Raw genomic sequence first — 72089 nt, forward strand, 5'->3', positions numbered from 1 at the left:
CCTGCAGTGCCCACATTTACCTGCGAAGGGTGTGAGCAGGCAGGGGCAGGCACCAGTGCTCTCTTCCGTGTCTCTTCTTACTCCTCTGAGCTCTTTTTTCTCTGTTTCTTTTTCCCTGTTCATTCTTTAAATGTTCTTGTTTCTGCTGGATCCATATCTATATGTAAAATCCCTCACTGAATCTTCTCTGTTTTATAGGGAGTCTAGAACCTTTAGCCTATCTTACAAAAGCCTTGGCAGTCAACAAATACATGTCAAAAAGCATATATGTAGGTTGAAATGAGTCCCTGTAATGGACATTTTTTAAATGATGTATTAGTGTGGGTTTGAAAAGGTAGTGACTTTCAAAAAATAATTAACGTAAAATTACAGAGGATGAAAGCAGAGGGAATAAATAACCATAGAATAAGATTATTTAGTTAAACTCCTGTGATTTAGGGATGAAGTAAGAAGAAGATCCTTAGAGACTCAGAGACTTGGGCAAGGTCTGAAAGTCCATTTTTCTTTTCTTTTTCTCTTCATGGCTGTATCTGGGAGAGTCACAGCCTTAAGCAGCTTTGGAACAACCGATTAGATTAGTGGAGAGTTAGATGCATTTTATCCTCTAGTATTAACCTTTCATGAAACTAAAATTTTGGAGAATATCTCTCTACGTAACAAATCACAAAATTACGAATCCCAATTCTGAATTCTTCAACATAAGAATATCCCTTATCAGACTTCAGTGCGAGGGTTTACTTTCCACCCCTGACTGGAGACCAGAGACCTGGGCAGCCCATCCACTCCCACCCTGTTCAGAAGGTTCTAAGACAACTCAACTTTCAGCCTAACCATGGATATTTTAATTGTGTTACAAACTTTATAATGATACTTACGATGATATTTTTACAAATTGTGTGGGAAAAGAATTACTTGTTTTTCATAAATGTTAAAGCTAGATGAAGGAACTGCCTACCCAAAAATAATGTGAGAGTTTCCAGATTTCTGAGAATCTCCACTAAAAGTGTAAAGATACCAAATAAGAAGCTGAAACTCAGTTTACAAAATGAGGAGTTAAGTGTTGCTCCTTCAAATGAAAAGATAAATCCCACCTAATAAAGAAAATACCATGGCCATATTTAGTAAAACATAAATATCACAAAAAAAATCAGTTGGCCGTTCAGCTGGCATCCAAAGGAACTTATTGCAAAATTCCTCAAAGGTTTGGATCTTTCATCATAGCACTTTATCTCCCTTAACCACCTCCTGTGACCCCAGCGGTTGCTCCACCTCTTCTAGGGCAATAATATTTGGTCTCATAGTCTGGCTATTCTTGTAGGTCTTACTTCCTCTATAAGAGTGTAAACTAGCAGAAAAACTTCTTATTCATCTTGGGAAAATATCTGAAGTAGACGTTATGTGTGCACATCAGTAGATCACAGACAGTTGGGAGAAGAAAGGGAACTGAATGTGAAAGGGTATATTGACAGACCGATGACAGTAACTGATACTTATGGACTATTTACCATGCACAAGAACTGTGCCCAGTACCTTATCGGTATTAACTCATTTAATAATCGTAAAACCTTATCAGGTAGGAACAGTCTATTATGTATTATGATCCCCTTTTTACAGATAAGGAAACAGAGGCACAAGAGATTAAATAACATGCCCCCAGTCACATAACCCATAAGTGACAGAGCTGTAGTGTAAGCCCAGACCTCTGGCTTCAGAATGTGTCCTCTTAACCATTCTGCTAATGCACTTCCTAAAAAGAAGAGATACATGAGCAAAGGAAGCATCGGGTCCCCAGCTCTGAAAAAAATGGTGGGTTTCTGGGTCTGCTGGAATCAGCTTGTTCTACAAGAAAAAGTTGCTCAGTAGATCATCCAGCCTGGAAGCCCAGCTTCCTTGTTGTTGGTTATCTAGAACAAAGTCTGGCTAACCAGATGAATTAATTGAACACATAAAGATCTTTATAAAGGGAAGTTACAAATACTTCAGCATGTCATCATGAGCCCATACAAACTGATTTCATACATGATGCAAATACCCAGTTTTCTTAACTAGATCCATATCTTCTTTCTTTCACCACCCAGTATAGGATTGAGAGTGCTGAAAATAATCAATAAATGCTCTTTTGCTGATTAATTGATTTACTGACTGACTGATAGGAGGAAGCCTTATTCTTTTTGTTTTTGAGTCCCAGCTTCATTTATAGTCAGGTGCTTCAACACCCCACTCTCAGCAGCTCATAGAACCAATAAACAAAATCAGCAGGAATATAGAAGAACTCATCAACCAACAGGATCTAATTAACATTTATAGAAAACTACAGCCAACTCAGTAGAATACACATTTTTTCGAATGATCATTGAAACATTCACTGATATAGACCATATTCTGGAACATAAACCTCAACAAATTTAAAATAATTGAAATCCTACAGAGTACATTCTCTGACCATAAGGAAATCAAATTTCCTTTGGGTTCAGTCAAGCTACTCAACTAAATAATATAATGCTATTTTTGCCTTATTTTTGTCATGTTAACCAAATATGCTATTACTGTGCCTTTCTTCACAGGCTGGTTGATGTTAGTGGTGTCACTTTAAAAATCTCATAAATATTTCTTCCAGCATTTTTTTGAGAAGCCTGGTATTTCACATAAATGAGTCTTTTCTAATTTGTAGATTTTTGCACCTATCTTTTCCTTGCAAGAGACGCTTTTATTTCTCCGTTCTCCACCCAAAGCATTCGCAGTATTAAAGCATTAATCTGCCCTACCTAATCAGACCAAGGTCGCTGGCTGCACTGCTCCTGAGCTAAGGGGATTGCTGGCCCACAGGTACAAGGGACTGCATAGTTCTTTGGGAGTCTGTCTTTAATCCCCTAGAGATGAGTTTATTCTGCTAGGAGAAAAATAGCCCCTAAAGAACAAAAGTCAATAAGCTTTATTACTCTTCTTCTGAATTATTTTGCTGCTGTTGATAGGCTGTCTAAATTTCCCAGACCAATTGTTTTCTGGATTTGTCCTACCCTTGGAATTACCACAGGATTTCCTGGCTGCCCAAAGGTATGTTCTAGAGGCATTATTATCCAGCGATATCCTTCTACTGCAGTAATCCCATGGCCAAAAGCCATCTCAGGACTCTGAGGAAGCCATTAACTCGGTGAGGCAGTTCCAAGACCATGTGGCCCATAGTCCCTAGTCAGCTACTCAGCTAACAGGGTCTTCTTGAAGCTTTCCAGCATCCTTCTCAGGAATCACAAGGGTCCATATCACTGTCAATTGTAAGGAAATCATGTACTTTTGTTTACAGAACCCATTCAGACTATTATGGACTCAAGTGTATCCCCCCAAAATTCATATGTTGCTATGAACAAAATTGTGTTCCCCCCAAATTCGTATGTTGAAGCCCTAATCCCCATTGTGATAGTATTTGGAAATAGGGCTTTTGGAGGTAATAGGTTTAGACAAGGTCATGAAGGTAGGGCCTTCATGGTGGGATTAGTTCCCTTATAAGAAGAGACACCAAAGAGCTACCCCCTTCTCTCTTTCACTCTCGCTCTCGCTCTCGTTTTTTTTCCCTTTCTGTCTCCCCCCCTACCTCCTACTCCCGCTCCCCTGCCATGTGAGGACACAGGGAGTAGGCAACCATCTGCAATCCAGGAAGAAAGCTCTCACCAGAACCCGACCGTGCGGGCACTCTGATCTCAGACTTCCAGCTTCCAGACTGTGAGAAAATTAATTTCTATTGTTTAAGCACCCCAGTCTATGGTATTTTGCTACAGCAATCTGAGCAGACTAAAGCATACTTTGAAGTCCTAACTTCCAGTATCTCAGAACATGACTGTATTTGGAGATAGGGCTCTTCAAGGGGTTATTAAGTAAAATGAGACCATTAGGGTGAGCCCTAATCCACTAGGACTGGTGTCCTTACAAATAAGAAGAGGAAATTAGGACACAGACAGGCACAGAGGGAAAACCATGTGAAGACACAGGGAAGAGGAGGTGGCTGTCCACAGCCAAGGAGAGAGGCCTCAAAAGAAACCAACCTTGCCAGCACCTTGATCTTGGACTTCTAGCCTCCAGAGCTGTGAGAAAATTAATTTCTGTTGTTGTAAGTCACCCAGCCTGTGGTACTGTGTTATGGTAGCCCAAGCAAACTAATACACAGGCTATATTGGGAGTCATTACAGCATATTCACTTATATGCCAGCATCTCAGTCCATAAAGTAACTCAAAATATAAATCAATTCAGAGATAATGAGGTACTAAAATGGTGGCGAAGATAAAGCACACATGAAAGAGGAGGAAGAATAGGACAGACAACCTTCAGAGAGAAAATGGAGATTAGGGCTGAGGTTTGGTGACCAGGGCAGGAGAGAGAGTTCACTGAGGGAGTGAGAGCAGGAGTGAGAAGGAGCAAAGTGAGGTGAGGGGGTGGGAGGAGAAGCAGGTCACATACAGAAGCGCTTCCTCTCCCTCCGTGGGAGGATTTTAGGGAGGGGCGTATTAGAGGGGGGAAAGCAGGGCAGCTGCTGCTCTGCCCTAAAGGTGGTGGTGTGTTTATCCATGGGGTGGCCTTGGAAGCTGCTTGCGTTATCTGACTCTTCCACCCCTGTACCTCCCTCCTTTCAGGAAGGTTCTAGCTTCTGTGCGCAGTAAGGGTGCACATAGCTCCTCTGCCCTCTAACGAGGAGACACAGTTCTGTTATTAATGAAGTGAGAATGAAGTAATTATCTGGATAATTCAGACATCCATCACCGTATTCAACTAAGAAGTCCAGGTAAAAAAGGTGTAAGAGTCAAGAGGAATATATTGATTTGAATTAATTGCCTCAGTTTACCATTTTGTATAGGACTTGTCCAAATTAAGTTACATCGATGGCCTTTAGCTTTGCCTGTGGGTCAGCCAGTGATAGAGAATGCTGTCAGCCAGTGTTCTGCCAGGGACTCCAGTCCCAAGAGCTGGTCCGTAATAAGAAGACAGACATATCATTTCATACTGACTCATTCTCAGAGATATTTCCTGGTTGTGATAACAGTGTCTCACATTCCAGAGTGTTAATCCATAGGAATAATCGTGCAAGGCCATTATGTGCAAGATAAGTATGGAAAAAGAACTGAGGTGTCTGAGCCAGCTTCTTGTTTATCTACTTAGTACAAATGCATGAAGGCATTTAGAAGGGGAAAATTGCAATAAACAGTATTTACATTAAGAACACATCCAAGGAGCAGTGACCACAGGTGTTTCACCACGTCTTTGCTTCTTCCTTAAGTACATTTCATCAGAAATCAGGATGTTATCAAAGGCAGCCCCTCGGAAATGCCGCCAAGCCCCATCTCCTTCTCTGGCAGTGGTTTGCTACAGTATTTCTATGTTGCCTCTCTGAGTGTCCTCTCTGGGAGCCAGCTAAGGCTCAGAACCCCCATGCCTATTTCTCTACCAAATTCCCTAAAAAGTCCTGGGTTCCCTAATCCTCTCATTAAGATTCAGGATGGTGGAGGATGAGCTCCTTGGGATATGAAATCAGAACACCTGATTTTGAGTTCTAGCTCAGCTAGTTACATGCCAGGTGATCCCAGAAAGTCATTTAACTCCAAGGAGCCTCAGGTTCCTCTGTGATATCTAATATAAAACTCACAGGGTTATTAGAAAGATGAAAAGAAATAATGGATACCAAAGCCTTTAACAAACCTTAAAGCAACATGCAATTGCAGCTCTTGTTAATAAGACACTAGCTTATTTCCCCAGATAAAGGGCAACTTAAGTGTATGTGCCCGGGGTCACTGAGATGAACCTTATGCTGCTCATTTGATCCTCTTATACATTCATAGTTGCCTCTTCTAGGGATCACAAGGAAGACATTGCATAACTTATGTAGACTTTAGCCCTTGCTTCCTTATTTGTAGGAATGAGGGTTAAAAATACCTATTTTGCAGGTTTTATCTTTTGAATATTAAATCAGATAATTCATGAAAGTTAACTGTAACAATGATTAGTACATTTTGAGTTCTTGATAAATGTTAATGTTTTTTAACATTTATAATGATAGGACTGTTGTTCTGTTACCACTTAGGAGGGGACATGACTATCTCCCCTCCTCAGCATCTGGCACACTGTTACAGGTCTACAAGAGCCCCTGTCTCAGTTTGTTGGTTTATTTGTTTATTTTCCATCCTAACTCCCCATCCCCACCCTCCAACTCCTGATCTTCTCCCCTTCCTCCCCAAAGCAACCATTCCAATGTGTTTGATGTCACTTTATTTTATTTATTTATTTGTTTGTTTGTTTCTAGTTCTGTATATTTCCTTGTAAAACATGTGAGCTGTTTTGGGTGCAGAAAAGCCTCATTTCTCTAACCACTGGATACTTTCTGAAGGAAAAAGGAAGCATGGTTATCAGAGGATCGTGGACTTGAAAAGGAGCTTTTGGGATTTTAGCTTCAGAGACCGAAAACATCATTTGTCCTTCTGAGAAGACAAGGGCTCAGGGCCTGTCCCCTCGGTGACTGTGGCTCTCGGTCACTGGTGACTGGTCACTGCCTGGAAAGCACCAGGGAGGAGCAGCGCCCAATAAGGGACTGATCCGCTCATTGAGCAAGAGGACTGACATCATCCTCATCAGGAACGGGTCACGCCCTGTTAGCAGAGAGGTGGGAGAGGTTACTCAGAGTCAGGTACAGGCTCACAGAACCTAGAAACTTCCAGGAGCAAGGCTTAGAAGGTAACTTCTATATACAAAATTTAACTCTAAATAGATCAGAGACATAAATATAGCACCCAATACTATAAACCTCCTTGAAGAAAATATAGAAGTAAATTTTCTTGACCTTGTTTTAGGCAGTGTTTCTTAGCTATGACACCAAAAGAACACGTAACAAAAATAAATAAACAAAGTGGACTTTATCAAAGGAGATGTGGGGATATATGTATATGTATAGCTGATTCACTTTGTTATAAAGCAGAAACTAACACACCATTGTAAAGCAATTATACTCCAATAAAGATGTTAAAAATAAATAAATAAATAATGAAAAAAGATTAAAAATGTACTTCAAAGGACATCATCAAAAAAGTGAAAAGACAACCCACAGAATGAGAGAAAATATTTGCAAATCCTATATCTAATAAAAGACTTGTATCTAGAATATGTAAAGAACTCTTACAACTTAATAATGTAAAGTCAAAATAACTCAATTAAAAAGTTTAAAACCCAAAGGATTTGAATAGACATTTCTCCAAAGGAGATATACAAATTTCTAATAAGAGCACAGAAATATGCTCAATATCCTAGCCATCATGGAAGTGCCAATCAAAACCACAGTGAGATACTGCTTCACACCCACTAGGATGGCTGTAATCAAAAAAACATACAATAACAAGTGTTGGCCAGGATACAGAGAGATTGCACTACTGATGGGAACATAAAATGGTGCAGGCACTTTGGAAAAGTCTGGCTGTTCCTCAAATGATTAAACATAGAATTACCATATGACTCAGCAATTTCACTCTTAGGGCATATACTTAGGAGAGATGGAAACATATGTCCACACAAAAACTTGTACACAAATGTTCATAGCAGCATTATTCATAATAGCCACTAAGTGGAAGCAACACAAATGTCCATCAGTTGATGAATAGATAAATAAAATAAACTGGTAAATCCAAACAATGGAATATTATTTGGCAATAAAAAAGAATGAAATGCTACAGCCTGGGTGACCCTTGAAAATGTTACGCTAGGTAAAAAAAACCTGTCACAAAACACCACACATTGTATGATCCCGTTATATGAAATGTCTAGAATAGGCAATTTGTGGCTGCCTAGGGATGAGGGAATGGGGAATTTAGGGGGTGCTGGCTAATTGGCACAGGATTTCTTTTTGAGGTGTTAAAATTTTTCTAAAAATCTGTTGTGGTAATGGTTGTACAATTCTCTGAATACACGAAGAAACATTGAATTATATACTTGAAATGGGTGTATTTTATGGTATGAATTGTATCTCAATAAAGCTGATAAAAAAGAAGTCCTTTTCCAAGGTAGATCTCAAAACAGCTGAAGGTGGCCATTATTTTTTAAAATAACTATTAAAAGCTAAGTGCCACTATTAAAAAGAAGACAGAGATACTAAACAGCACGTTTCTATCCACTTTCTGCTTTGAATACCAAGACACCAAACCAGATTGGGTTCTGGGGATGGCCTGACTCCTCCCCCCATGCTAATAGGAAAAAAAAGGATGTACAGATGAAAATAACATCAGCCAATCTGGCAGTTATTTGCTCTTGACTTCAAAATACAGATAAAGACAGTATCCGAGAAACTTCCATCCCCAAACTGGCACCTTTCTCAGCTTTCCCTGTGATGGATGGTCTGACCTGGACAGAGGACAGAAATAGAATAAACCTGAGATATGACCACAAGGCATTGCTGTCCATACACAGGATCCATCTGGTCCTCTGCAGATAAACAGGCTGGAGGAGTGTCCCTTTTAAGGACTTTTAATTGCTATGCTGACTAGAGCATCGTGTAATTTCACAAAATTCCACCATTTAGGCAGCTTGCTAATGGGTGCCCAGGTATTCTCAGTCTGATGAGATCCCCGTATTAGGAGATGAGTTGGATGCAGTGACTTTAATGGCCCTTTGAAACCCTGAATCTCTGTGATTCTATGTAATTAGTAACATAACAATGTTTATTCTGAATACAAACCCACAAAAAAATCAATTAAGTTTTTCACTTTTAATGAGCAATAGATTATAAGGAAATGCACTGATATCAAAGATTCATTTTCAGTAAAGCAATCTCCAAGCGATTTTATGTAGTCAACATAGATTTAGTGCAATTGGAGTATAATGAATATTCTAAATTATAAACTAGGGGACCCAAGTTCTTGCCCTACATTTGCCCTTGTTTGGGAAAAACAACAAGAACAAAAAAGAACCTCAGGGTGTCGAGACCTCAGTTTCTCTGTCCATAAAGTAAGAATATTGTCTAGAGTCTGCCTCTAAGACCTTCAGTATGGGACTTCCCTGGTAGCACAGTGGTTGAGAATCCGCCTGCCAATGCAGGGGATACGGGTTCTATCCCTGGTCCGGGAAGATCCCACATGCCGTGGAGCAACTAAGCCCGTGCGCCACAACTACTGAGCCTGCACTCTAGAGCTTGTGCTGCGCAACAAGAAAAGCTACCGCCAATGAGAAGCCCGTGCACCACAACTACTGAGCCTGCACTCTAGAACTTGTGCTCCGCAACAAGAAAAGCTACCGCCAATGAGAAGCCTGTGCACCACAACGAAGAGTAGCCCCTGCTCGCTGCAACTACAGAAAGCCCGTGTGCAGCAACAAAGACCCAACGCAGACAATTAATTAATTATTTTTTAAAAGACCTTCTGTTTGTCTGACACTCTGGGAATCCCTGTTCCTCCATTTCCCTTCACAGCTCTGGACAAGGAGAATCCAGCCCAATAATCATAGCCTTGTATACTAGCTAGAGTTTCAATGCCATATGTTCCCTATTTAATGCCAAATGTCCAATGTGCAGTTTACACAGTAACTCACAGTTAAATCAAAGACTGAATTAGCCAGCAAGCTCTCTGTCCTGAGCACAGCAAAGTGTGCTCCCTGCTGACCCCCATCCTGCTTTTCCCCGGCCTTCTCCATGGACTCAGCTGGCCGGCTGGGTTACAGACTGTCAGGCGCGTCAGACGGTGTCAGCTCCCTGCCGTCGCCCTTTCAGTGGTGCCACTCAGTGCAGTTACCCAAATCCTGCCCATCACCCACCCAAGATCCACGCAAGTTCCACCTCCTCCAGGACCTCTGAGACCCACATCGGACCACTGAAGTCTGGCTGTGCAGACCCCGCTCTGGACGCTTTATCTTTTCATTTTTTTATTAGCTGTGATGTGTATTCAGGCCCTTCTCCTCACCTGTAAGCTCTCAGAAGACAGAGTGCTCAGAGGCTCCCTAAATACCTGAAGAGAATCAGCAGTCACGTGGGATGGCAAGGCTTGTCTAGCTAGCCAGCCCTCTGTTTATCATCAGCGCCAGTCAGCCCTTCGAGGCTAGTGCATCCTGAGCCTTAGTCCATGAGAAGACAAAGGAAACTTAGAAAATAAAAAATCAGCGAAGAGCAGCCAACCAAAACCAGCAAAAAGTCCTTCAAAGGCAAAGCTAAGGTATACCTAAGGAAGGCCGGGCAAGGATGAAGCCTAAGGTTAGACATGAGGAAGGACTTCCTGAGAGTCCCCAGTATCCCCAGGAGGGCATGACCTCTCTTTATTTGGAAATCTGTTTAAAATGGGTGAAGGGTTATATTTCTTGCACAGTATTATGAGTGCAGGTCTTTGAGGTAGGTGGCCTTCTAGAAATCCATCCTGCTCAATGATTCCAAATCCTTAGCCACAGCTTCTCATCATAGTGAGGTCCGAGCACAGGATAATTTATGTGCTGTTTTCTTTAAGTTCCAAAGTCTTCACAGAATCAAAGTAGTCAGAGCTGCAGTGGGTTTAAAAGGTCACCTAGTCCTGTCCACTCATCACACAGGTGAGGGACCACACTCAGAGAGTCTCAGACTGTCCCGTGATCCCAGCTCCGAGATCCTGCCTCTCTCGTGCTGATTCAGATTCACCATGCAGTCTAAATTAAGATATAAGCATATGCAGCGGCACCCGAGAGTAAAACTGAGTTGCAGGTATGAAAAAAACCTGTCTCACAAGGACCGTCTCACATTATAATCACAGCGTTTACTCCTTTGCTACCATCTGCCTTGCCTAATGCGAGGTGCTGGTGAGGGAGAGGGAAGAGGAGTACAAAGGTGAAAACGACGCACACTTCTCATCCTCCAAGCTTCTCTCTCTGGTTGGCAAGATAACATGTAAACACATGAAAAATTAGATAATATCACCAGAGACAAATATAAGTTCAGGGCAACAGCAGGTCTGTATGAAGGCCCTTCAGGATCACTTGCCCTGTGAAGAAACTGACTGATAAGAGACCAGGGTCAGACGCCATGAGGTCTTACTGGACTGGAGCCAGAGAAAGGTTCCTCAAAGGAGGTGGGGCTGGAGCAGGCCCTGGCAGGGTGGAGGGATGGGACCTTCATGGTCAAGGAAGTGATAGCTGCACACACATAGAACCCAACTGCACGCTGAACGGTGCTGACTTCGGACTTTTCTCCCCAGTAAGAACCACTGCTCAACATTCTGACCTTATCTCTTGGATAGCAGAATAACCAAGTAGGAAAGTTTCTTTTTGCTTCCTCACTGGAGGTTAATCATCCATCAGTAATGTCTTCGTCTGGTTGACACTGGGCCCATCCCACCATCTTCCACTTGTACCACTCACCTCAATGCACTATTTTTTCCTTGACATTTATCATTTGTGTATGTGTTTGTACATATGTCTGTGTGCACTTGTTATTAGCATGCACAGACCACACTGGGCATGACTCCATCTACAATTCTTGAAGTTTACTTTCCAGCTTCTGGGCATCATTTGCAATTATAATGCTGTCATAGGCAGAAAAGAGATAGGCTGATTAGTCATTGTCAGTACTGGTCCTTATTTGCCAGATGAGTTATTTGAACAGTATAGCTGGGAATAATTTGCATCAGATTGTACTTCCTTGTTTTATGTCACTGTAAAGATTTATTTAGCATCATGGTCGCTGTACATAAATATCCTGGAAGCAGTGGGTTATAACTGAATGGCGTAGATTCGTTTGTATTCAGCAAATATATATTGAACACCTATTTCAGTATACGAACTACACTGAACTCAGGATATTGGGCTGCTGAGGGGCTTTTAATAGTTTCCATAGGTCCCTGAACTTGACCAGGACCCTTCTGGTCACCTGCAAATAAACAGAATGCATAGTTTCACTTCTAGAGACTGTTAACTGAAATACTCGGCATTATCTAATTCCTTGAAATTCCATTAATCAGGTGACTTTCTAATGGGTACGCAGAGCTTAGTGATTACTCAGACTGATGGTTCACTTGATGGGACTTTGCATTCACAAACTGTTAAGTCATAGCCACTAGCTGAGATTAATCTTTGTGATAACAGAACATGTCTCTGCTAGAGTCACTAGTCTGCTTGCTGTAGGAAGGCCTCCATTCACCTCCAGAAAGGACAGTGATTTCAAATCCCCAGAAAAGTTAGGAATCATCAGAGACAAATGGATGTTCTATCTCTCCTATGCGCAGCCCTCAAGGATGCCCTATCTTGTTTCTGCTCTCTTTCCCTAATGCGATTTCCTGTTTTTGTTCTGTTAATCTCTGTCTCTATATCCGTTGTGGTTAGCTAGCTCAATAGCTACCCTCCAAATATACTTCCACTCCAACGCACACACATAATAAATGATAATTTATCATTCACTGTCTTTTTTGCCAGGCATCATGCTATCAATGCAATTATTTACACCATTGTTTCACTTAATTCTCACAAAAATTCCTATGAGGAAGGTTGCTGTTTTTAATCCGGTTTTAGGGATGGCTAAACAGAAGCTTAGGAAAGTGAAGTCACCCAAGGTTACAAGCCCCACAAGAAACCCAGCTAGGACACAATCCCAGGTCTTCTTGAGTCTAACACTCATACTGCTTTCCCTTACATCAGCTGACCTCGTTCGACCTGGGTTTTCTCTGTTCAATGAATACCTTATACTAGAAGATTTCCTGACTCCTGACACCATTTGATGTCTCTGTGAAGACAGGTCACTGTCCTTTGAAACTTTGAATGTGTTTAGGAGAGGGAACTGAGAAATGTTCTTCTTAAAGGCAAAGAGATGAAGGGTGCTATCTGTGTTCACAAATAATGCTGTGTTTTAAAATAGCTTTTGACAAAAGATCTAAGTGGATTTAGTAATGTAAGAAAAGTCTACGCACTAATCCTTAACAGTATTTCTGTAAGTGTACCCAAGTCAACTCCACGATCCAACACTTCCTCTGTGGTGCTTCTGTACCTGACCTTGTCAGAGGATGAGTACTGCTGGCTGCTACCCAGCACTGGGGTGACTTTTCAGAGGAAATCAGGGGAAGAAAGAGAAGCTGAGCCCGATGCTTCCAAGTCTCCGTTTAGAGATGGTGACAGTCAGCTCAGGGGCATCTAAGCAACCCACAAGTTTTCCCTGCATCCAAGTTAGCAGATTCATTTTTTGATTCCCAAATCATAAAAATGATGTTCTCTATTTTTTTACATCATAATAATTCAATATTTGTGTACATTGTGAAATGATCACAATACCAACATCTGACACTATACATCCCCCCACACAATTTTTTCTTTTCTTGTGATAAAGACTTTTAAGATCTACTCTCTTAGCAACTTGCAAATACACAGAATAGTGCTATGAACTATGTTCATCATGCTGTACATTACATCCCCAAGTCTTATTTAATGTTCTCTACTGACACTGACTATAGGACAGTGGCTTCATTTGTCATCCAACAGAGAAATCCTGGCCTTGTGCTTATAAATTGAAGTTAACCATCTCGTTTCAGTTTCTTTATACCTAAATATTTTTACCCACATGCATGGGAGCATGACCATTTCCTGATGTACTAGCAGCAGCTCCTCCCGTGGAAAGACAGTCCACATAAAATAGTTCAAATAAAGTATTCAGAGAAATGGGGTTTGGGGGCAGTTACTTTTTCCAGACCTTTTTGAATTCAGTGGTGTAGGTATGAGCAGCCTTGGGTTGAAACCTCTGTAATATCCACTTTTAACAATATTAATATACCTTGGATGCAAAGCAGCTGATCACTGAAGGGAGTTTAGCTGCCCACAGGGAGTTCCTGGCTAAGGAAAATACATGAATTGAGAAGTGTGGCGACCCAGGTGCCAGGAACAAGGCAAACATCCTCCTGCAAGTCTCTGCTAAGGTAATGGGGGGTTCTTATACACTGTTACTGTCTCAGAACGTGACCCTTCTGACCATCAGTCTCGGCACCAGAAGATTTAAATGACTTCACAAGTTTGTTACATCTGGATACATCTCATAAGTAACAAATTATAACAACAAATACTGACTTCTGCCTCCGGTGCTTCATGTCCCCATCAGTCCATAGCCCCTCTTCATTGCTCCAGGGTCCCCCCTCCCACTCCTCCCTTTGCTCTCCTCCAGCAATTATACCCCACACAGTTTAGCATTGCTTTCAGCCTACCTTCATTGCTCACCAGCAGTTTCCTGTCTACACACTTTGTCTATCCAACCAGATTGGAGGTGCCTTGTGGACATGGCCAGTCCCAGACATTTGTCCATCCCATCACAGCACAATCCCATTATTCACCCTTTATAATCGCTTCTGGGTCAGTAAGTCAGTGTTGCCTTGGCAAAAGTTTCCTGTGGAAAATGGACAGTACCTAGAAAAGAAGGGAAGGATTCATGGAGACGTTTCCGGGATGTTTAGGAGGAACATTATGCATCCCCCCACTACTCTACTTCTCCTCGCTGCCCTCCCCCATCCATGAGGAAACCCAGAAGCAGTTCACGTAGGGAAAAGCCTCCTCTCCTCAATTTCTGAAGAAGAAATTGGGCCACTGGGGGGAAGACAGGGGAGGCTGGTCTTTTCCAAAGGCCCCACCTTACTGGGGTTTCTAGAAGATTTAGGCTCCTGGATTTCTGCTTTGACTGAGACGTGGTCCCTCAGGTCGAGTGGGGGTCAGTCCCTCACCAGACCTCCCCTCCTTCCCCTTGCTGTCTGCTTCCTCCAGATGGGCTGAATCCAGGGCAGGTGACCCAGAGCCACAGGTGCTGATCCGGGTTACAGGCCCCCATGCAAACTAAGAGTCCACTAAAGGCGGAAGGAAGGGGTGGGAAGATGTCTCCACCAAGACGCTGTGAAGGACTGGCTCCCCAGTGGTTACAAAGCGCAGGGAGCAGGGGCGAGTTTGGTTCCCGTGCTTGGTCATCTCCCGGAGGCACCCCTAGCGCAGGGCAGGCGCCTTGGGTGCTGAGCCCACTGGCCCGGGGCCCTGAGACCCCGGGGAAAGGACAGGCGAGAGGCAAGGCCCCAGTGGCCCTGGCTGAGTCCAGGCTGAGCCCCCTCGCTGCCCCTCCTCGGTCCTCAGAGCCGGGCCTGGTGCGGAAAAGCAAACAGGCCCCGGACGCTGCCCTTTGGACCTTTTGCAATTCGCCCGGCGCTCTTTCAGCTGCAGCCCTGGGCGGGCGGCCTCGTATAAATCGGGCCCGGGCGCCGGCCCCGCATTACTCCCGCGGGTGCGAGTGCGGAGCGGGTGCGGGTGCGGAGCTGCTGCCTGTGGGCGCCGGTCCCTAAGGAGCCAGCGAGCAGCGCGGAGGCCAGGCCCAGCCAGCGGGCGGGAGGGAGCCGCCGCTCAGGTCGGCCATGGGCCCCCCGAGGCCGGCGCTGCTGCCGCTGCTGCTGCCGCTGCTACTGCTTGCCGCCAGCGCCCGGGCCAGTGAGTGAGGCCCCCCGGCCGCTGGGGCGCCAGGCCGGGGCTGGAGGGGGGAGCCAGGGCACGAGCGGGGGCTGGGGCAGCTTGGGCCTGGGTCAGAGGGAGGACGGCCACAGGGTCGGGGGACAGGGGCACAGGACCAGCTGGGTGGCTCCTCCAGACTCAGGTAACGGGAGGGGCTGGGGATTGGGTTCTTCAAAACCTGCTTCCCTCCAAGACGCTAAAAGTCCTCTGCACTTGTCGTCCCTGTCAGACGCTGGGACCCATCTAGAAGAACGGGAAAACCCACAGTTGTCGTTCTCCCTTTCTTACAGGAGACACCGTGCCGGAAAATGTCAGCCCGAGCTGTCCAAGTAAGGCATTTCCCGCTGGGGCAAGGAAGGGCACCCCTCCACCCCTCCCCCTGCCCCTCAGGCCACTTAAATGCTGTGATGCTGTGATTGGTGTACCCTGCTCTGGGCCCAAGAAGCCAGTTCCTTGAGCCTCTGACCCCCTCCAAGGGGTCTCCGCTCTCTTCTACCCACCCTTCCCATCTGTCCTAAAAGTTCAGCCTGGGAGTAGGGTGGGGAAGGGACCGTCAACTGTTGGACCGTAGACACTTTAAAGAGACATCCGTCCTGTTTGTCAGGGGCTAATCATTAATTTGAAGGGCGGGAAGGTGAGGAAATGCTGACTTTAACCTTTGTGCAGAAATCCAGATGCCCACCCCTTTGTATTTACCTGACCCCTAGGGGTCAAAGGAGCTGGCCTTGCAGTGGTACCCTGTGTTCTCCCAAGAGCCGGAGGCTGCCCTCTGATGGAGCAGCACTGCCATCTCGTGGGCGTCTGGCATCACTGCATCTGGGCTCATGACCCAAATGTTATTTTTCTTAAATTGTTCAGAAAATGCCTCTCGCACTGTGGAAACCTCCGGAAATTCCTTCTTGGGGGTTTCTTAAATCAGCCGGATACCCTTAACGCTTAATGAACTTAGCCTCAGATGTTTGGTAGAATCAAAAAAGAGCCACAGAATTATGGTATTTTCAAGCTGAAAAGGCAATGAGAGATATTTGCTTTTATGCTATCAACTCTTAATTTTCCAGGGAGTCTTTCCTATAGACTTTCTGAGCCTCATTACTTGACACTCCCTGCCTTGTGCCTCAGATTATATATTCAAAGATTACCAGCTAATTTAAATATTAGCCTCAGCAAAATCATAATGCAGAAGCTAAATCTATAAAGGAAAATTAAGTATAAGGCAAAATCAATTAAAAATAATTTGAGTTTAATTACCATTTTTTATTATCTTTGCCACTATCCCTCTCTGCCCAGGATTGACTGTCCTCGGGCAAGTTATTTCTGCTGTGTAGCTGACTTATTTCTCCTCATTGCAGAAGATGCAACGCGATTCAAGCACCTCAGGAAATATGTATACAACTATGAGGCTGAGAGTTCCAGTGGAGTCCCTGGGACTGCTGATTCAAGAAGCTCCACCAAGATCAACTGCAAGGTATGAGGGGAGATAGAGGGCCACTGGAGGACCCTGGAGCCCAGGGCTGAGCAAACCCGGCTTGTGCCAGGACTGTCATAATCTCCAAGTGCTGGACTGGCCCTCAGTTTGAAAGTCAGCCACTTTGCTGAGAAGTTGTCTGCCACAGAAAACAAATTTTACCCACCAGGTTTATTTTCCCATTAGCTTGCAAGATGTAATTAGAATATGTGATCTAGAATATCAAGATTGAGACCAGAAGATTTAATATGTTGAGAGACGTCCAGCGGGTGGGCCAAGGGAGGTGAGCATCCCAGGAAAGCATTCTGGAGTGCGGTTTTTATCATCTAAGTCAAATAGTATCTGCTACCAAAGACAAAACGGAAAAAAGAAAAATTTTTAAGTGCAATTTGTTCTCAAATAAAACTTTACTTATTGTTGAGACTGACTGTACTCCTATCCATGTTCCTGTGGAACAGATCTAAGGGCCACTATTGGGGTTCATGTGGGAAAGAGAAGTCAGGCTGGGCCACCCTCTTCTTTCTAGGGTCCCAGCGTCTGTGCTGTCAGATAAGGTAGCCATTAGCCACTTGTGGCTATTTAAATTGAATGAAAGTAAAAATTCAGATTCTTAGTCACACTAGCCACATTTCAAATGCCCAATAGGCACCCATACCTAGCAGCTCCCATATTGGATAGTGAGAATATAGAACATTTCCAGCACTGCAGAAAGTTCTTTAAGCAGTGCTGGATAACAACTAGGGATCTGTTTAAACTCCAGCTGCATGCAAAGCTCTGAATAGGCCCTGATAGGTACAATGGTCTTGAATTTTTGGTTTTTCTATTTACATTAAGGAAACATTTGCTGTTGAAAGCAGTGATAGCTCTCCTCCTGCCTCCTGGTTTTCTTCCAAACCCTCACTCCTAGGCTGCATTTCTTCTAGCCAGTTGTACGTCTTTAAAGGGAGTACATTTAGAACCAATAAAAAGATATCATCCTTTGCATGCATAGGGGAAAACTTCAGAAGCATGGTACCCTAGGACATGGAAAAGGCCGGAAAGCCCTGTGCTGAGGGGGGATCTTGTGTTCTTGATGGAGATTCTTAATGTGCTGTTACCCTCTGTTGTCAGGTTGAGCTGGAGGTCCCCCAACTCTGCAACTTCATCCTGAAGACGAGCCACTGCACCCTGAAAGAGGTGTATGGCTTCAACCCTGAGGGCAAGGCCTTGCTGAAGAAGGCCAAGAACTCTGAGGAGTTTGCTGCCGCCATGTCCAAGTAAGACGTGGGCCTGTGCATTTAAATTTCTGAGCTCTGAGTGCCACTGCACGTGTTGTGCATGAGCGTGTGTGTGTGTCCACTGAGGCATGAATGTGTATGTTTATGTTGGGCATGTATGTGAGTATAAGTATTGGTATTCTCTATTCACCATGGATCAGGGAATTGCTGAGTTTTCCCAACAATCAAAAAGAGGGAAGCAGTATTTACCCTCCCCTACTGAAGTTCCCCTAATTATCATTTAAATGTGGTTCTAAAAGATCTCACGCTTTAAAACTCCTTGAGACAGTAAAGCTGAGATGGTTTGTTTAAACAAGTGAATTCACGTTTAAAGAATGAAACAAGACTACGCCTCCTAGTCTTCAGACAGGGTCCTGGCAGGACTTGCTGTGGCCAAACATGGCAGTGCAGGGCCTGCTCAGCAGAGGACACCAGCTTCAAGGGGACCAGGGAGAGCTGAGGCCTGAGCTGGTCTCCCTCCAGGGCTGGCATTTTGCCAGTGCGCACTGACCGGGCCATTCCTGTCGTTTATGACCGGCATCGCTTCTGACTGATCAGTGCTCACGTTGTACTGGTTGTTAGATTTTTTGAACATTATCCCTGCCTCATCTCCAGATCACAGTCTGTAGTGTCCTGAGTGTGTGCAAATACGGATAGTCATGGATTTGTTGATTTGGTAACATCGGAAACTCCCCCCGTGCCCTTCTTTCAGTTTGTTTAACATTAGACTCGGAAGCCAGAATAGGCCTTGATGCTTCTGTCTCTTACCAATACATCTTATTTTATCCAAGACTTAGATGCATCTGAGGGAGTGGGGTGCAGTGACAGAAGGGAGTCATAGTTCCTTTTTGGTCCTTACCCTCCTGCAAAAAAGGACTCCTGCTTTTGGCCACCTCAAGGCTTTCCTGTGAGCCTGCATCAGTGTCTGGAATTTTCTGAGAGGATGGACAGCTGTGGGAAACATGCCTGGTCTCCTTTTCTTTATTCTGACTTAACTAGAGCAGGTGCTGCCAGGCCGTGTGAAACCCCCTAAGGAAGTCCCCAAAGAAAGGTCCCTTAGATCCGAGTTGACCCAGGCTTTAGACATAGCCTGAGATCATATAAAAGAGTGAATGAATGTCCAACAAATGTATGGAAAGAAGCTCCAATTCGCCAGGGGTCAGGAAATGCAATTAATGTAACAACGAGATATTTATCACCTTATACCCATAAGACTACAGAAATTGAAAACAGCTATAGCACTTGTTGCTAACAAGCCTATGAGGAAAAGTGTACCCTCGTGCACTGCTGGTGAGAATGAGTGCCATTAGTCAATATCTACTATAATTAAAAATACTTGTAGCATTTGACACAGCAATTTCAAATGCTGGGACTCTAGCCTATGAAAAGAAAAGTAGTAATGTGTGACAATAGATGCATAAAAATGTTTATTTCAGTGTTGTTCGTGCGGCAAAAAAAAAACCTAAAAAATCCAGGAAGAGAAAGTGAATGCCATCAAACAGGGGACTATGAATAAAGTATATATAACCATAGAATGGAATGTTATACAACTTTCTAAAAAGAATCTGTTAGAGCGCTACCAAATGACTCAGAAGGATTTTCATGGAGTATAAATTAAATGAGAAAAACAAGAGAAAGACAAGTATGCATAATACCATCCCATTTGGATAAAACAAGGAAAAACATACTCTTTCTATGCAGGTGTTTTCACTCCCACGCTTCTATACAGGATTGTCTGAGTGTGGAGATACAAATGGGATGCCCAGTAGGTTGTTCTGTGGGGGAGTGTAGCTGCAGAGACCCGATGTGGGTAGAAAAGAGAGAGAGGATGAGTGAGCCAAGCAAAAAAGGAAAAGAAATGAAAGAATACCAAAAGCATACACATATTTGTATGCTCTTGAAAAAATATATATAGATGTGTGTTGATATGTATGAAGAAAAAATGTAAAAGGAAAATAAGTAAAAAGGAGGCTACAAAGCCACCCAGCTTATGTCCATCAGGCTCATGGTGGAGAAAGGACACTCAGTGACCACACTCTCTCTGGGACAGGTACGATCTCAGGCTGGCTGTTCCTGAAGGGAAGCAAGTTTTACTTTACCCAGAGAAAGAAGAGCCTAAACACATCCTGAACATCAAGAGGGGCATCATTTCTGCCCTCCTGCTTCCCCTGGAGACAGAAGAGGCTAAACAAGTGTTATTTCTGGTGAGAATTTAGAAAGCTGATAACAGTGGCCCTTTGAACGCATCTTCACATATTGGAGCCGGGTCCCACTTATACATCAGGTGGATCGTTGACTCAGCTGCATGGCTAGTTACACGGGAGGCCCGATATTGGTGTGAAGCACAGTGCCCAGGGCTCGCCCCAGCCTCTGGGCTCATTGAGGGCTCAGCCCACGCAGCCTGAGCAGGTTGGGTCTAATTTTATAGCAGTTTCTGGGGAGTCCCAACCACCCTACTCCTTTGTTTGATTTTGTTCTGTTTCCACAAGGTAGAGCCTCTGTGTTGTTTTAAACACAGAAAATAATTGAATCTACTTGCCAGCCTCTTGTAAGAATTTCAGGTTTTGATCGGAGAGAGAATTCAATTTACTTCAGTCCCAAGAACACTTTTGAGCCCTTACTCTGCTCTGAGTTCCATACTGCGCTACTCGCGGAGAACTCACTGCTGCATCCTGCAGAGGCCTCTCCTCAGGGAGTTCCCAGGGCCTGGGGTGAGAACCAAGACACGTAGAACACAAGGCAGATTGGAATACGAGCCGTAAATGAACAGTTGAGAAAATGCTCTGCGAGCACAGGATATAAAACCAGCATTGGCTAGGTCCCAGGAGGGCCGGCAGGTATGCCTCAGAACCAGGATCACCCGTAAGTGGTTTTCTCACTCCGGCTCTGGCCGCCCTTGGAACCAGCAATGCCCACGCTCTGTCAAAGAGGATGAAGCTTTCTCCCAAAGCCACGTTGCATCCGCCTTTTCTCCCTGGCTCCTTTCCCAGCCCCACCCCAAGAACCTAAACATGTTTCCCCATGTTGAATACACCATTTGTGTCTTTTGCTCCCATAGGACACCGTGTATGGAAACTGCTCCAGTGACGTTACCGTTAAAACAAGGAAGGGAAATGTGGCAACAGAAATATCCATCGAAAGAAACCTGGAGAGCTGTGATCGCTTCCAGCCCATTAGCACGGGAGTTAGCCCCCTGGCTTTGATCAAAGGCATGGTAAGTTTCACATCAGCATTGCTATTCACACGGCAGCAGCCTCTTTATTATTAAAATGATGGAATGTTAGAGCTATACGGGATCTCAGAGGAAAACTTGTAGGCAAAGAAAACATAAGAAGCAGTAGCAGCTGTGAAGTGTTTATGTTTGGTGGGACAGACAGGCGTGTGTAGGGTACCAGGTTATATATACTTTGTGCAGGATCATAGGTCCACTGGGGTAGAATAAGAAGAGTCTATAGTTTGACTCAGCTTTGGGTCTGCCGAGTTGTTGCATCCCCTTGTCAAAATGTCAAGTACCAAGCTCTCTTCTCTAACTGAATGTATCTAGTGGTACAGAACCCCCATTCCCCCCACCTTCTTCCCTGAAGGTAAATACCTATGGCCGAAGACTCCGGTTCAAGCCCCAGGGACTGATGAAAATGCTTCTCCCCTGATCTCATTCACAGACCCGCCCCTTGTCAACGCTGATTGGCAGCAGCCAGTCCTGCCAGTACACCCTGGACCCTAAGAGGAAGCACGTGTCAGAAGCCATCTGCAAGGAGCAACACCTGTTCCTGCCTTTCTCCTATAAGTAGGTCACCCTCTGCAGCCGTGATTCATTATTTATGGGGCCAGTAGGAGCTGAATGCTTCTCAGGAGCCCTCTTGCAGGCTAGGCTGTGCCTGGGAGGGGGTTGTGAAGAGGTACAAAGCAGAGCCCATCCCTGTCCTCCTGTCTCAAGCTAACAGGCAATTTGGTAGGAAAGTCTTAGGCATGCAAAACAATTTGGAACCAACAAAAGATATCTGAGACCCAGATTTTAAGGGCTATAGATCAGGAAAAACTGGGGATCATTACAGCCTGCCCTGGTTATAAAGGCTTTGCAGAAGATTTGGGAATTGGCATAGAGATTTGTGTATCCAAATCCATTCTGAAAACTGGTCAGTCAACTAATGTATATTGAGTAATTGCTATAGTCTTGGCACTGTGCTGTGGGAGGTGCAAAGGACTTTCAAAGCACAATGTTAGTCCATTCCCTCTGGGCCCTCCAGAATGGTGGAGGGTGTAAGGTACATATGTCCTTCTGGTGGAAGGACAGCCAACGTGACCAGAAGGAGGTGGTACTGTTCACCAGGGGGATCAAGGACAGTTCGCTTTTTTTTTAAATTGGATTATAGTTGCTTTACAATGTTGCGTTAGTTTCTGCTGTACAGCAAAGTGAATCAGCTATGCATATACATATATCCCCTCTTTTTTGGATTTCCTTTCCGTTTAGGTCACCACAGGGCACTGAGTAGAGTTCCCTGTGCTATACAGTAGGTTCTCATTAGTTATCTATTTTATACATATTAGTGTATATATGTCAATCCCAATGCCCCAGTTCATCCCACCCCCCTCCCCCCTTGGTATCCATCTGTTTGTTCTCTACACCCGTGAAGGACAGTTGGCTATAACTATGGGTTGAAAGGTGAGCAGAATTTGGGTAGAAGCAGAGGTGGGGGAAACATTTAACATGAAAAGAACAGAATGGTCTGGGGAGCTGGCCATCGATGACATGATGTGCCTCCTTTGTTACCAGGAATAAGTATGGGATGATGGCACAGGTTACACAGACTTTGAAACTTGAAGACACACCTAAGATCAACAGCCGCTTCTTTGATGAAGGTAAGACTTTATGTGCACGTGGTTGCCAGAGCTGGGAAATCTGCCCACGATGTACCAACCATGGCTTAGCTCCTTGCTGGGCCCGATGAAATGTCTGCTGGTGATGAGGTCATGGGCTCTAGTGTTCTGGCTGTGGGCCATTCTACTGAGAAAGCACATTCACTTCAGAATGTCAGGTGGCAATGGGATAAAGGAAAGGGAAGAGTTCCCCAAAGCTACCTGGGTTTTTGTAAGTAGGAAACTGGTTTCCTAAGTCAACCTTTGGTAGATCTGACAGCCTCATACACCCCATGATAAGGCCTGGGGCCTGGACAAGGTGGGGCAAGTGAGAGAGACCCTCAGGGTCAGGGATCAGTCTTTAGAGCTGAAAGGAACTGTAGAGACCTCTGGTCCAACCCCAGCCCTGCATGTGTCTTGTATGTGAAGCTGTCGTGTGCCTTACCTCGTTGTTCTCAGCAACCTGTGATGTCAGGTGGTAGCAACGTGTGCTTTTATACCCATCAGAGGTGAAAGGGACCCAGAGAGAGGCTTAGTGATGTGTTCACAGTCACAGACTATTAGAGGTGGTGAAAAATAGGCCTCCAGGTCTACTCTAAGTGGACTCCTTCCACTGCACCATATTTCCGTGCTGATTCACCTGCCTCCCTGGCACAGGTGAGAGCAGGGTGATGGAGGGGACACAAAAATCGTCTTCCCCTCCCCCACAAACTGCCAGTAGATCCCGCTGGAAGAAAGGGTGGGTGAGCAGCAGTGAGTCAGCTTCAGCTGTTGCCACATCAGCAGCAGTACCTCCTCACCAGGTCTTTTAGGCAGAAAGGTTATCCGATACCAGAGTCACAAAAGCCTGGATTCAGTTCCAGCTCTGCCTCTCACACCAGAAAGGTCTTGGGCAAGGTGAGTGGCTTGCCTCTGGGTCTTAGTTCCCTTATCTTTATTTTTTTATTTTTTATAAGTTTATTAATTCTATTTATTTATTTTTGGCTGCATTGGGTCTTCGTTGCGGTGCGCGGGCTTCTCATTGAGGTGGCTTCTCTTGTGGTGGAGCACAGGCTCTAGGCGTGCGGGCTTCAGTAGTTGCAGCGTGTGGGCTCAGTAGTTGTGGCTCGCGGGCTCTAGAGCACAGGCTCAGTAGTTGTGGCGCACGGGCTTAGTTGCTCCGCGGCATGTGGAATCTTCCCAGACCAGGGCTCAAACCCGTGTCCCCTGCATTGGCAGGCGGATTCTTAACCACTGCGCCACCAGGGAAGTCCCCCCTTATCTTTAAATTGAGGAATAATACTACCCTCAGGGAGAGTGTGATGAGTCAATGAAAACACTGAAGTCAGACCCCTAGCACAGAGCCAGATAGATACGTAATGGGCATCAAGTATAGTACCGGATAGTTTTCTTTTCTTTTCCCCTTTGCTGACCCCTCCTTGACCTCCAGTTTCCAGTAGAAAGATGAGGGTGAGAAGCAGAGGTAAGCCAGAATCCCTCTGACACATTCCTCCTTCCAGGTGCCGAGGCGGTGGGTCTTGCCTTTGAGAGCACCAAGTCCACGTCACCGCCAAAGCAGGCCGAGGCCATCGTGAAGACCCTCCAGGAGCTGCAGAAACTGCATGTCTCCGAGCAGAATGCCCAGAGAGCTAACCTCTTCCATAAACTGGTGACTGAGCTGCGAGCCCTCAGCAATGAGGCAGTCACATCCCTCTTGCCAAAGTTGATCGAGGTGTCCAGGTATTTCTTGAATAGTCGCAGCTCAATCTTTCATAGATTATACACCTGTGGTAGCTGGCTGAGACCTCGGCCAAACAGAGAATCTCAGGGACCATTGAAATTTCAACCCAGTTAATCAATTAGTCAGTCAGTTAATGTTTACTGGATAGAGAAATATCAGCTAAGGTGTCTAGAGTTCCATGGGCAATACACACATACACACATTGCATCCAAGGTAGATACATACTTGTGTATTAAGACAGGAGGGAAATATTTCCCACATTTTGATGTGTATCTTCTAATTCCTAGTTCTGTAATGGGTACCCTGGAGTGTTTGAGAGAAAAAGAAGTCTGTGCCTTCTGGAAGCTTATAGGCTAGAGGAGAGAGAACTCAGGCAAACAAAATAATACCGTGCCTTCGCTTTACTCCAATGCACTCACTGTTAGTGCTGTGAAGATCAGAGAAGGGACTGAGGACTGGACGAGTGTTTGCCTGGCATGTTCTGTGTTCTGACCAAAGGATGACAGACCTCTCTGGATGTTGAGTCCAGGGGGTCCTTCTTCAGACTTTGCTCCGTGGTGCTTCTCCGGTGGATAATGCTTATAGGGAAGGCTTTCTGGTTCTAGGGATCTGAGTGAGATTTTGGAAGATGGTTGGATTTGGATTGTGAATAAGGGGAATAAGGGCATTCCTGACAGAGGGAACACCACGAGCCAAGGATATTTTAGCTGCCTAGAAGGTGATGTTTATAACTTTCTCTGCCCTTTTCTTCTCAGCCCCATCACTTTACAAGCCTTGATTCAATGCGGACAGCCCCAGTGTTACACTCACATCCTCCAGTGGCTGAAAAGTGAGAAAGCCAACCCCCTTCTGATAGATGTTGTGACCTACCTGGTGGCCTTGATTCCAAAGCCCTCTGCCGAGAGGCTGCGGGCAGTCTTTAACATGGCAAAGGAGCAGCAGAGCCGGGCCACGTTTTATGCTCTGAGTCACGTGATCAACAAGTGAGTATTACACTGGTTCTCCTCGTAGGAGCTAAGGAAGACCCCGCTTCTCTGTATTAAGTTTGTACCCTCCCTCCACTTTCAAATTATGATGCTTACTCTTTTGTTTTTCTACTGCTCATTTTGAGAGTAATGATTTGAAAAAAGAAATCAGCAAATATAAGTGTATATTTTAAGATAAATCTGGCTATGCTCGCTGAATCCTACCTCTTATTCTGTAGCTATCATAAGACAAACCCTATGGGGACACAGGAACTGCTGGAAATTGCTGATTACCTGTCGGAACAGATTCGCAATGACTGTACTGGGAACGAAGATCACACCTACTTGATTCTGAGGGTATTTTCAGTTTTTTGTATGATGTGCAGCTTTCCTGTACACCCCTCACTTCTTCTGTGCCCTGATTCCCTCTTGTTTCTTTTCAATGCAGGTCATTGGAAATATTGGTAGAACCATGGAGCAACTAACCCCAAAACTCCCATCTTCAGTCCTGAAATGCATCAAAAGTAGACAGCCATCACTGCTGATTCAGAAGGCTGCCATCCAGGCCCTGCGGAAAATGGAGCTTAGAGATGAGGTAAAGTCCACAGAAGAGGACTGAAAGTGAAAAGTTTATTCAGACTGACAAGGATTTGGAATGAGATTCTAAATCTCCTCATTCTAGTGACTTTATTCTACTGCTTTTTAATTGCAACTTTCAACACACCTGGTGACTGCCTAGCAGTAATGTGGACGTGAGAGAAATATTTGCGCTTGTTGCTACTCTAGCAGGCGGAGTGTGAGATGTTCACTATACGCTGTCCTCCCGCCAGACTGACCATCGCTCCCATCTTGGGAAAACATGTCTGATTTTTCCCCAGTTCCCCTAGACTAGGATAGTCAAACTGGCCCCAGAAAGTGGCAGTGACTCCAGAGCTTTGCAGACAACCTGACTTACTTATTAGCACCAAATTCTCACTGTCCCTTCCCACCTTTATTCTCATATTAAGATAATTTATGTTAAAACAACTTTATCTTCAGTTAGTGGCAGATCTCCGACAAGTTGTAACTTGTCCAAAACTTGTGTATTTTAATGCAGTTGAATTCAACACGCATTTGATAGGTGTCTTCTGAGAACCCTTCCTTGAGCTGGTTGCTCTGGGGGAAACACGGGCAAGAAGGTTCAGTACCAGCATTTGAAGGATTCTTAGAGAGAAATTCAGCTTGCGCGTAAGACGAGGCACGTTTGCCAGGCGTGTTCTGTGTTCTGACAGTGACAACAGTCTCTTTTGGCTACAGGTCCGGGAGGTCCTACTTCAGACTTTCCTCGATGACACCTCTCCAGGGGATAAGCGACTGGCTGCCTATCTCATGCTGATGGGCAGCCCTTCCCAGTCAGATATTAACAAAATCACCCAACTCCTCCCACGGGAACAGAATGAGCAAGTGAAGAACTTTGTGGCTTCCCACATCGCCAACATCTTAAACTCAGAAGAGCTGTATGTCCAGGAGTGAGTGAATTCGTCCCCATCTGCCACAGGGGGCTGAAATTCCAAACCTCAATTCTGATTTAGCCGCTGCCTGCCCTTCATACATTGTTCTCTCTTCTGGAACAAACATCTGGGTGAAAGGGTGGCAGATCTGAGCCAAGCTCTTGGGGCAGATGAAACCCAAATAGTTTGGTAGCGATTGGAAATCCATATTTACTTGGGGGTGGAAGAGTAACGTGATGTGTGTCGGCTCACAATATCCTCCTCCTCTTCATCTAGGTTGAAAAAGTTAGTGGAAGAAGCTCTGAAAAAATCTCAACTTCCAACTGTCATGGACTTCAAAAAGTTTTCCCGGAACTATCACCTTTCCAAATCTATTTCTCTTCCATCACTTGACCCAGTCTCAGGCAGAATCGAAGGGAATCTTATATTTGATCCAAGTAATTACCTTCCTAAAGAAAGCATGCTGAAAATGACCCTCTCAGTCTTCGGATTAGCTCCAGCTGACCTCTTTGAGGTATGTGTGAGATTGAAGCAGAGTCTTATGTTTTCTAGGCCATTCTGTTCTACATCATAAACATAAAGTCAAGTCAAGGGAGCCGTGAGCCAGCTACGGAGGAACAAGAATCATCAGGCAGTGGTACCATCACTTCTTTCCCTCCTCCCTCACCTTCCTGCCTCCCCACTAGGGGCCATCTGAAGCATGACTCCTTATATGAATGGAAATGCAGATGTCTCAGAGAAGCCCTTAGACCCCAAATCCAAGGAAGTGCATGGGCTGCGCCATCAGACGGCTCTGGTTCAAACCCCAAGTCCACTCCCAACTCTGAATCTTTGGTTTAACTATTTATGCTCTCTGAACCTTAGCTGCCTCTTCCAGAAAACAGGCATGTGATAAGTTCTGCCTGTCAAGATTCTGTTGAGATTTAAATAAGAAAACTCACGTGGAGTGCTAAGCTCAGCTCCTGCCCTGTAGTAGTCACCGAAGACTCGTTTAATGAATTGGGCATAAAGAGGGGAATGGAAGGCTGACAGGCAACAGAGAAACATGATGGCATTTTCTTGCCTGATTTTCTTTCTCAGATTGGTTTGCAAGGAAAAGGCTTTGAGCCAACATTGGAAGCTCTTTTTGGGAAGCAAGGATTTTTCCCAGACAGTGTCAACAAGGCTTTGTATTGGGTTGATGGTCAAGTTCCTGATCATGTCTCCAAGGTCTTGGTGGATCACTTTGGCTACAACAAAGATGATAAACGTGAGCAGGTATGTTTCTGTTAAGTATCCTCTCAAGGAAAGCTTTGGGTTTCAATGCAAAAACATTCTTAATCTAAGCCTGGAAGTCACCAAGGTACTATCTAACTGAAGTGACAACTATGGCAATTATTAACCAGTCCAGTGAGGATAAGAGCCAGTATCCTCTGTAGGTATGGGCCTCCTGGAGATTCAGTCTACCCACATCCAGACCCATTAGAGGCCTCTCTAACATAATTAGAGGCTCTCTAACATTAGAGGCTCTCTAACTTTAGAGGCTCTCTAACATAGAGTTCATAATAGTATGAACTCTGGGGCATGGGTTTGAAATCTAACCTCACTCTCTTCAAGCTCTGCATACCTGGGCAAGTTGCTTGATGTTATGTCTGTTTCCACATCCCCAGATTGCTAATAATAATCCATACCCTTCACGAGGATATTTAAAGACTAAATGAACTGAAGTATGTAAAAAGCGGAGCAAAGTACCTGACTCTTGTATTGATTATTCAAGAAGCAGATAGTATTATACTCTTTAATTTCATATTTTCATTATTAATAACTACTTTCTTTGGCTCTCACCCGCACCAGTGCACTAGCTTATGGGAGCAAAATCCTCTTTGAAGCTAGCATAAGCCTCCACTTAAGGAGTAGAAAATAGATTGTATGATCTGGAGCTTCTTATGCTTTAGCTTTTTGCTACCCAAAGTGTGGTTGTCATTGGCATCACATCAGAGCTTGTTAGAAATGCAGGTTCTCAGGCCCTACTGGGCTCTGCTGAATCAGAACCTGCATTATAACGAGACTGCCAAGAAACTGGTGTGCACATTTCAGTTTGAGAAGCAGGGCCATAATTTACTCCTCCATGCTCACAAATGGTCCCACCTCCGTCTTCTATTACTTACCTCCGCTTGAGGCTGAGGGTCTTTCATCTGTTTGGAGCCTTTCAATCAATCACTCTTTTCTTCCTCAATGCCTAAGCATCAGTCTGTGGAATTCTTATCTCTAAGAACTTACCTAGATAAGAACTTACCTAGACCAGGTGTTTTTCAAGCTTTGGCCAATGTATATAGCAGCTATGCTTTCCCAAGAAACCCCTAGTGTTTTTGCCTTGTCAAAGGAGAGAGGGAGTAAGCAGGGGAGGGGTTGGCAGACAGAGGGTCTTCTAATCTTGGGGAGCTGTTGGGATCCTGGTGTCCTGGAGAGCAGAGGTGCCCCTTACTATGCCTACATCATTCAAGTTAAGAACAGAGTGGAAGCGCCGTTGTCCCTGAGTGTTCTTCGTCTCAGTCTGGAGGAGCTATCTACCTTTTGATAAAAGGTGGGAGCCTGATTTCAGTGTCTTCCCTGTGCCCCCGCCTTGAGCATTTGTGTTTAGGCCCACCACGGCTGCAGCAGGTAGGTCCCACATCTGAATCTACGGGTGTTTGTTTGACAACACTCACACCTCACTAGATATTTTGTTGTTAAAATCCCAGGACATGGTCAACGGAATTATGCTCAATGCTGAGAAGCTGATCAAAGATTTGAAATCCAAAGACTTCCCAGAAGCCAGAGCCTACCTCCACATCTTGGGAGAAGAGCTTGGCTTTGTCAAGCTCCAGGACCTCCAGCTCCTGGGGAGGCTGCTGCTGAACGGTGTCCGTACCCTGCAGGGGGTCCCTCAGATGGTAAGCGGGCCAGGCCCCGTCATAGGGTGACGAGATTAGCCTGGGCTCCTTTTAGATCTCCCAGGCTCCCTTAAGATCCCAGCCACACAAACCAGAGAAAGTGCTTGTACTTCCTTCAAAGAGGCAGGTTTGTCTTGAATTTCAGTGAAGAAGATTCTTGGATCCTAAGGAATTGATAACATTTAGAAATTAAGCTATTCATCATGTTAGATGTATCTTTTAACAGCGTTCATTTGTTCATCCGGAAAACAATGTTAAGTGTGTCTCCCTCTACCTATGCTACAGGTTCCTTTTAATATTGAAATGATGCAGTGATTATGAAACAACGTATGTAGAAAACTGTAATCCACTATCTAAATATGAACTATAGTTTTTTTTTTGTTTATTTTTGACTGCGTTGGGTCTTAGTTGCGGCATGCGGGCTCTTCGTTGTGGCGCGCAGGCTTCTCTCTTCGTTGTGGCACATGGGCTTCTCTCTAGTTGTGGCGTGCAGGCTCCAGAGCGCGTGGGCTCTGTAGTTGTGGCACGTGGGTCCCAGAGCGCATGGGCTCTGTAGTTTGCGGCACGCAGGCTCTCTAGTTGAGGTGCATGAGCTCAGTAGTTGCGGTGCGTGGGCTTAGTTGCCCCACAGCATATGGGATCTTAGTTCCCTAACCAGGGATTGAACCCACGTCCCCTGCATTGTAAGGCAGATTCTCTACCACTGGACCACCAGGGAAGTCCCTATAGTTTTTTATAATTATTAATTTATTAAAAAGGGAGAAAATATCCAAGTATACTCCATAGGATATAATGAATAATAATGTGGCTTTAATAAAAGAGATCTCAAGTTATTTTACAGATGTGTTATAAAGAACAAAGAACAATGCATACTGATATGTACATCATCTAAATAGCTCATCAGTTTTGTTTTTTTTAATTATTTTTTTAAATATTTATTTATTTATTTATTTATCTGGCTGTGCTGGGTCTTAGTTGCGGCCTGCGGGATCTTCATTGCGGCGTGCAGGATCTTTTAGTTGCAGCATGCACACTCTTAGTTGCGGCATGTGGATCTAGTTCCCTGACCAGGGATCGAACCCAGGCCCCCTGCATTGGGAGCACGGAGTCTTAGCCACTGGACCACCAGGGAAGTCCCAGCCCATCACTGTTTAAAAATTGGTTTTACCATAATATATCATGCTGCAAGTAGACCCTCATTTACATTTAGACTCCAAAACATCAGAATTAAGCCATGCTATGCAGTGATACTTAAAGTTCATAAATCTCAGAGGCCCAGAAATATTCTGAAATGCCTTCTAAATCACCAGTTGAAAACAACATGATATTTACACGGGGCAATTTTTTGTATCCCAATGTGTTGAAATCAGTAATCATTCCTCTTTACTTATTAAACTATTCAGCTAATTAAAATATGCTGGTCCCTTCCTTTCTGGATAAAGAAGAATAACCATTGTCTAATGTGGGGAGGGGGGTAGGTCGCATTTCACAAAGGCCACTTCGATGAAGCGTACTTTTCCTCTCCCCTGTCGGATCTACAGATTAAAGAGCTCGTAAGGAAAGGTTCAAAGGGTGACTTGTTTCTTCACTACATCTTCATGGACAATGCCTTTGAAGTCCCCACCGGACTTGGATTACAACTGCAGGTGTCCTCCTCCGGAGTCATCGCTCCTGGAGTCAAGGCTGGAGTGAAACTGGAAGTAGCCCATGTAAGACCCCGTCCGCTTTTTCCTTCCTTAGGTTGTTCTTTTCCTCCAGGGTGGGTGTCTTGTGCAATTTAAAAAATGTGTTTCCAGTTCAAGACGAAGTGCATCACCATTGGAATCACCTCATTAACTTTTATGACAAACGTTAGGCTTCCACTAGGATGCACCACCTCGCTAGCTCTGCTCGGGCACAGCAGTAGCATGAGAACTCAGCTGTTTCTGTCGTCTTTGTATCTTGTTATGCTTCAAGTTAACTTGGGCACTTCCTAGTCCTGGGTATCGGTCTGGCCCTGGAGGACTGAGAACTTGGCTTTTCCTCCTACAAACGCATCTCAGTAATGTTTCCTCTGGTGTGAGCCATCCAGAGATATTTGCCCAGGGGTGGGAAGGGTGGTTGATCTGACTACAGGGAACTGAGGTTATTTAACAAAGCTGAATAGGTTGTTTTGTGACTTACAGATACAGGCAGAACTGGTGACAAAGCCGTCTGTGTCTGTGGAGTTTGTGACAAATATGGGCATCATCATTCCGGACTTTGCTAGGAGTGGGGTCCAGATGAACACCAACTTCTTCCATGAGACAGGCCTGGAGGCGAGAGTAGCCCTGAAAGCTGGGCAGCTGGAGTTCATCGTTCCTTCTCCTAAGAGGCCAGTCAGGCTGTTCAGTGGCAGGTAATTCTTTCAGTAAGATCTGATCAGCCAGTTTGAAAGAAGGAATTATGACTGCAGGGTTTGGCCAGGCTAGACAGCTGATTGAGATAATTCAGGCCCCAGTGGATCTGGGGGGTGCTGGAGAGAGAGAAGGTACTGGATTACCTATTTTTAACCTGACTTAGACTCAGTATATAATTACAGTTTCCTTGACTTTTCACATTTTACTAAGATGAGACTTAAGACCTACTGATTAATGAGTTGCTGTTAGGTTGTGTTTTCTTGTTGTTTGTTTTGAGAATGAAGAAGCACTAGCTATAGAGAAATCATCTTTGGGAAATGGGTATTTTTCCCAGGAAAACCACCAAAGGACATACTGATTTGCAGTGGCTAGTTCAGTGCATAAAGCATGGAAGTCCTACTCTCCTGATTATGGGATGCAGCCTCCTATTGAGAGCTCCGTTTTCAATGAAATCTTCAAACGTTGATTTACCTTAGTTTCCATATTTTGGACACATTAATTTGTCAGTTCAAATATAGTGAGGCAAGCAGTGACTATCAAGTGAGGGCTCGGTTAGAGGAAGCAGGAGAGGACCATGAAATTACGTATCACAGAGCCTGTGGCAGTTAAGGAAAACCTTCTGAAGAGAGCCACACTTGAGCTGATCCCTGGAAGCTGTGTCGGAGTTATGCAGACAAAAGAGAAAGGAATGAGTGTTCCCAGGCAAAGAGAAAAGCACATGCAGTGGCCTGAAGGAAAAATGATACGGTTTGGGAACTACAAGAAATTCCATGAGGTCAAGTACACGGGGAACACGGTGAGAGAGGAAGTGAGAGGCTGGCAAGGGTCAGCCTTGTGAGCCGTCTTAGGGAGATTGGGCTCTTTTGAAGGCAAAAGGGTTTAAAGTGGGAGCATAAGTAAAATAAGGTCGGTGCTTTAGAAAACTCTGACTCCAGAGCGGGAAATGGGTGAAAAGGGGGCATGACTGGCAACAGGGAGACCAGTCAGGAGCCTGTTACAATCACATACAGGAGGGGGATGACAGTGGCCACACCCGATAAGGGCCAGGTGGACAGACGAGTGAGCCAACCCCAGAAATCCTTAGGACGTAGAAACACAAGTACCTGGTTATTGACTGACTGAATATGGTGGGCGGGGTGGGGGCGGAGAAAGAGGCAAGAGGAGTCAGGGGTGCCCGTCATTGAAATAAGGACTAAAGAGGAAGAGCAGCTGGTGTGGGGGACAGTGACGAATTCTGTTTTCAACACGCTGCACTGGAAGTCCTGTGAGACAGCCGATGGGAACATCCAGCTGTCAACGGACCAGTGGGTCTAAGCTCAGTGAAGAGGTTTGAGCTATAAGTACAGATCTGGGCATCACTGGCACATAGCGGTTGTTGAAGTCCAACAGTGATTAGTATAGAGTAAGGCATGAGGGACTAGGACGGAAACAGGCAGAAGAGACACATGTGAAGGGGAGAGGAATAAGCAGCAACGAGTGAGAAGGGGTGACCAAAGCCGTAAAGGGGCACAGAAGCCCAGGCGTGGCCACGGGGTGGATCACCCCATAGACAGGCCAACGCTGGCACTTAGGGTTCCAGCCCACCAGCAAACGTTGGTCTTAGGGCACCCCCTAAGATGAGGAAACAATACTGAGAAAAGAACATGATATATCAAAGATCCTTTCATCCTTGGATGAAATCAGGACATTGTTGAACTTTCTGGCACTTACTAATTTTTTAAGTACATACTTGGGAGGAGGATACCATAATCTTTTCAGGGGTTTTGGACTCAAAAGTCTTAATCTGGCCATAAGTGAGCAACTCTACTGAATGCTTCCAAGAGATCAAGGAAGACGAAGCCTCCAAATGTCCTTTGGAGCTGATTGGAGCTGCTGATGAAAGCAGTTCCAGAAGCACCATGGGGGTGACAGTCAGATCCCTGTTCAGTGAGATGGGTGTTGAAAGAAAGTGGAGACTGCAAAGGCAGACAAATTTCTTGACTGTGAGGGAGACAAGAGGGGGCTAGAAGGGAAGGAAAGGGGTGTGTGTGTGTGTGTGTGTGTGTGTGTGTGTGTGTGTGTGTACACACACAGTGGGAGAAGAGACTTGAGCATGTTTAATACTGGTGGAAAGAAGCCAGTAGAGAGAGATTGCAGATGAAAGAGAAGCAGGACACCTCTTATCCACACTTTAGGAAGGAAGGGGCAGCCCTGAGGTCAGATCCCCGTGATCGTTACTGACCCCTCGGAGCCTCTTTCCTCTGTAAAAGGAGACTCTTAATGCCCACTGTTGTGGAAATTACAGAGAACAAATGTGATGAACTTAGTGCAATGTCTAAGTGCAGGTTGTTTCGGGAAACATAAGCGTCACCGTGATTGTTAGCCTTGTTGATGTTCTTCTTACTATTCTTTGTTTCTGAGTAAATCAAAGAATTTGAGGTGGGTGTGGACAGAGGGGAGACAGAGCGCAGGGTAAGGGGGCATTTGCGCTGGGAGAATCAGTGATGTTCATTTCGGTCCATGACTTGAAGATAACTCAGGTTTTTTCTTCCTTCACCAGTAACACATTGCATCTGGTGTCTACCACCAAAACGGAAGTGATCCCACCTCTCGTTGAGAACAGGCAGTCCTGGTCAACTTGCAAGCCTTTCTTTATTGGCCTGAACTACTGCACCGCGGTCGCTTATTCCAACGCCAGCTCCACAGACTCTTCTTCCTACTACCCACTGACTGGGGACACCAGGTCAGAGATGCTCAGTGTCCCCACCCAGCGTGTGCTTACCTCCTACCTTATGGCGACCGAGCAGGGCCAAGACAAAATGCTGTGTGTTGTAGATGTCGCGTCACCAGCCTCAGAAATTTGCACTGTCCTTTGGTTATTTAGAACAGTGGTCCTTTGCCCAACACACCTGAAGGGTACCTACCTAACCTTTGAGTCTAGGGCTGGGCGTCTTCATAGGTGGGTAGGAGTGGGGCGGTGCTGGAAGGTGAGGCGTCATGATCCCTAAGGGAGGTCTTCGCTCAAAAAATAAACAACAAGGGACTTCCCTGGTGGTCCAGTGGTTAAGACTCCACGCTTCCACTTCAGGGGGCACAGGTTCGATCCCTGGTCGGGGAACTAAGATCCCACATGCAGCACGGTGCAGCCAAAAAATAAAATAAAATAAATTAAAATAAGACTTATAGGACAAGTCTTATCCTTGTTCTCAGCTTTGCTGACACAACCAACCAACTCCTGCTTGTCCAAAAACCCCAGGCACCCTGGGATCTGCCCTTGCCTTGGGCTTTTGGAGGGACTGAAAGGGATCATAAAGATCATCATTAGTTAAGGACAAGAGACAATGTTGAATAAGGACCAGATTTTTGTTGCAATTGAGGCTGACTTGTTTTGGGGACGTTGTCATCATCATGAAAGCTCTAACGTTATGCATCACACGCATTGTAACATCTTTAGATTTGAACTGGAACTGAAGCCAACAGGAGAAGTAGAACAGTATTCTGCCAGGGCATTCTACGAACTCCAGAGAGATGGTGAAGCTTTGGTGGACATGCTGAAGTTTGTAACTCAGGCAAAAGGCAAGTGCCCAGAAAAGGGTCCCTCCATCTCTGCCCTCGGTCTCAGGTCCAGGACTCACAAGCAGAATATATTTAATTTAATGTATTTAACAAATATTTACTGAGTGCCAGATAAGTGTCAGGCCTGTTCTGAGAGCTGAGGCTAGAATAGTAAACAATGGAGATAAAGTCCCCATCCTTGTGGAGTTTATAGTAAACAACCAAACAAGTAAATATTCAGAAAGTCAGATTAGTGCTGGGGAGAAGAATAGAGCACAGAGGGGTCTAGGGAATGTCAGGAGTGACAGCAAGGAGGAAGGATGGGGGAAGCCAGTGCCATTTGAAATGATAAGGGAAACCCTCACTGGTAAAGGGAGCATAAAAAAGAGACCTGAAGGAGGGAAGGGGATAAGCCATGTGGAAAGAGCGTTACAGGCTGAGGGGCGAGCTGGTGCAGAGGCCCTGAGGCAGGCGCATGGCTACTGTGTTTGAGGAAAAGGAGGGAAGCCAGTATGGCTGAAGCAGGGAGATCAGGGAGGAAAATGGTAGATGAGGTCAGAGATGTAGGGGGTTGTGAGGGAAGGATGGTCTTCTAGGCTGTGTAAGGATGTTAGTTTTTACGATGAGTGAAGTAAGAAGCTACTATTTTTTTTAATTGAAGTATGCTTGATTTAAAATGTTGTGTTACTTTCAGGTGTACAGCAAAGTGATTCAGTTGTACATATATACATATTCTTTTTCAGATTCTTTTCCATTATAGATTATTACAAGATATTGACTATAGTTTCCTGTGCTATACAGTAGATCCTTGTTTATCTCTTTTATATATAGTACTGTGTATCTGTTCATCTCAAACTTCTAGTTTACCCATCCACCCCCTTTCCCCTTTAGTAACTATGTTTGTTTTCTATGTCTGTGAGTCTGTTTTGTAAATAAGTTCATTTGTATCATTTTTTTAAAGATTCCACATGTAAGTGATAGCATATGATATTTGTCTTTCTCTGTCTGACTTACTTCACTTAGTACGATAATCTCTAGGTCCATCCATGTTGCTACAAATAGCAGTGTTTCATTCTTTTTTATGGCTGAGTAGTATTTCGTTGTATGTATATACCAGATCTTCTTTATCCATTCATCTGTTGGTGGACACTTAACGTTTCTTCTGTTTCTTCCATGTGTTGACTATTACAGATAGTGTTGCTGTGAACATTAGGGTTCATGTATCTTTTCAAATTAGAGTTTTTGTCTAATTTGGATATATGCCCAGGAGTGGGATTGCTACATCGTATGGTAAGTCTCTTTTTAGTTTTTTAGGAAACCTACATACTGTTCTCCATAGTGGCTGCACCAATTTACATTCCCACCAACAGTGCAGGAGGGTTCCCTTTTCTCCACACCCTCTCCAGCATTTGTTACTTTTAGACTTTTTGATCACGGCCATTCTGACTGGTGTGAGGTGATACCTAATTGTAGTTTTGATTCGTGTTTCTCTAATAATTAGCGATGCTGAGCATCTTTTCACGTGCTTGTTTGCCGTATGTATGTCTGTTTAGTTCTTCTGCCCGTTTTTTGATTGGGTTGTTTTTTTTTGATATTGAGCCATATAAGCTGTTTGTATGTTTGGAAATTAAGCCATTGTTGGCTGCATTGTTTGCAAATATTTTCTCCCAGTCTGTAGGTTGTCTTTCTGTTTTGTTTATGGTTTCCTTTGCTGTGGTTATAAGTTTGATTATGTCCTATTTGTTTATTTTTGAAGAAGCTACTGTTTGATTTATGTTTATGTTGAAGAGAGACTTTAGGGAGACAAGAGCAGAGAAACTAGTATGTAGACCATCACAGTAATCCAGGCCAGAGACGGTGGTGCTTTGGGCTGGAGTGGTGATGGCAAAGGCGGTTGGACTCGGCCATGTTTTGAAGACTGGGAAGACAAAATCTGCTGACACAGTAGATGTTCAGGGTAAGAGAAAAAAGGTAATCAGGATGACTCGAAGTTTTTGGCCTGAGCAGCTGGAGAACAGGGTTGCCACGTCCTGAGATGGAAGAGCAGGTTTTAGGGGTTGGAGAAGCTTAAATGTTCGCTTTGGAAGATGTTTTATGTAGGAATAATATGTCGCAAAATTAAACTAGGAAAACAAAACCCACAGGAAAGGGGGGGGCACGCAGGGGGCACGTACTGATAAAAAGTGTCAAGTAATGGTTTTACAAGAGATATAAAATGGGTACACCTGTGAATTGAAGGAAACCTGGAAATCTTGTGACAAAGAAAGGAGGAGCTGGGGAGAGGGGAAGGCAGGGCAGGGTGGCAACGAACCAGGAAGGGTGTCGTAGGCCGACGATCATACAGAGATGTCACGTGTGCCTGACACAGAAGGACTCCGAGCCCTTACTGGTCCCTGAACATGCTGAGTTTTTCTCATATCCGGACGTTTGCCTTTCCGATTCCCTCTGCCTGGAAGGCTCTCCCTGCAGGATGCAGCGTGGCTCAGCCTCTCTTCATTCAGGTCTCTGCCCACTTATCCTCTTGTCAGAACTTCTCTGACCACCACACATGAAATAGCGCCTCTTCTATCCCTTTCTCTCCTTTATCATCTTACGCGGTTTTACTTTTCTTCTTAACAAACATGTATTGCCACCTGACGTAAATAATGTACTTGCTTATTGTCTGTACCCCTCCCATTAGAATGTCAGTTCCATGAGGGCAGGGGCTTCCAGTGCCAAGAGCAGTGCCTAGCACGCGATAAGCAATCAATAAATACTTACAGATTGAACAAATGTGCAAGTACCACTGAGTTAAAAATTTAAGGTAAAATCCTGAACTGTGTCCTCATTTGAGCACATTAAGTACTTGAGGTTTCTCTGCCTTTTTCTCTCTTTCCTTTCTAAACATATCTTCTGAATAGACATCTTGATTCTCTTGTACACTCTTCCAGGTGTGAAGCAGACCGAGGCGACTATGATGTTCACATATAACCGGCAGAGTAAGACTTTGTCCAGTGAAATCCAGATTCCAGATTTTGACGTTGACCTTGGGACAGTCCTCAGAGTTCATGATAAATCTGCTAAGGAAGAAGAGTCTTACAAGCTCACCCTGGACATTCAGAATAAGAAAATCACTGAGGTCACCCTCACCGGCCATGTGAGGTAAGGAAGGCTCAAGGGGGGGTCTGACCTGAGCTGTGGGCCTTTGTGGCTCTTTCCTTTCCTCCTTTTCAGCTTTAAAGCTGACCAAGGGGTCTGCACTTCAAGGGGTAGACAGAGCCCTCAACACTGTGACCCTCTGCACGTGTCCAGTTGGATCTGCCTACCATTCATTGGGTACTTACTATTCATCAGGCACTATACTGGGTACTTTAAAGAAATTATCTCAGCCCTCATGAGAAACTGCAGATAGGTATGAGTTTCCCTGTTTTATAGATAAGGAAATGGTAGCTTGGAGGGGTTAAATAATTTGGCCAAGGCAGTAGAGCTAGTAAATGGTAGAGCAGGATTCAGTTTTCGAAAACCTCTCTCCCATACCTCCCTGGAGTGTCCTGAATTTGTAGTGAGTTAGCTTTAGAAGTTAAGGAGTTGCATCTCTGGTCATTTCTCTGAGCCATTCATTTATCTTGTTTTCATCGCCACAAATGGAACTTGCATTGAACCCTGCCTATCTCTTTGGAATGAATGGAGTCACTGACGTCAACTTTTTCTTTTTCAATAGTTATGACAGGAAGGAAGAAGGCAAAATCAGAGGTGTTATCTCCATACCCCGTTTGCAAGCAGAAGCCAGAAGTGAGATCCTCACCCAGTGGTCTCCCTCAAAACTGCTCCTGCAGATGGACTCATCTGCTACAGCTTATGGCTCAACAGTTTCCAAGAAGGTGGCGTGGCGTTATGGTAAGCACGTCCTCCCCACGTGAGCACTTCCAAGAGCACGGTGTACTCGATGGCAGTGTTGACAGCCACAGATAGGAGCTGACCTGGCACTATTGACAACTATGTCACGTGTGTGTTTTCAGATGAAGAGAAGATTGAATTTGAATGGAACACAGGCACCAACGTGGATACCAAAAAAGCAGCTTCCAGTTTCCCTGTGGATCTCTCTGATTATCCTAAAAGTTTGCATACGTATGCCAGTAGTCTCCTGGATCACAGAGTTCCTCAAACAGGCATGACTTTCCGGCACATGGGTTCCAAATTAGTAGTTGTAAGTACATATCAGCCAGTCAATAAATACACGGTTATAAGTGCTAATCACATAGTCAACTCTGAGTTAGGTGAAAGAGTATCCAAAGATGGATAAGGCATGCTTCCTACCCCCAGGGAACTCCTGGGGAGAAAAAGAAACACGTATGCATAGTTACCCAGTTACACAAGGCTATATTTTTCAATACCAAATGAATACTACTAAGCAGAAGAGTTGCCTGTGCCTAATATATCACAGGGAGCTTCAGGACACTGACTAGGGGTTTGACTATGCTACGTATTCCTTTCATAAAATACAGGAAGAGATTAATTACTGACAACCAAAATTCATAATTTTTATTTTTTAACTTTGAGTATACCGTCCTGCTTAACGATCAAGCTGTCAAATATAGATTATCACCTGATGTTAACTGTGTTTGATGCCCATCCATGCCCATTGCTTTGAAAACTCCTATTATTTTGTAGGCAACAAGCACATGGCTTCAGGAGGCATCGAGGAATCTTCCTTATGCCCAGAATTTACAAGATCATCTCAGTGGCCTACAAGAGTTGTACCTCCAGGAAATGCAATTGCCAGACTTCCACATCCCAGAAAACCTCTTCTTAAAAAGGTAAAAAGAGGAACCAGAAAAATTCCTTGAACCATGAAAGGTAAATGGAAGATTTTACTTAGCATGATTTAGACTTTTTTTTAATTTACATTTTTAAGGGAAACAAGGTAAGCATTTTCAGGAGATTAGTAACTCACATAAACATTGTGGCATTTTTGCATTATTAAATATGAGGTCAGAACGTGAATGCCAACCCAGTCAAAAAAAAAAAAAAAAAAAAAAAACCTAAGAAAGTAATTAGGAGATTCTGGTACTTTCACCCTAAGATGTTTTATTCACTTAGTTTTAAAACTGAATTTGAAAGCCATTCAGTTTTCCTCTACTATAAGTGAACTCCCCTTATGCTCAGGATCAGGATATACTCATAATCATGAAGAATTCAAGAGTGGCTGGCAGACTTGTTGGCTACAGGCTTGCTGTTGAGCTCAGAGGGTCAGGACAGCCATTGGGCATGGAATGAAGGCACATTCTGAGAGCATATGTCACTTTAGCAAAATAGCATCATCCTTATGGGGAAGTCAGACTGTAAAATGCTTGGTCCCCTTCTGTACTTACAGAAATACATGTGATGCTTTGATGTCTGTCATGAAAATTTAAAAATCAGAGCATGAGCTGAAAAGACTACAGTCTGTTCTGGATTGACTGTTCTCTGTTATCTTCAGGGTTTAGAAAACAAGTGGCCTGTGTCACGTGGGCCTTTCCATAGTCTGTGTCTGGGCAGCAAAGTTTAATAGACCAGATAAGTGTGTGAAAGGGCTAAAATTCACCAAAGCACTCATATGGACAAAATATGAAGATAAGAGAAAAAAAGTGGCAGCTTCAGAGGACCCAGGAACCTCTTCCTTCACTCTTAGTGTTTCCAACCATCAGTCTTGTCTGTGCTGTGCTGAAAAGGCAGGACCACAGGACCTTAGGAATGGATGGGACCTTATCCAGCATGGGATCTTATCGTGAATGCTGGGATCTGGATAGGCAGCACCCAGTCCTTGATGGAGCAATGCAATGAATAGTTGTTTGTTTACTACACTTACACTCTGCCATCCTACCTTCTTCTTGTGAGTTGTCAAAATAGTCCATTGTATGTGCATAGTACTGAAAAGATTGCAAAGTGCTTTTAGGTATCTTTTCTCATTTCATATCCAAGACTGGCTCTGTGAGATCAGCAGAAACGGTACTATTATCCTCACTACGCAGATAACATCACTGAGACTCAGAAAGGCGAATTCACTAGCATAGCTCCCACTGACTGATGATACTAACATTATAACTCAAGATTACTGATGCCCATGCCTGTGCTCTTTCCACATGTCAAGATGCCTCAATTCAGTTGAGCAAATACGTATCAAGTATCCCCTGTGTGCAGTACTAGATTAGATTAGGTGCAGTGAGAAAATAAAAACTGGATAAGGTGTAATCCTTCCCCCCACAGCAAGACACTGTGTAGACACTGACAAATGAACAAATAAGTGCTAGTTATATAAGCAGATTATGAAAAGATCTTTGAGATAGGTGGAAGCAACTGTGTCACTATAAGAACAAGAGAAATTGACTGTGACTTAGATGGGATGGTAGAAATAAGGACACAGCTCTTGGGAGGGATTTGAACGGATGTGAGCGTTTGTAGGTAGAGGTTAAAGCCAAGGGACGCCAGGCCCAGGGAGCAGCATGAGAAGTAGTGCGGTCCAGGATTGGAAATGAGACACATGCACTATTGCTTAGAAGGTCAGGTGGCAGAGAACTTCGAGGGCTTGCTGTCTGACTGTAGGGACATTGTCTTTGCTCTTCATTTCAGTGATGGTCGGATCAAATACACCCTGAACAAGAACAGTGTGAACATTGAGATCCCTTTGCCTTTTGGTGGCAAATCCTCCAAAGATCTAAAGATGTTAGAGACTATTCGGACACCGGCCCTCAACTTACACCCTGTGGGATTCCACCTGCCATCTCAAGAGTTCCAAGTCCCCGCTTTTACAATCCCCAAGTTTTATCAACTGCGGGTGCCTCTCTTGGGTGTTCTAGACCTCTCCACAAATACCTACAGTAACTTGTACAACTGGTCCGCCTCCTATACTGGCGGCAACACCAGCACAGACCCCTTGAGCCTCCAGGCTCAGTGCCATGTGAAGGCAGACGCTGTGGTCGACCTGCTCTCCTACCACGTGCAAGGTGAGCCCTGCCCGAGGGGAGGTTCACAGAGCGAATTTGCTGCAGGTTCCAATGGGCTAGCCTCCTCTATGAAGGGAAAAACTTGGGCTTTCTTGCAGACATTGTTCTTGCTACTTGGAACCCTATTCTTTTTCCTTCCTCCCTTCCTTCCTCCCTCCCTTTCTTCCTTTGGAAATATTTATTAAACACCTATGTATCAAGTATTCTACTAGGCAGTAACAGAGAAAACAGATAAACTGGCAATTAGAAGTCAGTGTGAGAGGTGCTGTGATAGGGTATAGTGTGTAAGGTGCAGTGGAGGACAAGGGAACCCAGCAAGGTCTGTGGTGGTCAGGGAAGGCTTCCAGGAGGAATGCCTTTTGCTATCAGATTTTGTGCTCATGTTATAAATGGAGGAGACTGTTGCGCAACTGACCCAGACCAATGGGACTTTCTTATTGAAAGACTTTCAGCATAGAAATTGTTGTGGAAGTGCATGACTTCATTTAACCAATGTGTTTTGATTTTTATGCTAGGATCTGCAAAAACAACGTATGACCACAGGAATACACTCACGTTTTCAGGTGATGGGTCTCTACACCACAAATTCCTGGATTCACATGTCAAATTCAGTCACGTAGAGAAAATTGGAAACAATCCAGCCTCAAAAGGTTTTCTAACATTCGATGCATCGAGTGCCTGGGGACCACAGATATCTGCTTCAGTCCATTTGGACTCAAAAAAGAAACAGCATTTGTATGTCAAAGAAGTCACGATTGATGGGCAGTTCAGAGACTCTTCGTTCTATGCTAAAGGCGCATATGACCTGTCTTATCAGAGGGATCCTGCCACTGGCCAGCTAAATGGGGAATCCAACCTGAGGTTTAACTCCTCCTACGTCCAGGGCACCAACCAGATAACAGGAAGATATGAAGATGGAACAGTCTCTATTACGTCCACCTTGGATCTGCAAGGTGGCCTCATGAAAAATACCGCTTCCCTGAAATATGAGAACTATGAGCTGACTCTGAAATCTGACACTAATGGGAAGTATGAGGACTTTGCCACTTCGAACAAGATGGATCTGACTTTCTCTAAGCAAAGTGCATTGCTACGTTCTGAGTATCAGGCTGATTACAAGTCACTGAAGTTCTTCACCCTGCTTTCTGGATCACTAAACTCCCATGGTCTTGAGTTAAATGCTGACATCTTGGGCACTGACAGAATTAATAGTGGTGCTCACAAGGCAACACTAAGGATTGCCCAAGATGGAATGTCTACCAGTGCAATGACCAACTTGAAGTATAGTCCCCTAATGCTGGAGAATGAACTCAATGCCGCGCTTGGCCTCTCTGGGGCATCCCTGAAATTAACAACAAATGGCCGCTTCCGGGAACACCATGCAAAATTCAGTCTAGATGGAAGAGCTACCCTCACAGAGGTGTCACTGGGAAGTGCTTATCAGGCCGTGATTCTGGGTGTTGACAGCAAAAACATTTTCAACTTCAGAATCAACCAGGAAGGACTCAAGCTTTCAAATGACATGATGGGCTCATACGCTGAAATGAAACTTGACTACACAAACAATCTGAACATTGCAGGGTTATCACTGGACTTCTCTTCCAAACTTGACAACATTTATAGCTCTGACAAGTTTTATAAGCAAAATTTTAATCTACAGTTACAGCCCTATTCCCTGGTAACTACTTTAAACAATGACTTGAAATTCAGTGCTCTGGATATGACCAGCAATGGAAAATTACGGCTTGAACCTCTGAAGTTGAATGTGGGTGGGACCATAAAAGGAGCCTACCAAAATAATGAACTAAAACACATCTACACTCTTTCTTATGCTGACTTATCAGCAAGTTATAAAGCAGACACTGTAGCTAAGGTGCAGGGGACAGAGTTTAGCCATCGGCTCAACACTAACATCGCTGGGCTTGCTTCAACCGTTGACATCAGTACAAACTACAATTCGGACTCCCTGCATTTCAACAATGTTTTCCACTCTGCAATGGCCCCATTTACAATGACCGTCGACACGCATACAAATGGCAATGGGAAACTGGTTCTCTGGGGACAACACACTGGGCAGCTGTATAGCAAATTCCTGTTGAAAGCAGAACCTCTGGCCTTTACTTTCTCTCATGATTACAGAGGATCCACAAGTCACCATCTCGTGTCCAGGAGGAGCATCAGTACTGCTCTTGATCATAAAATCAGTGCCCTGCTCACTCTGGCCGAGCAGACAGGCACCTGGAAACTCAAGACCCAGTTGAACCAAAATGAATACAGCCAGGACTTCAGTGCTTACAACACTAAAGACAAAGTTGGTGTTGAGCTCAGTGGACGAGCCCTGGCTGACCTCACTGTGCTGGACTCCCCTATTACAGTGCCACTTTTACTCAGTGAGCCCATCAGTGTAATTGATGCTTTAGAGCTGAGGGACGCTGTTGACCAGCCCCAAGAATTCACTCTTGTTGCTTCTGTAAAATATGATAAGAACCAAGATGTTCACACCATCAACCTCCCATTCTTTAAAATCCTGCCAGAATATTTTGAGAAGACTCGAGAGGTAGTTATAGGTGCACTGGAAGCTATACAGAAAGAACTGAAACACATCAATATTGATGAACGCATGAGGAAATACATAGCAGCCTTGGACAAACTCCCACAGCAAGTTAATGATTATCTGAATGCTTCCAACTGGGAGAAACAAGTTTTGAGTGCCAAGGAGAAACTAACTGCTTTCACAGAAAATTATAGAATTACAGAAAATGATCTGCAGATCGCATTAGACAATGCCAAAATCAACCTTAATGGAAAACTATCTCAGCTACAAACATATGTGATACAATTTGATCAGTATATTAAAGATAATTATGATTTACATGATTTTAAGGCAGCTATTGCTAAGATTATTGATCGAATCATTGAAAAATTGAAAACTCTTGATGAACATTATCATATCCGTGTAACTGTACAAAAAAAAATCCATGATCTGTATTTTTTTATTGAAAATATTGATTTTAACAAAATTGGAAGTAGTACTGCATCTTGGATTCAAACTATGGATACTAAGTATCAAATCAGAATCCAGATACAAGAAAAATTGCAGCAGCTCAATGCACAGATTCAGAATGTAGACATCCAGCACCTTGCTGAAAAGCTCAAACAACAGGTTGAAGCTATTGATGTCAGGGTGCTTTTAGATCAGTTGAGAACTACAATCTCATTTCAAAGAATAAAGGAAATTATTGAGCATGTCAAATACTGTGTTACAAATCTTTTTGAAGATTTTGAAGTAACTGAGGAAATCAATGCTTTCAGAGTCATGGTCCATGAGTTCACTGAGATGTATAAAATAGACCACCACATCCAGGTTTTAATGGATAAATCAGTGCAGTTGGCCCACCAATATAAGCTGCAGGAGACTGTTCAGAAGCTAACCAGTGTCCTACAACAAGTCAAGATGGCAGACCTTGTTGAGGAATTGATTGGGTTTACCGACCATGCTCTCAAGCAGCTTGAAGCATTGTCTTTTAAACAATTCATTGAAGAAATAAACAGATTCCTTGACATGCTGGTAAAGAAATTAAGGTCATTTGATTACCACCAGTTTGTAGATAAAACCAATAACAAAATTCGTGAGGTGACTCACAGAATCAATGGTGAAATTCAGGCTCTGGGACTTCCACAGAAAGCTAAAGCACTAAAACTGTTTACAGAGGACATCAAGGCCACAGTCTCAATCCATCTGGAAAACCTAAAGGCCACCAAAATAACCTTATTCTTTGATTGGTTACAGGAGGTTTCTGTAGTTCACATGAAAGCCAAATTCCAAGAGACCCTGGAAGATATACGAGACCGAGTGTATCAAATGGATATGCAGCAGGAAGTCCAGCGATACCTGTTCCTAGTTGGCCAGGTTTACAGCACACTTGTCACCTATATTTCTGATTGGTGGAATCTTGCTGCTAAGAACCTTACTGACTTTGCAGAACAGTATTCTATCCAAGACTGGGCCAAAAACCTGAAAACATTAGTAGAACAAGGGTTCACTGTTCCCAAAATCCAGACCACCTTCGGGACCATACCTGCCTTTGAAGTCAGTCTCCGTGCCCTTCAGGAGGCTACGTATCAGACTCCTGACTTCACTGTCCCCCTGACAGATCTGAAGATTCCATCCGTTCAGATCAACTTCAAAAAGTTGAAAGATATAAAAATCCCATCCAGGTTTTCCACGCCAGAATTTACTGTCCTCAATACCTTCCACATCCCTTCCTTTACAGTTGACTTGGTAGAAATAAAAACAAAGATCATCAGAACCATTGACCAAATGCTGAACAGTGAGCTGCAGTGGCCAGTCCCGGAAGTGTACCTGAGGGATCTGAGCGGGGTGGACACCATTCTTGCCAGAATCACTCTGCCAGACTTCCATTTACCAGAAATCACAATTCCAGAACTTGTCATCCCACATCTCAATGTTACAGATTTTCAAGTTTCTGACCTTCACATACCAGAATTCCAACTTCCCCACATCTCACACACACCTGAAGTACCTACTTTTGGCAAGCTGTATGGCGTTTTGAAAATCCAATCTCCCCTTCTCATATTAGATGCAAATGCTGACATTCAGAATGTAACTGCTTCATCGAACCAGGCAGAGATTGAGGCTTCCGTCACTGCCAAAGGAGAATCCAAATTAGAAGTTCTCAATTTCTATTTTCAAGCAAATGCACAACTTTCAGACCCTAAGATTAATCCACTTGTTCTGAAGGAATCTATGAGGTTCTCCAGCAAGTACCTGAAAACGGAGCATGAGAGTGAAGTGCTATTTGTTGGAAATACTATTGAGGGAAAATCAAACACAGTGGCAGGTTTACACACAGAAAAAAATACACTGGAGCTTAGTAACGGTGTGCTCGTCAAGGTAAATAATCAGCTTACCCTGGACAGCAACACAAAGTACTTCCACAAATTGAACATCCCCAAACTAGACTTCTCCAGCCAGGCTGACCTGCGCAGTGAAATCAAGACCCTGTTGGAAGCTGGACACCTAGCATGGACTTCTTCTGGAACAGGGTCCTGGAAATTGGCCTGCCACAAATTCTCAGATGAGGGAACACATGAATCCCAAAGTAACTTTACTATGGAAGGACCCATCACGTCCTTTGGATTGTCTAATAAGATCAATAGCAAACACCTAAGAGTAAACCAAAATATAGTTTATGAATCTCGCTTCCTCAACTTTTCTAAATTTGAAATCCAGTCACAAGCTGAATGCCAGTACTTGGGCCACAGTGTTCTAACTGCTAAAGGTATGGCACTGCTTAGAGAAGGGAAGGCAGAGATAACTGGCAACCATGATGCGCATTTAAATGGAAAGGTTATTGGAACTTTGAAAAATTCTCTTTTCTTTTCAGCACAGCCACGTGCGCTTACCGCATCCACAAACAATGAAGGGAACTTGAGAGTTAGTTTTCCATTAAAATTGACAGGGAAGATAGACTTTCTGAATAATTATGCACTGTTTCTGAGTCCTAGTGCCCAGCAAGCAAGTTGGCAAGCAAGTGCCAGGTTCAATCATTATAAGTACAATCAAAATTTCTCTGCTGGAAACAATGAGAAAAGCACTGAGGCCCACATAGGAATAAATGGAGAAGCCAACCTGGATTTTTTAAACATTCCTTTAACAATCCCTGAAATGACTCTACCTTATACAAAGCTCACAACGCCCCAGGTGAAAGATATCTCCTTATGGGAAAAGACAGGCTTGAAGGAATTCTTGAAAACAACAAAGCAATCGTTCGATTTAAGTGTAAAGGCTCAGTATAAGAAAAACAAAGACAAGCATTCCATCCCAGTTCCTCTGGATGTATTTTATGCATTTATCAATCGTAACATCAATTCCTTCAACAGGCGTTTCAAGACAGTCAGAAACAAGGCATTAGATTTTTTTATCAAATCCTACAATGAAGCAAAAATTACATTTGATAAGTACAAGGTTGAAAAATCCCTCAATCAGCAACCCAGGATCTATAAAATTCCTGGATACACTATTCCAGTTACCAACATTGAAGTGTCTCCATTCACAGTGAAGATGTTGACATTCGGGTATGTGATCCCCAAAGAGATCAGCACCCCCAGCATCACCATGCCGGGTTCTGGCGTCTACGTGCCCTCATACACATTAGTCCTGCCATTCCTAGAGCTGCCAACCCTTCATGTCCCTAGGAATCTTCTTGAGCTTTCTCTTCCAGAGTTCAAGGTACTGAGTACCACAAACAAAATTTTAATTCCAGCCATGGGCAATATTACCTATGATTTTTCCTTTAAATCAAGTGTCATCACACTGAATACCAATGTTGGTCTTTATAACCAATCAGATATTGTGGCTCATTTTCTTACTTCCTCTTCTTCTGTCATTGATGCACTGCAGTACAAATTAGAGGGCACCTCAAGTTTGACGAGGAAAAGAGGGTTGAAGTTAGCCACAGCTTTGTCTCTGAGTAACAAACTCGTGGAGGGCAATCATGACAATACTATTAGCTTCACCAAGAAAAACATGGATGCATCCATGACAACAACTGCAAGAGTCCAAATTCCACTTTTGAGAATGAATTTCAAGCAAGAACTTAATGGAAATACCAAGTCAAAACCTACTGTCTCTTCATCCATGGAATTAAAGTATGATTTCAGTTGGCCCCATGTGTACACTACTGCTACAGGGGCGTTTGACCACAAGCTCAGCTTAGAATGTCTCACCTCTTACTTTTCCATTGAGTCATCTACCAAAGGAGGTGTCAAGGCTTTTATCCTTTCAAAGGAATATTCAGGAACTCTTGCCAGTGAGGCCAGCACTTACTTGAATTCCAAGGGTACTCGATCTTCTGTGAAGCTGCTAGGAGCTTCCAAAGTAGATGGTATCTGGAATCTTGAAGTAAAAGAAAATTTTGCTGGAGAAACCACTCTCCAACGCATATATGCCATCTGGGAACAAAATACGAAAAACCATTTACGGCTAGGGGGCCTCTTTTTAACATCTGGAGAGCATACAAGCAAAGCCACCCTGGAACTTTCCCTATGGGAAGTATCAGCCCTTGTTCAGGTCCGTGCACGTCAGCCCAGTTCCCTTCTTAACATCAATTACCTTGGCCAGGAAGTGTCCCTGAATGCTAACACTAAGAACCAGAAAATCAGCTGGAAAAGTCAGGTCCAGGTTCATTCTGGGTCTCTCCAGAACAACATACAGCTTTCCAATGACCAAGAAGAGGCACGCCTTGACATGGCAGGCTCCTTAGAAGGGTACCTATGGTTCCTCAAAGATGTTGTCCTACCAGTTTATGACAAGAGCATATGGGACCTCCTAAAGCTGGATGTAACCACCAACAACGATAGGAAACAGTATCTCCGTGCTTCAACTGCCCTTGTATATACCAAAAACCCCAATGGCTATCCTGTTTCTATCCCCGTGCGAGAATTGGCTGATAAATTCATTATTCCTGGACTGAAACTACATAACCTAAATTCCGTTAACGTCACACCTACATTCCACGTACCCTTTACAGATCTTCAGGTCCCATCCTACATACTTGACTTCAGTGAAATAAAAATCTACAAGAAGCTAAGTACTTTGCCATTTGCCCTCAACATACCAACACTACCCAAAGTGAAATTCCCCAAAGTTGATGTGTTAGTGCAATATTCTAAACCAGAAGTCTCCTCAGTTCCCTTTTTTGAGATAACTGTGCCTGCATCTCAGTTAACTGTGTCCCACTTCACCCTTCCAAAAAGTATTTCAGTTGGCAGTGCCGTTTTGGATCTGAGTGTGGCCAGCAACATTGCAGACTTCGAGTTGTCAACCATCACCATGCCTGAGCAGACTATTGAGATTCCTTCCATGAAGTTCTCTGTACCTGCTGGAATTTTCATTCCTTCCTTTGGAACACTGACTGCACGTTTCGAGGTGGCCTCTCCCTTGTATAATGCCACTTGGAGTGCTGGTTTGAAAAACAAAGAAGATCACGTTGAAACCTTCCTGGATTCCACATGCAGCTCCACCATTCAGTTCCTGGAATATGACCTAAACGGTAAGGAAATTTCCTGCCTCCCCTACGTGCTTTATTTCTTCAGTGCGAGTTGTGAATAAATAATTCTGTATTTAGATATGACTCGAAGCAAAATTGCTCTCTATAGCAAAATTGAAAAGAGGCGGGAAGGAGACACATGTATACCCCACATATGAAAACCATCCTGTTGAAAACCTACTGAAATTGCAGAAGAATAGGGTCAGAGAAAATAGATTTTTCTGTAATCATTTTAGGACTAAAAAGGTCTCCTGTTTTTTTAAATGAGGACTGCATGTTTCAAACATATAAGACAGTTAAGATAGAATTCTCTGTTTTCACAATGAAAATGTTTATATCCTGCAGTAACTAATCTAATGAAATATAAAATCTTTCCCATACAGTTGTGGGAACACACAAAGTTGAAGGTGGCATGTTAGTTTGTAAAACTAACGGATCATTTGCACACCGTGACTTCAGTGCAGAATATGAAGAAGATGGCAGATATCAAGGACTTGGGTACGGAGCTTCTATTTTCATCTCCTTTCCAGTCATTGTGATGTTTGCCATCTCCACATCCCTTTCGTGACAGGCCATCTGCTTTCTTTTGCTTTCAGGTACTGGAATGGAAAGGTCGACCTTAACATCACCAGCCCAACATTAACTGATGTCCGTCTGCGCTACCAAGAAAGCGAGAACCACCTCTCCTCCTCAGTAGCCTCCCCAGCCATAGGCACTGTGGTCATCGACGTGAAAAACATTAACGATGCCTTACTGAGATGGAACCTCTACTACCGCCCTCAGGTGAGTCCCATCTAGTGGGTTACACACCCCAAGAGCAAACAGAGAATATGGACAGGTAAACTGAAGTCCGTACAAAGTATTACCTAGGGGCTTTCCCAAACTAGGTGAAACACAGGCAATGAGCAGGTTGAACTTCTCTTCTGAGGAACTCTTCTCCAGAAAGTATTAGGAGTCTTTTATTGATTGTATTAGATGCACACATGACCTCATATTACCACTATTATTTTATTACATTTGGGCAGTTCTAGAAAGATGAGAGTTTTGCCTCATCACCTAAATCATGGAAAAACTCTGCCATATGCTGAGTACATTTTTCAGACTGGGGCTTCTGGAGTATTTGAGGCTTCAAAATTCTTCCCCACAGTAGGATTGTTAGATATGCCAAGTTTCTCTCACGTACTTTACAAGCTCTGCCAGGGCCAAATCAAAGATGCCATTAGCAGAGGAGAAGAAATAATCAGGTTCTATCTCTAAAGTTTATCACAGGCTTAGAGGATGGATGGCTCCTGATAGTGGTCTTCTAGGTCTCTGCTCGATGGGCCCTGGACTTTTTTCTTCTTTGTTACTTCTCCTTTCTCTGAATTAGTCTTTCCCTGTTTTTTTTTCTCCCCGTTCTCTTCCTCCTCTTCCTCCTCCTCCCCCTCCTCCTCCTCTTCTGATCTTCAGGCCTAGAAAGGCCTGAATGTTGAATGTTACTGTGTAAATGCCTTACATAATTTTGTCCTTTCTGGGGCATGTGTTAAAGAGGAATTAACAAGAGTGTATTTGTTTAACCGTAAGACAAACACATGAACTGACATATGAAAGATAAATCCCCATCAGAATATGAAAGATCCTCTGATCTTTACTTTTAAACTGCTAATGAAGTTTTAGTGTAGTATATTATGTAATCAAGATAATTGAAAACATGTTCTTTTCATCCTTTTTTGCTGGTTTTAGTCCTCTCCAGATAAAACACTCAACATAGTCAAAATTGAGATGAGGGTCCCGGAATTGGATGATGAAATTCAGATTAAAGCTAACTGGGAAGAAGAAGCAGTGTCTGAATTGCTAAGCTCTCTCAAGGACAATATGCCCAAGGCCACGGGGGCCTCTTATGACTATGTCAACAAGTACCACCAGGAGTATACGGGACTCGATCTGAGAGACGCTTCTTTAAAACTGAGAAGAGGTTTGCAGAACAGCGCTGAGCAGGTGTATCAAGGGGCCGTGAGGCAGATTGATGAGGTGGACGTGGGGCTCCGAAAGATAGCCAGAGGCACCACTAGAACCTACCAGCAGTGGAAGGACAAGGCCAAGAGTCTGTACCAGGAACTATTGGCTCAGGAGGACCACAGTGGTTTCCAGAGACTCCAGAAGAAGGTGTTTGACAGCTTAATAGGAGTTACTCAGGAATACAATGTGACAGTCAACCGTGTGATTGACTCGTTCATTGATTTCCTGAAGTCCACCAGATTCCAGCTCCCAGGAAGAGCCGGGAACTACACTGAAGACGAACTCTACACTATGGTCCTGAAGAAAGTAGGGGAGCTGCTGTCCCAGGTACATTCAAAGATCCATAGTGGGTTAGAAATACTGTTTTCCTATTTCCAAGACCTGATGGAGAAATCTGAATTAATCAAGGACCTAAAGAATAAATTTCCCTTTGATTCAGTGCACGATCAACTAATAGGTATAGGCTCAGAGTATGGAAAACTTTTGAAATCTTTATCACAAAAGGTCCAAAAGGCACTTAGTGACCTCCAGTCTGTCAAGACTACAGAGATGCTAAGTGATCTTAAGAAGTTTCTACATAGCATTTTCCAAGAGATAGAAGAAGACCTTAAACGTTTAAAGGAGAAGAAATTTACTGATCTCATTAATGATATCCAACATGACATCAGCACAACCTTCGACATATTCATTTCCTTTGTTTCTAGACTCCTGAAAGAAAACCTAGGTCGTAACTTTGGTGAGTTTAATGAACTTGTTCAAAACAAGCTTCAGGAAGCTTCTCAAGAGCTACAGCAGCTCCATCAGTATGTGCAGGCTCTTCGCAAAGAATATTTTGATCCAAGTATGGTTGGCTGGACAGTGAAATATTATGAACTTGAAGAAAAGATCATCAACCTGATCAAGAACCTAGTAGATGCCCTTAAGGACTTCCATTCCAAATACACTGTCAGTGCTGCTGGCTTTGCTTCCCAACTCTCAAGTCAGGTTGAGCAACTGGTGCAGAAAGATTTCCAGGAATATCTGAGCATCCTTGCCAATGCAGATGGAAAAGGGAAAGAGAAGATTGCAGAGCTTTCTACCAGTGCTCAGGAAATAATTAAAAGCTGGGCTGTTACAGTGAAGGAAATCATTTCTGATTACCACCAGCAGTTCACATATAAACTACAGGATTTTGCAGACCACCTCTCTGATTACTATGAAAAATTCATTGCTGAGTCCAAAAGATTGATTGACCTGTCCATTCAAAAATACCACATGTTTCTGAGATATATCATGGAGTTACTGAAAGAGCTACAATTGGCCACAGTCAATGGCATGAGCCCCTACATAAGGGTTGCTCCAGGAGAGTTTACTATCACCTTCTAATTTTTTATAGCAATTCTCATTTATTCTTCTGCTCCAATTAAATTTCCACATAGTACGGAAAATATTCAAACTGTATGTATTAATATAATCATCCACCAAGCCAGCCCTGTAGCAGGTAGCTGACTACATGCAGAAACACATATGAACTGGACCTGCATCGAAGCTGGCATCAGATCTCTGAAGGTCTCTGAACTCTGGGAAATGACATTTTTTGCAAGTTAAAGAAAACCAGGATCTGAGTTATTTTGCTAAACTTTGGGAGAGCGAGAACAAATAAATAAATTCTTTATTGTGTATCATACCACTCAATGTGACTCATTCATATTGAAAGATAGAGAAATGAGGTTACTTATTCAAATGTCTGGCATTTCAAAACCTCTAGAACACACACTGTTTTGAGTGATAGGGGAAAAGGAGAATTTAGGGAGGGAAGTACTTTGCCACCTTGAAGAAAGTAACTGATCTCAGAGACTGTATTTGCCAAGTGAGAATGAAAAACTATTTGCAAAGACTTTCACATAATTTGACCCACAGGAGCATCTCATTATGTGCCACACAATCTTCCTCACCAACCAGTCTGCTTTTGCCAGGCAAGGCTCTCTGCTAGGCTCTGAGATAAACCATCAGGCCCTTTATTTGACTCGCCTGCCAGCAGTAGAAAAGGAATGGCTAAGAAAGAAGTCCTAACCACAAGGGTTTCGTGGCAGTAGGGATCCCAGAAGGCTCCCTGCAGTTCGGCCAGGATCCATTCGTGGCAGAGGAAGTAAGGGTAGGAGAGGAGACTTGGGACATGGGTTCCTAACATTTCTGGGACCAAGCATACATTAATGCTCTTGAATTTCTTTATTTCTCCAAACTTAATATCCAGTCATCCTAAGTGTAATCAAAACCCAAGTGTTTCCCCTACTACATCCACTCACCTCAAACTCTGATTTTAAACACTGGCAACATCCAGTCAGAGCATCCAGGATGAGCTCTGGTGAGGGAAGGCTGCAGAGAAGCTGTGCAGCCCAGCTGTCACTAATGTCATTGGGAAGGTCAGCTATAACTTGCATTTCAGTGGCACTGGAGGACAAAGGAAGGGTGTGACCTTTGGGGAATAGGAAATTGGAGACCACCCCACCGCCAAGTCCTACATGAGACCTGTTTGGAAAAGGCCCTTTTTATCCCCAGATACCTTCAAGCTGCAACATTCTTTCATAAAGCCTTCAAATTCCCTTGGTAAAGGCCACTCTTAAAATACACAAGCATTACCTGGAAAAGAAAACACATTAGCCTCTTGGTACCTTAGCAGGATTCTTCTATCTAGAACTGAGGAGCCAGAAAGAGTCATAGGGAGGTGGAATATGTATGGATCTGGTACTCAAGGAAAGTCTTTTGGCTAATGAATCAATAGATGGATGGATGAGTGGATGAGTGGATGGGTAGATGGATGGACAGATAGTTGAGTGAATGAATGAGAGGGTAGATGAGGGGTCAGTTCCAAGCACGAGATAAGGGGAGAAATTAGGCCCAGGTCCCACAGCAGCACATGAGCGGTTCCAGGCATAACTCTATGAGACTTTCCCTGACGAGCTGTGAGCAGCGAGGATCTACTGAGTGTTCAAATTGAAAGGAGGCCTGGGATTATGGCTTAATTTGGAGGGAAAGGAGGAGTCCGAGCTTCCTGGTGCTCACATGGCCATATCTGTGTCTGGGGCATGAGAGGAGGAAAAAACAGACACAAATTCAAAATGATCATAGAATCACACAGTGCCACCTGTTCAGTTCCCTGACTGGTATCCCTTATACGAGGTGCCCCTGGCTGGCTTAGAATATCTTTATCATGCTCAGTAAAGTTGGAAGAAGGGATCTTTGGCAGGGCTTGGACTTTTCTTGTCCTCTACCTTGGTCTTCCACTACATATCAGGATACTTCTCTGGGTTCAGTTAATGGCTACATTCCTTACTTGTTTGGAGCTTTGGGCATCTTATTTCCCCTCTGTGAGCTTCAGTTTTCTTATCTACAAAATGAGGGTAATATCTATCCTACCTGCCTTGTAAGGCTGTCCCATGAAAATCAGTTGAAATAATAACGTGACAGAGTTTTGTAACCTTTAATATTGTGTAGAAACGAAGTGCTATTATTATTAGATGATTATTTAAACAAGTTTATGGCAAGGAGAGAGAATGGAGACAAGGAGAACTGGCCAGTTTAGTGAATATTTATTAAATGCTTCTATGTGCTAAGCACAAAAGCTCTACAGAGGAGACAAAAATCAGTAAGACACAGTTCCTGGATGTCTGTCTGTCCATCTGTTTATCAAAGGTGGAATGTGTTGTCTCGTGATGGGTATAAACAAAGTACTATGAAGGTTTTATAACAGGAAAGGATAAGAATCAAGAAGTTTTCATGGAGACCACTGAAATGGATCTTGAAGTTACATAGACTTTAATAAGAGATAAGGGAGAAATGCCATTCTAGAAGAAGAACATAGCAAATAAAGATAGATGGGTGTGTTTGAAGGTGGCCAAAGCACAGGAAAAGTCAAGGGGAGACAGGATTGGAAAGGCAGCAGAGGTCTTGAAAGCTGGAGTGAAAGGTGGTACTCTCTTGGCTGGAGAGGGCATCCAATGAAGGTATTTGAACAGGAGGGTGTTATGGGTTGTGATTTAAGAAAACTGATAGGGCAGCTTTTGCAGGACGAATTGTAATGAGATGAATCTGGGTATGAGGCTGTTCCAAGGTCCAAGTAAAAGATGCTGAGCATCTCAGCCGAGTTATAGATGCTGCGGTTGGTGAGGACCGGTTGGATACAAGAAGCATCATGAAGACATAAGACAGAGCCAGGGGGCTGATTGTTTAGGACAGAAGGGATGGGTACAAAAGCTATTAGAACTGAGCTGCCTTGGAAACTCACTGGAACCAAAAATTGGAGGGGTTGCTGGAGTGACTTGAAGAACAAGGAAGAATGACTAAAGCAGACTTCAGAGTTACGAAATTTTGAACCTGCATAACTTGAAGACCTATGGGGCATCACTAGAAATAGGAGAAACGTGTTGAGGGTAGACTATTAATGTAAGGCATGGACCCACAGATGATCAGTGACAACTGGAAAGGGAGTGTGGGATCGCATGGTAAGTTTCAAGTTGCAGTGGTATGTCCAAGCAGAAATATCTCCAATATTAAGTTGGAGATGTGGGCTAGAGAAACAACATCCAAAGGAATGGGGACTAAGGAGAATTTTAACCAATTGTATTGATTTTATGTCCTTATACGTACCTTTAGAAACATAACAAGAAAGCAAAGTTTGTCCCCTTGTACAATTACTTGGCCTATTGACCTGAGAGTGAGCCAACATGTACATGTCCTGAGAACATACTGTGAGATGACTCGGAAAGTACTACTATAAACACAGCTATTCCTCCCGTAAAACAAATATCCAAAGTTTAAAACCAAAGGAGAAGTAAGATAATGGCGCCCAGCCCGGGTCCCTGGAACTCTGGAAGCATGATCAAGCTGCGTGCTTTGGTTCGACTCCCAGGTCCTGCCTTAGACTAGTGGTGCTGTCCCCAGAATAAACCTTGTAATTGTTGGGTCCATTGTGAGTGGGTTCTCTTTGCTTTTAACCTGACGGCTGGTCAGTTGAGGAACCCAATTGCCCTTTATTGGTGAGATGAGCAAAACCCCCTCTGACTTCTTATTCTAGGTCCCTCTTCTGGCTCTAATTTATGACTTAGTCCCCATTCAGTCAGAGAAGGGGCCAAGCTGGCCCTCAAATGGGGCCTGTAACATGGGAGCCAGAGTGGACAAACAGATGTTCCCTCTAAAAGTGTCTAATAACCAGAGATAAATGTGCAGAAACAGACCCTACCTCTTAGCTCATCTCCTTGTCTTGCTGTTTCACATTAAGAGGTCAGCTGCACTCCCTTCAGGCACTCCATTTGTTGGTGGGATGGTTGGGTGGTCACTAACAAATAACATTCCAGGGCCTCGTAAAAGTTGGTGGAGTAGGTACACATGTTTCTAGGAGGAGAGGGCCCTGCCCTTCTCCTCCTGTACAAACTGGCTCACGCCTCCTCCGAGTCTGAGCAGTGCTCTGGGTCAGTGATACCCAGGCGCTAGGCACTAAGCTCTGAACTTTGTGTCAACTTTACCCCTCCACTGGCACCACCGAGGCCCAGTTTTAAGTGAGAGAGACAACGCAGGCCTTGGAGGTAGCCTGGTCCGTGAGCTGTAGGCCTGTGTCCCCACCCTTGTTTCTAAGCTGTGTCTGGGCCATAGCTGTGCAGCATGAGTACCACACAGAGCAGAGGCGTCCACAGTTCAGACTCTAAGCTAGAGAGTAGCCTGAGGAAAGGGCAGTTCAGTCAGCAGCCCAGCTCCTCAGTTCTCCCTGGCCCCTCAGGTGGACTCTCCACTCCTTCTCTTCCCTTCCATCAAGCAGGTCCCACTCAGGCCGGCACCTAGGCCCCTATGGAGCAGTGAGGCCCAGGACAGCTCCAGGAGCCTTGTACCTGGGCTGGGCTAGATGGATCGGAGCTGAGGTCATTAGAACACTCCTGGAATTACATGATGCCTTGGAAGTTCACGGAAAGAACAGTAGAAAGAGGGCAGAGTCCTGCCTGTAATTCTGCTGAGCTGGGGCAGCCACTACTTCCCTCTTCTCAAAAGAAGGCTCAGCTCTGGAGCCAAATTCAGGCTTCACCATTCATGAGTTATATAACCTCGGGAAAGTTACTTGATTTTTCTAGTTTCATCTTTAAAATGGGAATAATGAAAGAATAGGCTGAAGCACTCTGAGCAGGAATAGAGGGTGGTTCCCTCTTACATTATAGGCTTGTAATGAAGGTGAAATGAAATACTGTATATGAAGTACCTGGCACACAGAAAGTGGATTAACTGAATGCATCATATTGACAGAAGTTAAAGCAAATGAAGTATAATTACAATTACACACAACCATGTAGAGGAATTTTACCAACATAAATGGAGTAAGAAGGTAAGTCCCAGAAGACTAAACACAGCATGATACCCTTTTAATAAAGTTAAAATCAACTAAAACCAAACAACTTATTTTCTGGAATTATAGTTTTAAAGGAAAGGAATGGTAGACTCAAGATTCAAAATAGGTTACATATGGTGGAGAGAGGCAGTGGAAAGGGTGGGTGTATTAGACTTCTCCTGAGAAACAGAATCAATAGTGTGTGTGTGTGTATATATATATATATATATATATATACACACACATATGTATGTATATGTATGTATATATATGTGTGTGTATATATATATATATACATACACACACATATATACACATAGAAACAGATTTAACAGGAAATTTATTATAGGAATTGTCTAGAAAATGGAGGCCAAGAAGTCCCATGATCTACCATCTGCAACCTGGAGAACCGGGAAAGCCAGCGGTGTCTGGGTTTGAAAGCCTGAGAATCTGGGGGCCAATTGTGTAAGCCCTGGTCAGAGTCCAAAGGCCCAAGAACCAGGAGCACCAATGTCCAAGAGCAGGAGAAGATGGACGTCCCAGCTCAGGAAAGAGCAAATTCACCCTTCCTCTGCCTTTTGTTCTATCCAGGCCTCAACAGATTGGTTGGTGCCCACCAGTATTGTGACTGCTATCTGTTTTACTCAGTCTACCAATTCAAGTGCTAATCTCTTCTGCAAGCGACCTTACAGACACACCCAGAAATAATGTTTACCAGCTACTGGGTATCCCTTGGCTCAGTCAAGGTGACACATAAAATTCACTGTCACAATGGGTGAGGACACAAAGGTAGGTGTGAGTTATGTCATGCTTTCACTCTCATGCTGGATGATGAGTTTGGGGGCATTTATTATGTTATTAATTAATTTAAATATATTAATTATTTTTTTTTACTTTATTCAAAAATTTAAAGAGAGAAAAGAAAACCTGCAAGGGCCTGACAAATATTAAGTACTTAATTTAATTTGTGGTTCCCTTTCTTTATGGCATCAACCTGGGATTTTTGGATGGACAAACTCCTCTTTCAAAAGAAAATTATTTCATATCTTCAGCAGCTATTCATTAAGCCCCTTCCCTAGGCCAGGCACTCTCCTAAGCATTCAGGACACAGAAATGAACAAGGCTCTGCAGTGGGAGGCTGGGGGAGGCCCAGATGGGAAGGACTCACAGGAACCCTAGGGTCCCAGGGGACAGTAGGGGCAGGGAGGGAGGGAGGGAAACTAGATGTGGGGTCCTGGGGGAGTCACTCTGCCTCTCAATCCTCAGTTTCTTCATCTGCAAAATGGGAACACAAAAGTCATGCACTCCAGATAAACTGAATTAGTCTTGGTCCTCTGCAGTATCTAAACTTTCTTATGTCCATGACTGATCCTTTTTAATTCTCTCTAGGAAAATCCTTCAAGCCTCAGCAAAAAATGGCTCTTACATACAGGTGGCCAGTAGGCACATGAAAAGATGCGCAACATCACTAATTATTAGAGAAAAGCAAAGCAAAACCACAACGAGCTACACCTCACACCGGTCAGAATGGCCATCGTTAAAAAGTCTACAAATAACAAATGCTGGAGAGGGTGTGGAGAAAAGGGAACCCTCCTACACTGTTGGTTTGCCATGTAAATTGGTGCAGCCACTATGGAGAACAGTATGGAGGTTTCTCAAAAAACTAAAAACAGAGTTACCATATGATCCAGCAATTCCACTCCTGGGCATATATCCGGAATATAATTCAAAAAGATACATGCACTCCTGTGTTCACAGCAGCACTATATATATACAATAGCCAAGACATGGAAACAAAAGTCCATCGACAGATGATCAGATAAAGAAAATGTGGTGTGTATATATATATATATATATATATATATATATATATATACACATACACACACACACACACACACACACACACACACACACACACACACAATGGAATATTACTCAGCCATAAAAAGGAATGAAATAATGCCATTTGCAGAAACATGGATGGACCTAGAGATTATCACACTAAGCAAAGTAAGTCAGACAGAGAAAGACAAATACCATATGATACCACCTTTATGTGGAGTCTAAAATATGACACAAATGAACTTGTCCATGAAATAGAAACAGACTCACAGATGGAAAGAACAGACCTGTGGCTGTCAAGGGGGAAGGGGGAAGGGGGAAGGATGGATTAGGAGGTTGGGATTAGCAGATGCAAACTGTTATACAGAGAATGGATAAACAACAAAGTCCTATTATATAGAACAGGGAACTATATTCCATATCCTGTAATAAATCATAATGGAAAAGAATATGAAAAAGGATATATATGTGTGTGTGTGTGTGTATATATATATATATATATCTGAATCACTTTGCTGTACACCAGAAACTAATACAACAATACAACATTGTAAATCAACTATACTTCATTAAAAAAAAAAAAAAAAAAAATATATATATATATATATATATATATATATATATATGAAAATAATGGCTCTTAGTCCTTGAAACCTTCTCTGGTCACCTATGATGCACAGCCAGGCCACATGCTTGCACTGACCCATGTTCTTTGCTGACCCATGTTGCTGCCCCAGACCAAATTCTGAAATCAACCAGGCCATTGCAATGGGCTTCCGCTAAGACTTCGTCCGTTTTCTTCTACGTTCCACCTTGTGGAACCTTCCCAGCCTCTTTTGAGGGTCCCCTGAGTTTGGTGAAACAATGATTCCCTTCTGTGAACTCCTCTGAGACAACCCACTCAGCCCTGCTGTGGGCTGTTTGTTGGCTGCCTGAGTGACCATTGCACTGAAGTGGTACTTGTAGACTTTTTCTCTCACGAAAGGGGTTGAATGGAAGAAGGAGGGGGCTGAAAACCCACAAGACTGATGTTGGCTCTTTGGGGAGAGACTATCCATGTCCTCCAAGGAGGCTGAGCTGCCAGGGGCTGCTCAGGGTGGTGGGAAGCGGAAGTGTCTCTTCTTTCCTCCACACCTGCTCCTAGCCCTGGAACTGCCCCTCCACACAACCACATCCCCCCCGTAAGAACTGGCCTCCTCCTCCTAACTCCAACCCCCTTCCAACCTACCTGCTGCCTTCCCAGCCTCCACCCAGCCACCACTACTTCCTCTGCTCCAAGATGACTGGGTGTGCATTTTAATTAATCAGGCCAGTTCCTTTGGTCCATTTTTAGTGGCACTTCCCATTGTACCTCCTTTCTCTGATGTCTTAGATCACTTTGTCTGCCTGCTTTATTACCTTGACCTCTGGTCAAGGCTCTTAACACCCCGGGTGATGGATAACAGAAGGCCACCTTCACTGACTGGAGCCTGATATTTTGGACTGCCTTCTTCCCTTCCCTCTGGGTGCTTGCTCCCATGCCAGATTCTGTGTTTTTACCTTTCAGCTTTATCCTCCCCAGCCCTGGCATCCCGCCTCCCCATTCACAGGTCTCCTAGGCCATGCAGGACTGACTCTTATTCTATAACAGGTACAGATGCAAACTCCCCTCAGATCTGTGTATGGGGCAAAGCCATGGGGCTAGGACAGAAGGCACATAAGGCCCCAACTTCCCAGTAACACCAGAGGCAGGGAATAGTCCAAACATGGGACACACCAATCCCAACTCCTCACTCCTTCTCTGACGGCTGCTCAGCTTCTCCATGCTCCCCACAGGGCCACCATGTCCTGGGAAACCCCAGTGGAAATCTGGCCTCCCGGGAGTCCTCCATCTGGCCAGCGGGGCAGTCTCCATCTGCAAGCGCGGCCTCTACTTGGAAGAGTCCCTCCACGGCAGTCAGGAGGCCTGGCTCCATCTCTGCTGCAGACCTGACTGGCTCTGTGAAGCTGCGCAGGTCACCCTGCCTCCTTATGGTCCTCCCAGGACTGACAGACTGGGGGTCCAGTATGACCACGGCATGGCCCCCTTTGAGCAAGTCCAATGTACACAGAACACAAACCTAAAACGCACTATGCAACCAAGTGTTGGCTGCCTGGATGTGCCCACATTATGCAGCCTCCAAGGTCTCCCTCCTCTTTAACATCGGAATCAACCCATTGAGCTCCAGCCCACATACGCCCCCTCCCCGAGGTCCCCTAACACATGGCTGTCCTGTGAGCCAATGGCTCCCATCTCTCTCGGGCTCTCTCCTCCTCCCCCTTCAACTCTCTCCAGGTCCCCAAACCCTGCCTGCCCACCCAACAGAGGAAGACTCCTGTCACTGTGGAGGGCAGGAGGATTTGACTCTTCCTGGGGAGGCAGTGGGGCCTCCCGTTTTCCAACAAAGGCCCATCGACCTATTTTCCTTTAACACAAAACAAGCAGTCTTCTTACCAGGAAACATTCTACCTTCCTTTTAGGCCAACAGGCTCCAACTGCAGCCGGCTTTAAAATAATTTTTTCCTACCTTTCACAAATAAAATGGGGCAGTGATTCATCCTACCATGTTTTTAAAAGAATCTGTTTATCGAAAATTCTTCACGCAGTTTTCCTGGGACAAGGTAGATAGGTAACGAGAGGCCCCCATGTGTTTCTGCCTTCTCCCAAGAGGGTGAGATGAGAACCTTGCACGGGGAAACTTAGTCAAGGCTTTGGTTTTGTTGTGAGAGGTGGGTCCTGTGGATGCAGGTTCCTGATAGAATATTCTCTGTGGGGGCTTCCCTGGTGGCGCAGTGGTTAAGAATCCGCCTGCCAATGCAGCGGACACGGGTTCGAGCCCTGGTCCGGGAAGATCCCACACGCCGTGGAGCAACTAAGCCCGTGCGCCACAAGTACTGAGCCTGCGTGCCACAAATACTGAGCCTGCATGCCGCAACTACTGAAGCCCACGCGCCTGGAGCCTGTGCTCCGCAACAAGAGAGGTCACTGCAGTGAGAGGCCCACGCATCGCAATGAAGAGTAGCCCCCGCTCACCACAACTCAACCACAGCAATGAAGACCCAATGCAGCCAAAAATAAATAAATAAAAAATAAATAATTTTTTTTAAAATTCTAAAAAAAAAAAAGAATATTCTCTGCATTCCCTTTTGGTGTCTAAGGGAAGGAAACAGGTAGGAGAGAGTGGAGGATAGAATTTGCAGGCAATTTTTCTGCTGCAAAAAAAGTCACTTACATTGGAAGGTGATTTCTAAGCCAATCACATCCCTGACTCACTTTACACATTTACTAGGTCCAAGAAAATGTGAGCGTTCACTTTGATAAATCAAAGAATATTTGAGGGACTTCCCTGGCGATCCAGTGGTTAAGACTCCGCATTTCCGCGGCAGGGGCACAGGTTCGATCCCACACGCTGCACGGCGCGGCCAAGTAAATAAATAAGTAAAATAATGAAGGGAAAATAAAGGGAAAAAAGTAAAGTGTCTTTAAAATAACATTTCAGTAGCTGATGTTGCCAAAGAATATTTGAAATGTACAATATAAGAGAATCTGATGGGGAAGATTCTCGTAAAGCAGTTTACTCTTATCCTATGAAACGTTCTCCCTAAAATGAATGTTCCTCGCAGTTTTCAGAGTTTTATGGAGTTTTCTTCCATCAGGGTGGTACTCAGCCACGTCCTACTGAGACCACTGGAAGGCACTGGAAGACAGTGTGCAGTAAATATACCAGGTTACATCAGGGAGGACTACAGAAATACTTCTAGGAAAAATCCAATCGAGAAATCAGGCCGTGACGTCACTTGGTTTGTACATATGGCGCATTTTCCTCACAGAGGCCCCAGTCTGACACGGAGGCAGGAGATGTTTCCTGCCACGTCATCGTCACTGGCACATACATGAGGGCAAGTTTACCCTGGGGAGTCAGTCAGCGGATCCAGGCTCCTCTCTCACCTCCAACGCGGGCACCTCCTGCCCCCTTGGCTACACAGGGCGCTTAGCCACCCACCCCCAGGCTTTGCTCACTTCCTTCCCCGAGCCTGGAACACCCTCCCCTGACTCTCTAAGGAACTCTTCAGGGTCCTCTCAAGTGCCATCTCCTCCAGGAAGCCTTCTAAGACCTGCCAGCCCTCTCCTGAGCTCCATAAGTCTTGACTATCTGTCTGCCCACAATGCAGCCCCACTGTCTCCATCGTATGATGAGCCCTCTGGGCCTGACACAGGCTGGTCTCGCTGTGACACCTCAGCAGTACCGACCCGGGGCCCTCTTCTCAGAGTGGGGACGAGGTTCCCCACTCCCCTCAGCTCACTGTGGGGACAGATTTTAATTGTACCCCCACAAGGGAAGGAATGACGGCACACCCCAGCCCTGGAAGTGGCCCTGCTTCCGGCCAGCCAGCAATTTCTTTGTGGTGGAAAGGGCAGGTCAGGTGGAAAGTAGACTGGACTTGGGGGTCAAGTGGTCTGGGCTCTGGTTCCAGCTCCTCCTCACTCGCACCTCTGACTTAAGTCTGGGAGGTCACGTAACCTCCCTGAGCCTCCATTTCTGCATCTTATAAAAATCCCTCTCACAGGAGCACGGAGACACCGGTGCCGGCTGAAGGCATGACACACTCAGCCTGCCCACTGCCTGGCACACAGGAGATGCTGAGTAACGTGTGTTGATGGGGTGAAGGATGGTCCAAGCTTTCCCGGAGGGCTGAGCCCTCCCCTGCCGGCTCTGACCCAGGAACTGGCCTGGCTCACTGGCCCGCCCTGCAAGGCTGCCTCTCTGCACCATCTTGATTCCCGCAGAAACTTTCTCTTGTCGGACAGAACACACGCTTCCCGTCAGCTTTTATTTCTGTGAGGGCTTGCTTACGAGCAGGGCATTCTGTTCTTGGAATTTCTTGTTAAAATATTTCATTTAATTAAGTTTTTACAACCAGCTCTGCTTTGTGTCTGTCAGAAGGTAGGGGCCACGGCCACCCTCTCCTCAGCTCCCTGGGAGGCCAGGTCACAGAGCCTCTGGGGAGAGACAAGCCCAGGCCTAGGGGCTGCGTCCTAGGTCTCCACGTATGCAGCCACCAAAGCTGAAATTGTCAACAGGTGGACGCCCACGACAGGCCCCACTGGAGAACTCAGTGCCACCAGAAAGGTGGCCAAGGATTCCACGTGGATATTTCTCTCTGCCCAGGAACTGCCCTGTCTCTCAGCCAGAAACACAGTCCAGGGCAAGCACACTGTAGATGATCATAGCCACCTCTTAGCACTCCAAAAACTCCAACGAAGACCAACACCTTGCGGTCTTCCTTCCCAGGCCCCTGTCCTGCCCCACTCCTCTGCCTGTTGAAGCCTTGCTCAATTCCTTCTCCCCAGGGCCCACCCTGGCCCACTCCTCTGCCTGTTCAAGCCTTGCTCAATTCCTTCTCCCCAGGGCCCGGCCTCACCCACTCCTCTGCCTGTTCAAGCCTTGCTCAATTCCTTCTCCCCAGGGCCCGCCCTCGCCCACTCTGCCTGTTCAAGCCTTGCTCAATTCCTCCTCCCCAGGGCCCACCCTCGCCCACTCCTCTGCCTGTTCAAGCCTTGCTCAATTCCTTCTCCCCAGGGCCCGCTCTCGCCCACTCTGCCTGTTCAAGCCTTGCTCAATTCCTCCTCCCCAGGGCCCACCCTCGCCCACTCCTCTGCCTGTTCAAGCCTTGCTCAATTCCTCCTCCCCAGGGCCCACCCTCGCCCACTCCTCTGCCTGTTCAAGCCTTGCTCAATTCCTTCTCCCCAGGGCCCGCTCTCGCCCACTCCTCTGCCTGTTCAAGCCTTGCTCAATTCCTTCTCCCCAGGGCCCACCCTTGCCCACTCCTCTGCCTGTTCAAGCCTTGTTCAATTCCTTCTCCCCAGGGCCCACCCTTGCCCACTCCTCTGCCTGTTGAAGCCTTGCTCAATTCCTTCTCCCCAGGGCCCACCCTCGCCCACTCCTCTGCCTGTTCAAGCCTTGCTCAATTCCTTCTCCCCAGGGCTCACCCTCGCCCACTCCTCTGCCTGTTCAAGCCTTGCTCAATTCCTTCTCCCCAGGGCCCACCCTCACCCACTCCTCTGCCTGTTCAAGCCTTGCTCAATTCCTTCTCCCCAGGGCCCGCCCTCACCCACTCCTCTGCCTGTTCAAGCCTTGCTCAATTCCTTCTCCCCAGGGCCCACCCTCACCCACTCCTCTGCCTGTTCAAGCCTTGCTCAATTCCTTCTCCCCAGGGCCCGCCCTCACCCACTCCTCTGCCTGTTCAAGCCTTGCTCAATTCCTTCTCCCCAGGGCCCAACCTCACCCACTCCTCTGCCTGTTCAAGTCTTGCTCAATTCCTTCTCCCCAGGCCCCACCCTCGCCCGCTCCTCTCCGTCTTCAAGCCTCACTCAATCCCTTCTCTGCAGGCCCTGTGGTCAGACCTGCCTCCCCCCTCCAGCCACATCATGTAATGGAGACCGTACCCCCTGCCCGACTGGGTGTTCGTCCATCCTCTCCTCCGGACCCACAGACCGTTGCCTACACCACACCAGGCCACAGCGGGGTCACCCCGTCCACGTGGGCCTCAGCTCATGGCCTTGCTAGGGAACCTCAGGAGATGGTGAACTCACCATGCCCTTTCTCCCCCAGGGCCCGGCTGCCACTGGGCAGGAATCTGTGGGCAGAGAGGAGGCAGGAGGTGCTGTGCCCCCCACACTCTGGTTTCGGAAGGGTACAGACCATGGACACCTAACAGGTAGAACATGAGGTCACTTAGATGGTGGCAGGGGACCCAGGTGAGCAGATGGGTTTGTGCAGGGACGTGGCTGCGCCCAACGGCCAGCACGGAGCCTTAGAAAACTCTCTTACACAGCAAACCAAGGGGCGCTCCCCTGCTAGTCTCCCGTGCTCCCTGGCTGAGCTCCCCCAGTGCTTCTGGAAAGCAGGACCCAGGCTGAGGGAGCTTAGGAGGGGTCCGTCCTGTGCCCCAGGCTAAGGCTGCACCCTGGTCTGTCTCAGGAGCACTGGAGACCAAGGTTTCCCCTTCCTTTCTCCAGACCCGGCCTGTACCTGCCCTAAGGGAAGCACCGTGGCCCCTGGATAATTCCAGGCTCCTGGTGGCGTTGCTAAGAGCCCGGCTGCCACCTGTCAGGAATTTGCAGTCAGGGATGTTGCAAAATGCGCTGTTTTCCCACACTCATATTTTAAAAGGTTACAGACCATGTGTGCGTAACAGGCAGAACATTAGGTCACTTGTCTCACTTAGAACAATAATCCGTTTTGCTAGGGGTCAGGTTGACACAAAGAATCTGTCCAGACCAGGTCTCTGGATGGGACTTAGCCCTCCCCTCAAACTAATGAAATTTTCAACTCGTGGGTACTTGAGTTAATAAAGTGTGCCACACATCTGCTCGGGCCGCTGGCAGAAGAAAGCCCTGGGGTTCAGTTTTGAGATCACTGACATAATGTTTGAGTGGCCTCCCGCTGGTGCCCGGCGGGACACCAAATTAAGGAAAGCCGCACAATGAATGTGTGAGAAAAAACATTAGTGTCTAAACACAGAGGCCAAGGCTCCCCGAGGAGAGGGTGAGCGAGGGGAGGCCACGGAATTACAGAGAGAGGGTCAGTGGGTGCTACCGCTGGGATTTCACACCAGTGGCCTACAGGTAATGAATTATTTTAAAGGAAATTGGCACCAACATGATCTTAGGTCAAAAAGATGAAAAAAGTAAAAAGAGCATATTTTCCATGGCTGTTGAATTAAGTGCTAAAGTATAATGGGAACAGTTCTGAGCAAAACATAAAGCTGGAGGTGAGAATATAAAACGGCTCCGGGAGAGGTTACGTTTCAAGGCCCGGCGACCCCTGAGAATCAAGCCACCGCCCCCCATGTCACCAGCCTGGCAGGGGCGGGGTCATTGGGCTTGACTGAGACCTACTCAGGGCGGGGAGGAAGGAGCCTATCGCCCGTGGGCACACTCTCCACAGGCTTTCCCAGCTGCCCACAGATAGAAAATCAAACTTAAAGGTCTTCAGGGTATGTAAATCCTGATGAGCTCCCTGTTAGAGATGCATAGACTCCAGAGAGGATGGGGAGAGGGTGGCCCTGAATTTTCTGTGGTGTTCCCTTGGCGATGAGGGAGAAGCCTTCTTACTTCCATGGCCTGGCTCCCAGGAAACGCCACTGTGTTTGCTTTGAGGTCAGTTTAAACCAAGGTAGGGCCAAGGGTGTTCCCCGCCCCCCGAAACCAATGAGTAAGGGGCACTGATCAGGGCTGAGGCCCCCTGCTGACACTGCCCGGCATCTCCCCCAGTCCTGCCTGGTGACAGGGTGTAAGGGGGAAGGGTGCTGAGGGCTCCCCAGGGCCCCCGACCAGGTGCCTGGGCTGAGGGTGGGACCCTGGATGAGAACGCAGCACCCTCAGGGTCAGCTGCCCCACACACGAATCCAGGGCTCAGGCGGGCCGGAGAGGCACACAGCTAAGGTGAAGGAAGACCACGCTTACGTCCTCCAGGCTTGGCCCGGGCTTCTGCTGCAGGCAGGCTCTGCTGGGGCGCCAACGTCTGGTGGGGAATCACCCGGTTACTTGTCCTTAGTTCCTTTGTTCCTCTAAGTGCTGACCATGTGCTCTGGGCCCTGCCCCGTGGTGCGCACAGAGGGGTGAGGCCAGTACACAGGGGTGAATACCGGAGCCTGCACGATGGGGCCCTGCAGCCCAGCGCCAAGAGGGATCTCAGCCCTCCTGACCCGGGAGGAAAAGGGCTCAACAAACGTGGCCCCAAGGGCTTTGCCAGCAGCCCCTGTCACTCCCACCCTTTTCCCAGTAGCACGCCACACCTGTCTGCTCACGCCTTTGCCACAAAGCTCCCAGATTCCCCCTCCTCTGGTCAGCCTTCTCTGACCCAGGGCCCCCGATGCTCCTGTGAGCCCTCTGCCCTCTCGGCTCCTGGTCGTGTGGCCTGGGTGTGCCCTGGGCCAGGCCTGGGTTTCATACATCTCATCCCATCCGTAGCCCACGACTGGGCCTCGTGGACCCAAGCCCCTGGCAGGGACACAGAAAAACCTTTAAGATCAACTTTAGGGCAGAGTTGGTTCCAACTACACGCCTTCGGGAGGCCAGGAGCCCACCCTTCAAGGGAAGGCCACTCTCCCTTTCTCAGTGAGAATTCGGCAAGTGAGAGAGGAGGGGCAGGGCGGGTGGGGCCGGTCCCCACGAGGGGCCACGCCGTGATTAACGATGCTCCCCAGAGACTCTCCAGGCAACCGCGCGTGGCCGCCGTGGAATGCAGAGTAAGCCGCTTCCCAAGCCGCCCAGCCCCGCGCGGAGCTCCAGGGCTTCCTGTGCAAAAGAAATGCCCATGCTTTCAGTTTCCCAGCATTCGGCCCAGATCTCACTCTGGGGAAGGAAGGGGCCTTGTCCTTCGATCCGATCCTCCAACAGAGGACGCAGAGCAGACTCCAGGGCCTGGCCACCTGGATCTAATTCCAGTTCTGTCGTGTGCCCGGGCTGTGGGCTTCTGAGATCCCTGGGCTATTCTGTATCTGCATTTCCTCAGATGTAAAATGGGGATCATAATAGTACCTACCTCAGAGGGTTCTTGTGAAAATTATAGGCGTTAATACGTGTCAGTTGCTTAGAGCGGTGACGGACACAATGTGAAGGCTATAGAAGTACTTGCTGTCTTTAGTATCTGATGATCTGACTTCTGAACCCCACTTTTCCCTGAGACCCAACTGAACACCTTGTGGGACCTCAGCCTCCACCTCCTTCACCAGCCCCAAAAGGAGCAATAAGTTCCTGTAACCTCGGTACCTGGAGAACTAGGAGGCTTTGTCTTGACTGAGTTTCTGCCTCTAACTTAAAGGCAGCATCTACACAGACCTCACAACACGGAGAGGATGTTTCTCAGGTGATGGGGCCAGGGCAGCCCTGACCTTGGATAAGCCAGCCAGGCTACTGCTGTGTCCAGCAGAGAAGAGGCTCCACGATGCCCTCCCCGCTGCTCCCCTTGCTCCAAAGTTACTAGAACCCCAGGTTCCGGGGAGGCTGCTGACACAACACACATACGAAGAATGGGACCGAGTTATCAGCGATGAGCAACAACTGACAAGCTGATCAAAAGTGATGAAAGACGTGCGTGGCACCAACGTCTCGCGAAGGCGCAAGGTCAGCTGTGGTCACACAGGTCACAAGGTCACTAAGTCCCAGGACTCAGCAAAGTGAAGAAAGCCATCCCAGCTGAAGGCCCATTGGCCTTCTCATGCCTCAGTGGGCCCCTCAGGAGGTCAGTCCCATGTCACATTTCTCCAGACCACAGCAGAACCAGGTAATTTCTAAAGGCCTTCAGGTTCTGATAGACTGTGTCTCTTCTTTTACCATCATCATCATCAGAAATAATATTAATGGACGCATCTACAGATTACTTCCTATGTGTGAGACAGTGTTCACAGTATTGCAGCAAACCCACTGCAGCACACTGTGGTCTTTCTTTTACAGACAGGGAAACCGAGGCTCACAGAGGTTGAGTAGCTTCAACTTTACAAGTTATACACAGAAAACTGGGCTTAAAATTCAGATCTGTGTGATCTCCAAAACCATACCTGGAAGCATATACTCTGCCATTTGTATAATACAAATGATAACACCAATAATTTTAACAACTTTCCTGCCCATGCACACTGTATGGGTTTATCTCGTTTCATCTTTACCTCATCCTTACATAAAGGTGGGTATGGTCATCCCAGTGTTACAGGAGGATTAACAGAGTACCCTTTCTAACATGTAAATCCGATCCTATGTCTCCCTTTGTTGAAAACCTAACACAGCTGAAATATATTTTCCTAATTACTCACCCAAGTTTATTTTTGGTGACAGC

At 45.3% G+C, this 72089-nt stretch overlaps 1 protein-coding gene across 1 annotated transcript; it reads left to right on the forward strand.

The window, feature by feature from the left end:
• The first annotated feature begins 15191 nt into the window (after positions 1–15191).
• APOB (apolipoprotein B) lies at positions 15192–54702 on the forward strand. Its single transcript, XM_082427392.1, has 29 exons — positions 15192–15406; positions 15718–15756; positions 16777–16892; positions 18003–18148; positions 20199–20352; positions 21207–21362; positions 21811–21935; positions 22923–23008; positions 24505–24724; positions 25481–25708; positions 25930–26047; positions 26139–26285; positions 26987–27198; positions 27457–27694; positions 28261–28437; positions 29901–30092; positions 31634–31801; positions 32258–32469; positions 35010–35192; positions 35904–36025; positions 38935–39145; positions 39705–39880; positions 40003–40190; positions 40655–40800; positions 42593–42966; positions 43482–51041; positions 51422–51536; positions 51635–51821; positions 52761–54702. Exons 1-29 carry the CDS (start codon positions 15334–15336, stop codon positions 54399–54401), a joined length of 13710 nt encoding a protein of 4569 aa, XP_082283518.1. The 5' UTR covers positions 15192–15333; the 3' UTR covers positions 54402–54702.
• The last annotated feature ends 17387 nt before the right edge of the window (positions 54703–72089 follow it).

This window comes from Balaenoptera physalus (genome assembly GCF_965194825.1).
Source record: "Balaenoptera physalus genome assembly, chromosome: 15".
Classification (NCBI taxonomy): domain Eukaryota; kingdom Metazoa; phylum Chordata; class Mammalia; order Artiodactyla; family Balaenopteridae; genus Balaenoptera; species Balaenoptera physalus.

Excerpts from the sequence above, each read along its gene's own strand:
- APOB (XM_082427392.1), top strand. The coding sequence starts at position 15,334 with ATGGGCCCCCCGAGGCCGGCGCTGCTGCCGCTGCTGCTGCCGCTGCTA. Across the intron at positions 21,936-22,922 it reads TTCCTGCCTTTCTCCTATAA|GAATAAGTATGGGATGATGG; the intron begins GTAGGTCACCCT and ends CTTTGTTACCAG. Across the intron at positions 27,695-28,260 it reads CTCCAGCTGACCTCTTTGAG|ATTGGTTTGCAAGGAAAAGG; the intron begins GTATGTGTGAGA and ends TTTCTTTCTCAG.